The 60,948-nt window shown below is 36.5% G+C and overlaps 3 protein-coding genes across 3 annotated transcripts in view; 1 reads left to right on the forward strand and 2 right to left on the reverse strand.

Annotated features, from left to right (window-relative positions):
* The window catches only part of LOC146161582 (glycine--tRNA ligase-like), a 2,531-nt gene extending 2,027 nt beyond the window's left edge, over nt 1-504 (reverse strand). The window contains exon 1 of the mRNA XM_083384118.1: nt 1-504. This exon is cut by the window's left edge and continues 2,027 nt beyond it. Coding sequence (XP_083240244.1) covers nt 1-479 — 479 coding nt within the window. The 5' untranslated portion in view covers nt 480-504.
* Nucleotides 505-45,546: 45,042 nt separating this feature from the next.
* On the forward strand, nt 45,547-50,737 carry LOC146161583 (sterile alpha motif domain-containing protein 3-like). The gene is made up of 5 exons (XM_083385560.1): nt 45,547-45,582; nt 47,633-47,839; nt 48,012-48,138; nt 48,424-48,500; nt 49,948-50,737. The coding sequence occupies exons 1-5, from the start codon at nt 45,547-45,549 to the stop codon at nt 50,200-50,202; spliced, it is 702 nt and encodes a 233-aa protein (XP_083241686.1). The 3' UTR covers nt 50,203-50,737.
* A 6,628-nt stretch (nt 50,738-57,365) lies between these two features.
* LOC146161584 (uncharacterized) lies at nt 57,366-59,921 on the reverse strand. Its single transcript, XM_083385194.1, has 2 exons — nt 59,208-59,921; nt 57,366-58,440 (listed from the first exon to the last, which is right to left on the reverse strand). Exons 1-2 carry the CDS (start codon nt 59,919-59,921, stop codon nt 58,105-58,107), a joined length of 1,050 nt encoding a protein of 349 aa, XP_083241320.1. The 3' UTR covers nt 57,366-58,104.
* Between the last annotated feature and the right edge of the window lie 1,027 nt (nt 59,922-60,948).

Consider the following 60,948-nt stretch of genomic DNA (forward strand, 5'->3'; position numbering starts at 1 on the left):
TGTCTCCACTCCGCGATCATGTTGTTCTTCAGCATACAGCCTACCGGGCCAAAGTCATATAAACCGCTAACTCCGCCATACAATTCAAACGCCTGGCCATATAAAAAGCGTCGCTTGATGGTTTCTTCAAACTTCTGACGAGGGAAGTCTTCTTTTCCTGCCAGTTCGTCTTCCTTGTCTTTCAATTTGCGCTTGCGTACTTTTAACTCGGCAACTGCCTGTTGCAAATCAATAGCAGGCGCTCCTGCCTCTTTCATTGATCTAACTGCATCTCCTTGTTCTTTGACAGAAATCCTTAAGGGTGCAAGCAGCTTTTCCAGTTCACCATCTGTTGCCATGTTTGCCTTGATAAATGCGAGTTCAATGTCTTTCTGTTCCTTCAGGCGCAAGTTTTGTTCAGCTTTTTGCAAGGTCTTCTTTCCAACTCTTGCCGAAAATTGTCGTGCAAAATGGATGTATGTCAGGCAAGATTTTAGCATGACATGTTAGTCATTAAAATTGATGTTTAACCTGTTAACCAATAGAAAAAAGAACATTGAAGGATACATTTTTAAATACCATTTAACTGACATATAGTGGCATGTTTTCAAAAACATGAGGTATATGAGATTTCTGTTTCTATAAGCAATTAACACCCAGTTTACAGGGCATAAGTATGTAACCCACAATCCAACATATATACATTCAACACACTGTAATGTCTTTGCAGACTAGTTTGATGGTTAAGATGCCATGAGTTTAAAAAAACAACACAATTAAATGTTTGGAGAAAATATAAATTAATTTTAAACATCATAATGACGTAATTAAGCACGAAAAGTCAAATAATTTCATCAGAATTCCAGGATTTTTCATTTTTTCAATTGCATTTCACGAAAAAACAGAAAAAAGAACCCTAGACAACACTGAATGGTGGTTCATTCAAGCTGAAGACATCATGTGAAAAATAGCACAATTCGCAATCTTGATAGATATCAATTCGGTTGCTTTTAAATTAAAACTAAGTGTGATTCCACTGCAACCAGACTACTCGACCAGTTTGCATTCTGTGGCAGGTGCACACATAAAACTAGTTCTAGAGCAATTTGTGTGCACACACAAATGGAACAGTCTGGATTTCATAACACTTCATGCCAAAATCTCTGGTGCCGGACCAAATTTTGAGGTGTGCAGGTGCATTGTGCAATCATGTTTTTTTGCACACCTTGTGTTGGAAATCCTACCACATTGACCTTTTTCCAGTTTAAGTGTGCAATATGCCAATTCAGGTTTGCACACGAATTGCTTGTAGAAAAAATATCAGCTGCCACAAAATGCAGCTTGGCAAATAAGTAAATTGCATAACAATACTTTGGAAAATTTCCCCTCTGAAGTACATATCGATGGTTGAGTTGTGGTAGGATTCCTAACAGCGTTTTGGCATAAAACCTTGATTGCACACCTGAATAGTTGGCGCGGTAACATGAGATAACAAAAAAGAGTGCCTTGAAATACGCGCAACAGGCAGCCGTTTTTTGACAGGAACGCTTTTGCACAAAACCCAAATGTTGCTTGGTGCTCCAACTAGCACTCTAAACTGAAAACTTTGTACACTCATTTTATGTAAGCAGAACATATTATGCATTTTTAGATTATATTTTTAACAATCTTCTTTATTTGTTATGTAGTTTTGCAGAAAACATACTACGGCTTAAAACTATTTAATATACAAATGTTCTTAAATCTATAAGGTATACTGGAACTAGATCATTTTACTCCATTCTAGCTGACAATGTGAAGGAAAGAACTTCGACAAAACAGCTACGTACTTCTCAAATATAATGCTAGTAAACCATTTTCAAGTTTAGAAATACAAGTTTACCAAGAAAAGGAAATAGTACCACAACCATCAGATGTGTTTCTTTCGCATGCTATTTGTGAATACATGCTTTACCTTTGTTTTTAGTAACTAAATTTATTTTTTAGTTATATTACCTCAAATTTGTAATTTAACATAATATTAAGATGTACACATTAAACTATATTGTTGTGTTGTGTTTATTAGCTAATAACATTATGTTATGAATGATCAACTTCAAACTGTTTGACGTATTATTATTTGAGTCACGTTGCAAACCTTTGAGCATGACGCAACTTTACATTATCCGTAACACTACAAAAAAATCGAATCGCCGCTGGGATTAAGGCATACTTATAATGGTACTTTTACCAATACTATTGCCATTGGTTTACCAAGGCACGAGTACAGGCAATTGCTGTAGAAATGTGATTCTAACAATCTATGCAATACCTTGATCGTATTCCTTTTGTGTTAATTCTTTGAATTGAAAAATTTTGTGAAATGCGTTTCCTAGGATGTTTCGATCCCTCAAGCTCTCGTACTTTTGATACCCTCCCCCCTCTTCCTAGGTAAGACAAAAATCTATTTGCAATTTTAAAGTCGATATATCATAAGTTCATCTATAAAGTTTTTTAGAAATTTAGGCAATTAGCCACGCATTAAAAGCGCCAAAGAACACATGTCCCAAAAAGACACATGACCCAGCACACATTTTATTTTGGTGAAATGATTAGCATTTTCAAGCACACGCCCTTGCTTTGATGGGTACTTCCCGGGTATACGTTGTTACGTTGTTCCCTTCTGTATTTATGTTAAGTCAGCAGAAATTTGCTCTTGATGGTAGAGTGATTTAACCGATACAGTTCGGTTAATGGTATGCAACAAATGAGGACCTGAAAACTGCATGTAGCCTATAGGTTTGCTAATAAGAGAATCTGAAAGAGGCCTTAAAAAAGATAATTATTTCTGTACATTAAATCGACAAGCTTAAATGTTAAAATCAAGTAACATTAGTAAGTAGGCCTATAGAGTATTTATTGCTTAATGTTAATTGAACGCAAACTTTCCTTGCGAAGCGCTCGACCCGCGAAAACCCCTTAAAAATAAAACGATAAAACTGTGTGAAAAGTGTCTCGTATGTTTAGGTTTTATATTTTTTAATTTAAAGGTTTTAATTTTGTTACTTTTTTAGGTTTTGTATTTTTACTCGAAATGAATGCACAAAGTATTTCAACTCCCATAGCATGCAAATGCACCTATCAATCGTGTCAAAGCGCAAAGCATGTGAAAAACAGGTTTTCCCGTCTGTCAATCAATTTAGCCTAACAGTTGCAAACGTTGAAAACACATCCGCATTAAACATAACTACGATGACTAAACGAAACCGCACCATTCACTATTATGACAAACGCCACCAGCCCACCAAGGAATATTTTTTTAAAGTGTATGAGTAATCGCACACCCCAATGACAAATCGTCCTAATCTAAATCAAAACAATTTCGACAGCAAATCATAATTTACGGTTTAGGTAGGTGTGTCAAAATGCAGGAATTGCTTTGCACGAAATGGTTTGGTTGAGTTTGTAGGAATACTTGGATAAAAATTACAATTTGGACAATACAAATTTTGACAAAAAGAAAACTTTCATCGTCTAGTTTGATTCAGTTCAGCGTTTAGGTGTGGTCGCTCTATAGTGGGCTTTGTTTGGTGATGGGACCAGTTTTGTTGTGCGCCAGTGTGATTTGACTCTGCGATTGGACCAACTTAATTTGCCTTCTTGAACGGTGAGCTTGGCACAATTAAGGCACTTAACATATAAATATTGATTGTATTCATGTTTATCTAAACTTACTTTAATACATTTCGCGTACAGAACAACAAAGTGTGTCTTTTTATTTTAAGGTACTCATTGATTTAAACGAGGGCCTAAGCCACACGGCTAAAAAGGTTGCCAAAGGAAGTTAACCGCAGTGTAGCATATTGCAAGATTCGTCAGACGCGCAGGCTAAAGTTAGTTTGTAAAACGAGAGGGTTTGACAGGTAACGTAATACGCCTGGTTTCTCAAACTTACAGGGCAACGCAAAAAGCAGGTTTTCAAAGGGTAACGCAAACCGCAAGATAAACTGATGGTCAAATGATTGTTTCAGCCTAAAATTTAGTCAGGAACACTTGTCGCCCGAGGGCCTCGATTTGCATTTTTGTCTAGCTGACTTGTATGTAAATGTTGTGTCTAAAGGCGCCCAGCGGAAGGTGTTTAACATTTACCTGTAAATTGTTTATAAGGACATGGGGCACTGGAGGTAACCAGCTGTTCAAAAAATATGAAAATTTGTTTCGGCTTCTTGTGACAATTTATAAGGTGGTAAAATTATGGCGACGAACCTTGGGTAAATTTCGAGTTAGGCAAGATTATCTTTAATTGCCTAGGAACGTTGAGGCAGGCTTTAACACCAGCGTTCAGTTCGTACCTAACTAGTGCATGTACTCTCTGTGATCACCTTCCTGAGGTATTTGTGGTTAATAACCTGGGTTGCGTTTTCACGATGCTGTGCAGTTGCATAAAAATTATGAGCCTATATGTAACATTGCATAGCCTTAGCCTCAACTAAGACGACACGAGGTATAATAAAACGACAGACATAATTTGTTTGTGTATATGCTTGATTTTAACTTGTCTAACGCCACACGACAATCGAACTGTCATGTGATTTTTAAGAAGTGATTTGGCGCGATTAGCCACCAGCGTATGAGCAAAACAATTATTCTGGGGGGTTAGCTAAATTCATAAAGTTCACGTCAATTGTAAGGTTATCAGGTTTCCCATACAACTTAAAATTAGTAGTTAGTTTTTAGTCACTACCTTGTGATATTTGACAGAATTGTAAAAAGAAATTGTTCGTATGGCGAAAGAATGTAAAGTGCGCGCTTGTGGGGGAAATCCACATTCTTTCATTGCCGCACACACGTGGTGACCGCTAATTCTCGTCTAGAATGCACTGTTCCTTTTTGAGTTCTTTAACGTAGATAGAGCAGCAGAAAGTTGTTTCGATATTGAGTCTTGATCGTTCAATTCATTTCAACGCGCAAATTTAGACTGATTTTGCTGCTGCGTGCAAGTTTGGTGTTTGTTAAAATATAAAAGTGTTTGTTGTGGCCTACTGCGTAAAAAAATGTCTGGGTGGTTTCAGGTTCTACAGTTTTGCACAGGTATAGCGTTTACCAGTGTTGTAAATAAGTTCTTTTAAAATAACCTAAGTCACAGCCAAGTCATTTTGCAAAATAAAAATAAGTCAAGTCTTGTTAAATAACAAGTCTGAAATCAAGTTTACGCAACATAATGTAGCCAAGAAAATTGTTTTATGTGCAAAAAATGAGAAAAGCTATCCAATTTTATTAAAAAAGTTAAAAACCTTGTTTTAACCTAAGTCATTTGTCCAAACGACTTAAGTCTAGAGTCAAGTAATTTTACCCAAAATATTTGAGTCAAGTAATTTAAAAAAGTGACTTAAGTAAACTCCGGTCACGCAACGACTGAACTTATTACAACACTAGTTTTACAAGACGAAAATATTCATATCTTGCTGCAACGCGGAAGTATTAGAGTCAAAAAGAAGGTTAGAGCAACTTAAACGCGGACGTGCATATCAGACAATGGACGCAACAGAAAAAGCGACAATTCTGACCAGTTGCCGCCTCTTTCACACCGTAAAATGGCGGGTTTTGAGACGATAAAAAACAATCTATCCTTTCTGATAAAAGTGCCCGGTCGCAAACCACTGCGAAGAGTGGACTGCTAAAGTTGCGTTGGGGAATTTAGGTGGCAATAGCATGATTATGGAAATTAACCAGTTACTGAGTGACGTTTCAATTTTTGGTGACACCCTATAGTCTTAGGTAGATTTAGACTAGAAAAGTATCTTTAAACGGAGGTATTGTGTAATCATTGCCTGGTTCGTTTTTACATTATGACCCTTTGGATCACTTTCTTGACTTCTAAGTAAGGGGAGCTATTGTAAGGGGAACGTTTCGAAACACTTCTTATATCAAAACAGACCAGCCAATTATAACGCCGCGTGTAATATACCATAACGTAAAAACAATGTGTTGTAACTTGCCAATAACGTAAAACATATTGTAAAATAGTGCGCTGCAACTTGGATTAAACGTGATAAAACGTGCCTTGCATTGATCAGGATATAACGTATTTTAAACAACGGTGATGTCAATTTAAACATCGCACGTTTCGTTGAGAAGCGTCGTTTTAAACAATTGTCAATTTTCTTTAACAGTTTGTAGAGAAACGGTTAGCTGATTTTATTAAGTACAGATTTGTCTTAAACTCGAGGTTGCGAAGTTTGTTAAAATGAATGGCAGCCAAAGAGAAATGTTGAATTCAACAGAACCATGGCGGAGGCATGTCGAACAAGTTTCTTGGGCCATCCTGACCACTGCCTCCTTTTATCTTGTCGTGGTTCTCGTAATATTCGAGGTAAAACGAGAAAAAAAGCCACGGAATACCAAAAGACGAAAAGGCTGGACTTGGTGCTTCAGCGAGAACCCAATGTGCATTCTGGCAGCGATCTCCTCGCTACTCAGATGCGCTTCCTTGCAGATTGAGCTGAGTTTCGGTACGCAGAGCGAAGCGGCCTGTCAAGCATTCATGTTCCTTAACACTTCGCTGAACAACGTGAACCTTCTGGCGGTGTATTGTATGTTGTGGATCCGTCAACGCGCGCTCTACAATAATGTAACGCTAAAGTATCTGTTAACACCTTGCTACCGGCTTCTGAACGCCGCCGTGCTGGCCTGCTTCTTCGTCGCCATGGTTACGCTGACGTCACTCGTGTTCGCCGGCCTCAAGCTTGTGACGTCACCCATCGGGTGTGTATACGTCACGGTGCACGAATCTCTGCGATACGCGATCACTGGCGCGTCATTCGTGAGTTTGGTGGCAGCACAGTGCTCGCTTCTGGCTCTTATGCTCTATCCACTCTTCAAACATTACGGGATCACCAGAAACTGTTGTGGCGAAGAAAGAACCAACAAAGACCGGAGCAGCAAGATACAGGTAAAACATTATTATTTGTCTAAAATTAAAGTAAAGATTGTGAAAAACTTACAAAAAGAAAAATGTTGCAACTTTGTTTGCCCGAAAATATTGGCGAACTTGTTGCTATATTTGTTTCAAATCGAGAAAAATTCTAATTTTTTTTAGGTTCGTGCGATAATGTTGTAGTTATATTTGGGGCTCACTACAAATTGCCGCCGTAGATTAAATTATAAACTTTACGAACGATTTATAATACATCTGACATCAATGAGAAATAATATTGCTTTATTACGTTTCATTGAGGTTCAGCTTTTGTCAAATTTGTCGGTGATTAAATTTGCGAGATCACGTTAAGTTAGTGACCATAAAAGTTACTTAAGTCGGCACGTCAATTAAGTCGATTTTAAAGTAAATTGCAGTTCCTTATATACGCACAGAATGTCGTCACGCGTCTTTGTATCAGCACGTCGGTGTGCGTCATATCTGACGTCATACTGGGCCTGGGCGTGTCCGTGCTCGATTCGGTGGTCAACCGGCGTTCCATCCTAACCTGGCTCGTCTACAACCTCAACATGTTCGTCAATACGGTGGCGCTAGTGAGTTCCTTCAAGGACTGGACCGCGCGACTGTTTCCATGGAAAAGCCAGCCGGTTTCGTCCTCTGACGCCACCGACGCTGGAGGCGCTTTGTGCAGCGTCGGTGGAACGTCATCGCGTCACGTGATGTTCAGCACGACATCTTAAGAACTTTATGGAAAACACTCAAACACTGCATTTGCAACTGATGAAAATAACGTGTTCATAAATTTATATGTTCACTTGGTCAAAATATTAAACGCGTCGACATTGAGAACCAGTGTTGTAAACAAATAACTTTATTAAGACTTAAGTCCAAGTCAAGTCTTCTGTAAATTAACTTTAGTCAAGTATTTTAGAATAAATAACGAGTCAAGTTCCAATCAGTTCATAATTAGAGCAAATCATTGTCATAAAAATTGCATGTTTAAATCCGATTATGAGAAATACCTCAACCTAAATGTACTGAAAACGCAACATGTAACAAGCAATTTATTTTATGTGCAAAAATCTGGAAAAATAACCAAATTTTATCAAAAAAAATCTTAATGAAAACACTTTATTTCATCCCAGTCATTTGTCTAACAAAATAAAGTCCATCCATTTGCCCAAAATACTTAAGTCAAGTTAAGTGTTTTATAAATTGTGGCTTACGCGCAGTCTGACTTAAGTCATTACAACATCGTTAAGAACAAATCCAAATAATGCTGGTTTAACGAAATACTCGAATCGAAACAATAAACACAACAAGCGAAAGAAACATTTCAACGTAAGATTTATTTGTATTGGGAATGGTGATTGTCGTTTTAAAGTAGGAACAGCGTTTAACGCTATGTAATTTGATTAATTGGTTGAGACGATCGCAATATCTTATTTTGACTGATGTAAGATAACGCAGGACTAGGAGATTAAGCTTTACCTGGTATTGAGTCTGACATGGCTGCGAAACATTGGTGTAAAAGTTGTAGCGATGCTAAACGTGAGGTGATAAACACTATTGGAACGGAAGAAAGCCTGATTGACGTGCACACGCCTTCTTATAGCTTTGTGTTTCGGGTGTTTTGGGGAGCAAGAAATTATGAGTGCGTTTTCAATCGATATATACGCAATACTGGGAAGTGACTGTCATATTTTGCCCAGAGCCTTCTAATGAGTGTTTTATCACTGTTTTACATACAAACACACGTCATCGACCCTGTACATATTTTAGACGCCAACTATTTACGCAAAGCAAAGGATGATAAAATGCATTGCTATAAACTACGTTGGCAAGTACTTTCATTGTAAAAAGTTCCGTGGCATGCGTGGCGCCCGTTGGCTGAGAAGATTCACACAAACAACCCACAAAGTCAAATACGATTTGCGTAAAACGCGAAAACTTATTTTTGGGTAGTATATATAGGCATGTAATATGTATGGAGCATTGTCTCGTTTCCAGTTTGAAAAAGAGGCTGGGGCCGCATGATTACCTTTGGCGAGCTGTAGGTTGACCTTTCCTGGTTTAAAGTAATTCGGTTCTGAGAACAGTCTTGATGTATCAGGAATGTTAGTTTGTCACTTCGCAAAGCGGCACGTCCTTTAATCACACGTACTTTTGTGCACTATTCTTAACGGGCTGCTTCCCAGTCAACTTCTTAAACGTGTTGCTCTTGCTTTAAGAAACAGCCCAACAGTTTATAGTATTTCAAATATACAAATTTTTGATATCACAGATTTAATTGCTTTCAAAATGAATGGCAGCAAATTAGCTTTATAAAATCTTAAATTCGACTGAATTATGGCAAAGGTATGTTGAGCAAGAATCGTGGTATATCCTAACCACTGCTTCCTTTTATCTTGTTGTAATGTTCGAGGTAAAACGCGGAACGAAGCAACAAAACAATAAAAGACGGAAAGTCTGGACTTGGCACGGAAGCCCTGGGGGCGTTATTTTTGACTCTCACAAATTGAGCTGAATTTCGGAAAGCAGAGCTACGCGGCTTGTCATACATGTTCCTTTTAATTAACCGTTCGCTGAACCTGCTGGCGGTATAGTGCATGTTGTTGCAGTATTTCAAAATAATGTAACGCTTTGTATCTTCTCACGCTGTTTTTCATACAGCCCCAGTGACCAAAATTTACCACCCGCCAACAATATTACAGGTTCACCATATTTAATTTTAAATCACAAACATCTGATTTAAGAATATCTTCTTGAAAAACGTAATTATTGTTAACATATGTTGTAAACCAAACGATGTAAATTAAAGTCGCTTTTAGGGCGGTATATTTCACGATTGGTCTGCTTAGTTAAAACTTATGATAAAAGTTTAACATAGCAGTTAATATTAATTTTGACTAACAAAGCAAAGCGTAATAAAAAACTCACTTTTGTTCACTACAGAGTTTTTTATTCAAAAGCCAAAGTACTAAACCTAAAGGTCGTCTATATTGAAAGTTAATATTTTTAGTATCCTAAATATTTTTAAGTCTTAAAATAAGGCACTATAGTTAGAGTGCCTGGGTGTTAAGCGCATTCATGTGAAACTTAAGCGATAAATTTAGGTTCTGTAGTTCCCCTAAAATTCCACACTATTTAAAAAAAAAGCGTTACGCTTGATACGCAGCAACTATACCCCAAGGTTTACAAAGTGTTTCACATCGTTGTATCAAGCAGAATATACTTTTGCCTGCTGCTAGTTCTTGCAGTTGTTAATTTGTTTTTACCATGTTTAGAAATTAGGTTAAGAATGGCGTAAAACTAAACCGATATGTAAAATGAATTAATTATCTTACTAACGGTCGCATTTTTTTATGAAATAAGCTCGGGTAGTTCTGTAGTTTAAAATGATTATATTAACTGTTTTAATTAAACGATTAAACATAATCAAGTAAAGACAATTTGGGAGTGTAACGATATATTTATTAAGTTTTATGAAACTAACAGTTTTTTTTTTCAACAAAATATAGCTAAGTTTTGCCCCAGACAAACATTACTGTTAATAAACTACAAATCTTATTTTAGAAATTATGCTGCGGACCAAAAGAGTTAAACCGGCGAAACAAATTTAGCTCACCGGTGATAATTTGTTACACCCTGGTTTAAATTAATATCTTTGTTAAATAATTTAGTCGTAAATAATAAGAAAAAATATTTTTATGTTCTTTTTTGGGACAAAAGTAACAGTCCTAATAATAAGGCTCTTGCTTGATGTCACGTGTTACTTGCTTTTGCAGGCACGCTTAACGCGATAATTTTAGTTCCAGAAATTCTCCTGCAGCGCTAATATCGGTTTCGAAAAAACGAGAAGGTCATTATTTTAGTATTTCAAGATAAGAAGCAATGTTTTTCCCGAGGTTTACAAAATGTATCGCATCGCTACATTTAAAGTTAAAATATACTTTGGCTTGTTGTTGTATAGTTAACAGTATAGTTGTTTGATTTTACCATTCTCCGGAATACAGTATAAAAAGAGTATAGAACTATACAGATTGCAAACTAAGTTAATTGCTACTACTAGGACTTGAGTGGTTTTCACATGGTTTTGTCGCAATTCTTTTTGAACAAGGTTAGTTAACAATGGTATTTGAAAAGGCTAAACTTATTGTTAAAGTCCGATGTTGCTTGACATTTTACTACGATATTGATGCCATATTTCTGAACATAAGGTAACACGATATGATCCAACCCCATTGGCGTCTATTAACTATGCCCAAAACAAGCAAAAGAGATCTAATTAAACCGTTTAAAGGATTTTTTTGTTATTTGGCCCAATAATTAACATGCTATCTTAAATTTCTATATTAATTAACCCTGGTATCAGAGATGTACCGATACCATTGCTTGATTGGGCTTTGGACTCCCATACGACATTATCGTTCATTCTTGCTTATTATTCTGTATCAGGATTTAGTTATCAGTTTATTTGATTTAAAGGGTTGAACTTTCGCTGGAAAACGCATAGAAACTACAATTTTGGTCGCGATTTCAGTAAGCAGCTAATAACTTATTAGTTGGAAATTATTATCCTTTCATTGATGATGATTGCACCATATTATAGAAAAACTTTGTTATTATAAGGAAAGTTAATCTTTGGCTAAAAGTTACATTAAGCTGTTTAGAAAAATGAATAACAGCCAATTAGAAACGTTGAATTCAACAGAAACATGGCGAAGGTCTGTCGAGCAAGCCTCGTGGGGCGTACTGACAGCTGCTACTCTTTACCTTGTTGTGGTTCTCGTAATGTTCGAGGTAAAATGTGGAGAGAACCTGGTCAAGCAGGTGGTAACTAAAAGACGAAAACAGTGGACTTCGAGTTTCGGCAAAAACCCGATGTGCATTCTGGCGGCTGTATTTTCGCTGCTCAGATGTGCTTCCTTACAAATTGAGCTGAGTTTTGGGACACAGAGCGACGCTGTCTGTCAGACATTCATGTTCCTGTATTATACCCTCAACAACCTGAACTTGCTGGCCGTGTACTGCATGTTGTGGACTAGACAAAGAAACCTTTACAAAGATGCCGTTCTTCGGTATCTCCTAACGCCTTGCTACCGATTTCTCAATGTCGCCGTCTTGGTCGGACTTATCGTTGCCATGGTTGTCCTTACGTCACTCGTATTCGTGGTACTCAAACTGGTGACGTCACCGTTTGGGTGCATGTACGTCACGGCGAATGGGTCTGTGCGCGTCGGATTCATGGGGGCATGCTATTGTGGGCTGGTGGCAATACAATGCTCACTTCTGGGCCTTATGCTTTATCCACTCTTCCGTCATTACGGGATCGCTAAGAGCTGTTGTTGCAGTAAAGGAGTCATTAAAGAACGTAGCAACAAAATACAGGTAAAACTTGAGGTTTTTTATTACGGTAAATTTGTTGCTAAAATTTCGATTTCTGTAGTGGAAAAAAACTTCAGGGTTAAAATAAGCCCTCGAAATGTTTAAACCGAACTCAAACCAATCTGCCAAAAAATATAGTGAACGTTGGTGGATTGTCTTACACCCAGCGGTAAACAACCAGAAACTGTCCGGTTCGGAAGATACCATGTTTCTTGAATTTATTTAAACTAGGATTTAATTGGGACAATTGCTTTTATGTCAATATTTAAAAGTTTTTAGGCGGTAGGAATACTATTCTACTATCACCTGGTTACATCAAATTTAGTTTTGTATTATTGGTTATTAAAATACCGGTCCTATCATTTAAGAATTATTAACTAAGTAAGGACAAGGTTGCGTCAAAAAATTAAAAATGCTTAAAAACTACAGTGCCAAATAAGGAAACGGCGTTTTATAATCTTAAAAAAAGCTTTTCGACACAAATTACATAAAGCTTTTCTAAATCGGAACTATAGCTTTGCAGAAATGTATCAGCCGGTTGAAGAAGCTTTTTAAAGTTTCAAAATAACATGTTGCACTTTATGGGATAGCACAACGTAAAAATTTGACGCTGCATAAAACAAATAAATAGTATATTGTTATTTGCGCAGAACGTCGTTACTCGTCTTTGCGTCAGCACGAGCGTGTGCGTCATATCTGACGTCATACTTGGCTTTGGTTCAGCGTTGTACGATTCTTACGCCGAACAGCACCGTCCAACACTCTCCTGGCTTCTCTACAACCTTAACATGATTGTCAACACGGTGGCGCTAGTGTGCACATTTCGTGATTGGACTGAGCGACTGTTTCCATGGAAACACCAGGCAAGCTCTGGTGCCATGGCAACGAATGTTATTGAGGCGGTTAAGGCCCCGAGCCCGAAAAATAAACCTGCTGGACTCAAACTTAAAGACAGGGTTCCGAATACGATTTTTGACCTAGATTGATCGCTTGATTATATTGAATTCATTAAAATTAAGGCAAGAAATGATAATTCAGTTTGAAACAAGTTCGCTGTAATATTAGTAGTTTGTTGCAATTGCAAGTTGTTGTTGTAAATTTGCGTTTTTAACACCCCTCCTGCAAAGTTCAGTTATGAATATTGTTGTACAGAATATTTTATCGCTCGTTGTGTGTTGTTTTCGCTTTATTTTCACTATTGCGTTCTCACTTCCTTAACTTTTCTTGCCTCTTCATTTCTGCACCTTACGGTTCACCTGTTTATACCTTATCTTATTACGTTTGCTGTTGACACCTTTTCATGAAGTATTTTAGTCCTCACACTTTTTTCTTCCCGACCGCAGTTTGGTGAGTCATGTAAAATGAAGGTAGTCAGGTTGGAGTAGACTGGAATTGTTACAAAATTATCCAATGTTCACGTTCACATCCGTTTTTTAGTCGCTGGCCGCTTTTATTGTTTTGTTTTAATGCCCCCTGTATCGAATACATCTATAAAATGAATCGTGTAGCGTTCAGGCATTTGACAGGCCGTTACGTATAGGGCTCCAAAACTAGTGTAACAATGTTAATATCGTTTATATCGACGTTCAAACCCTTTTCCCATCTTGAATTTATAGTAACTTTGACATCCCCGGAAGGGTTTTTCTTTTGCAATTTGTTAGTTATAATGTTGGTTTATGTTTTTATTTCAATTTGTAAAATATAGAGTAGATTTAGAGTAGACCCCTCTTAGTATGAAATATTAAAAATTAAAGGTAAATTGTTGTTTTTCGAAAAATTTAACATAAATACATTCATATTGCCGTTATATTTTGTGCTAAACTTGTGTGCTGGCTTACTACAGTTTTTCTGGCATTGTGAATTCAACCGGACTTGTACCGTGTCAATCTCAACTAATTAAAGAAGCCTTACTTAATGCTACTCCAACTGCAAAAATTATGTTTTCTTATTGCGTCATTTACAAATAACGAAAATCTGCATTCAGCTTAAGCGATAAATTTAGGCTCTGTAGTTCCCCTGCACTTCAACACTATTTTTATAAAAGCGTTACGCTTGACATTAGAGGATTTCAAGGTAAGCTGCCATTTTTAGCACAAGGTTTACAAAGTGATTCACATCATTGATTTAAGAAATATATTTTGTTATGCTGCTATAGTTTCTACAGTTGTTGCTTGTTTTCATGAATTTAGAAATTCCGGTTAATAATAACATAAAACTAAACTGAGATGTAAAATGAATTAATTATTATCTTACTCACGGCTGCAATGTTTGTTATGCAGCTCAACTCAAAAATATCAAACACGCACATAAACCAAGCAAATTATTTTATGTCCAAAAATTGCGATAAATAACCAAATCATATAAAAATAAACTAATAAAAACACTTCATTTCACGAAGTCATTTGTCCAACAGATTTACGAAAAGTCAGCTAATTTGTCCAAAAGACTTAAGTCAAGTCAAGTCATTTTGCACAATAGACTTAAGTCGAGTCAAGTCATTTAAGAAGCTTGACTTAAAGCCATTTAAACACCGTTAATAACTAATCGAAATAATGCTGGTTTAACGAGATGCTCGAATCAAAACAATAAACACAGCAAGCGAAAGAAACCTTTCAACGTAAACTTTCTTATTTTGTACTGTTTTTGGTATTATCGTTTGAAAGTTAAAACAGCGTTTAATCTGTGCGATTTGATGAATTGATTGCAACGATAGCGCTACCTCGTTTTGACTGATGTAATATAACGTAGGACTACACGATATTGAGCGTGAGCTAGTATTAAGTCTGACTTGGCTGCGAAACTTTGTTGTAAAAGTTGCAACGATGCTAAACGTGAGACAATAAACACAACTGGAACTGAAGAAAGCCCAATTTAGGTGCATACGTCTGCTAAGCATTCTTTTCGCTTTGTGTTTCGGACGTTTTGGGGCGCAAGAAATTACGAGTGTGTTTTCAAATGATGCATAAACGATACGTGGAAGTGACTGTAATATTGTGTTAAGAGATAACTAATGGGTGTCATATCACTGTTTTGCACATATCCACATACATTATCGACCCTGTATAAAATTTAGACACAAACTATTTACGCAAAAGATCATAAAATGCATTGCTATAAACTACGTTGGCAAGTACTTTTATTTTTGAGAATTCCATAGTAAGCGTGGCGCCCTTTTGGTTGAGAAGATTTTCACAAACAACCCAGAAGGTCAAATACGATTTGCGTAAAGAGCCAAAACTTATTTTTGGGTAGTATGGCCATATATGGGGCATTGCCTAGTGCCCAGTTTTAAAAAGGGGCTGCGGGCGGGATGATTTACGTTGCTAGTTTAAAGTAATTCGGTTCTGAGAGCAGTCGTATCCGGAAAGTTAATTTTTCACTTCGCAAAGCGGCAGTTCCCTTTTAATCACACGTACTTTTGTTCACTTTTTTAACGTGCTGCTGCCCAGTCAAACATTTAAACGTGTTGCTTTGCCTAAACTTAAAGAAACAATCCAACAGTTTTTCGTATATAAAATATACAATTTTTGGACGATAAATTTAGGTTTCTGTAGTTCCCCTGTAATTCAACACTATTTTTAAAAAAGCGTTACGGTTGACATTATAGGATTTCAAGATACGCAGCAACTATATACCCCAAGGTTTACAAAGTGTTCCACATCATTGTTTTAACCAGGATATACTTTTGCCTGCTGCTAGTTCTTACAGTTCTTAATTTTCATGATTTTAGAAATTCAAGTTAAGTATAACATAAAACTAAGCGGTTTTATAAAATGAATTAATTTCCTTACTAACAGCCGGTGTATTTTATGCGATGAGCTGGCGTAGCAATGTAGTTTAATAAGATTATATTAACTTATACCTTATCTTATTACGTTTGCTGTTGACGTTTTCATGAAGTATTTTAGTCCTCACACTTTTTTCTCCTCGACTGCAGTTTGGTAAAACAAGTAAAAATGAAGGTTGTCAGGCTGGAGTACACTAGCATCGTAACTTCTATACGTTCACATCCGTTTTTTAGTCGCTGGCCGCTTGCATTATTCTACGCTTTTATTGTTTTGTTTTAAAGCTATCTTTTTTATAATTTTTTTAATTGTAAAATATAGAATAGACCATCCGTATTAGTATTGTGGTAAATATTTTTTTAAATAATTTAACATGTATATAATTTTGCCGCTATAATTTTATACTTACCTTATGTGCTGGCTTACTCCAGTTTTTCGGGCATTGTAAATTCAAGCGGACTGTAGCGTGTCGTGCTAAGAGGCGCGAATATTTCTGCCAATTGGTTCGCAAAATAAAATCAGAGATCTGGTAAACTTAAGCTGCATGGATATGATTTTCTAGCGCCATTGCTAGGTCAGACGAATCTCAAAAAATATTAGCTTATTAAAGAAGCCCTGCTTAATGCTACTCCAACTTTAAAATTATGTTTTTCCTTGGTGCGACATTTGCATATATCGAAATTCAGAAAAAATAACAATTTTTATAGATGTAGACCCAAAGTTTCGAACTTACCCCTTAAGCAGTTGTTCATTTGAACGGTCGCATTGGGGACTTACGAAATTTTGCCCCAGTGCTTACTTGAAACTGTGGTGGCCTTTGTTATGGGTCGCCTTTGGCAAAATTGCAACATGAGAAACAAAAACCCAACCTGCCAAAACCAGTCACACCGAAAACAAATTCAAACGTTTAAACTTATTGACGACATGTATCGTTAACCATAATTAAACGACAAAACGACAAATTAAAAAAAGTGTGAAAAATGGAAATTCGCAGTAGCTGACCTATTCCAGGTTCTTATGCAGACGCCTAAAACGATCAACAACACATAATGTAATACAAAGATTTCTAGCTGAAAATTTATCCAAGTTCTTGCGCTTAAAACGATTAAAACAAATCGAACCAAAGCATTGGCGTTGTCGAACCCGATTTGCTCTTGATTCGAAACATGACCAAAATATTTATTTCATCATGCAGAAAAATAACTAGTTTTATGGGTTTTGTTTTCCACTCAGTTCTAGTGACTTTACAAAATTTTCCACCTGCCAACAATATCACAGGTTTCGTAATTTATAATTTTTTAAACCCTTTTTTTACTAATTTAAGAATACGTATATCGTACTCGAAAAACGTAAATAACAAGCACTATACTGTAAACCCAAATGGTGTAAAATTTCCCAATTGATGATTTAAGGCGGTGTATTTTACAATTGATCTGCTCTGTAAACTTTTAAGGATAAAAAATATTTAATATAGCAGTTTTTATCAATTTTGACTAAATCAAAACGTAAAAAACATAAATTCATTTTTGTTCACTAGTGTTTTTTCATTCATAAGGCTCTGCAGTTCCCCTGTAATTCAACACTATTTTAAAAAAGCGTTACGCATGATATTATAGGATTTGAAGATACGTAGCTTAAATGAGCCATACAAACGATTTATAAAATATCTGACCTCAAAAAGAAATAATATTGTTTTATTATACAAGATTTGCATTCAGGTTCAGCTTTTGTAAAATTTGTCGGTGATTTAGTTTGCGCGATCATGTTAAGTTACGCATAGAACGTCGTCACTCGTGTCTGTATCAGCACGTCGGTGTGCGTCATATCTGGCGTCATTCTGGGTCTGGGCGTGTCCGTTTTCGATTCCGTGGTCAATCGGCGTTCAATCCTAACCTGGCTCGTCTACAACCTCAACATAATCGTCATAGGCGGCGCTAGTGAGCTCCTTCAAGGACTCCCATGGAAACGCCAGACGGCTTTGTCCTCTGACGTCACCGGCAACGTCACCGACGCTGGAGGCGCCTTGAGCAGCGCCGGTGCAACGTCATCGCGTCACGTGATGTTCAGCACGACGTCTTAAGAACTAAAAATAAACAAAAAAATAAAAATAACGTGCTGGTCAATCCCCGCAAGTTTGCTCTGTTGTTGCTGCTTATATTTTAACCTGATTAAAACGTTGAAAGTTTCGGCATTGAGATCCAGTGTCGTAAGCAAGTTTTTTTCAAATAACTTAAGTCTCAGTGAAGTCATTTGTAAATTAACTTTAGTCAATTATTTTAGAATAAATAACGAGTCAAGTCCCAATCAAGTCATAATTAGAGCAAGTCCTTGTCATAAAAATTGCATGTTTAAGTCCGACTATGAGAAATACCTCAACCTAAAAGTACTGAAAACGCAACATGTAACAAGCAATTTATTTTATGTGCAAAAATCTGGAAAAATAACCAAATTTTATCAAAAAAATCTTAATGAAAACACTTAATTTCATCCCAGTCATTTGTCAAACAAAATAAAGTCAAGTCATTTGTCGAAAAGACTTAAGTCAAGTCGAGTTATTTTGCCCAAAAAACTCAAGTCAAGTTAAGTGCTTTATAAATTGTGGCTTACGCGCAGTCTGACTTAAGTCATTACAACATCGTTAAGAACTAATCCAAATAATGCCGGTTTAACGAAATACTCGAATCGAAACAATAAACACAACAAGCGAAAGAAACATTTCAACGTAAACTTTATTTGTATTGGAAATGGTGATTGTCGTTTTAAAGTAGGAACAGCGTTTAACTCTTTGTAATTGATTAATTGGTTGAGACGATCGTAATAACTGATTTTGACTGATGTAAGATAACGTAGGACTATAGGAGATTAAGCTTTACCTGAGAACTACTTCGTCTATTTATTTCAGAGATATAACAGTGGAAGAAGCTTCATGGGTTTATAAAAAACATTTTGCACTATTTTGACGTTACGTGTGTTTTTACATTCACATTTTTAATCGTTTCAGTGATTTAAATATAGATTGTATTCATGTTTAACTAAACTTACCTTAATACATTTCTTGTACAGAACAACAAAGTGTGGTGTCGTTCTATTTTGAGCTACTAATTTATTGTGAACGAGGCCCGTAAGCCACACGGCTAAAAAGTTTGCCAAAGAAAGTATACCGGAGTGTAACCTATTGCGAGATTCGTCAAACGCGCAGGCTCAAGTTAGTTTGTAAAACGAGAGGGTTTGGCAGGTGACGTAATACGCATGGTTTCCGTAAACTTGAAAGGCAACGCAAACAAACGGTTTTAAAGGGAAACATAGATTAAATAACAAAACTTTACAAACGATTTATATTACGTTACTTCTGACCCCAATGAGAAATAGTTTTACTTTATTATACAAGACTATGCATTCAGGTTGAGCTTTTGCAAATTTGTCGGTGATTTAATTTGCAAGATCACGTTAAGTTAGTAATCCCCAAAATTATTTGAGACGACTCGTCAAAAATGAGGTCGAATTTGAAGAAAGTAAATCGCATTTCCTTATTTACGCATAGAATGTCGTCACGCGTCTTTGTATCAGCACGTCTGTCGTCGGTGTGCGTCATATCTGACGTCATACTGGGCCTGAGCGTGTCCGTTTTCGATTCCGTGGTCAAACGACGTTCAATCCTAACCTGTCTCGTCAACACGGTGGCGCTAATGAGCTCCTTCGAGGACTGGACCGCGGGAATGTTCCCATGGAGACGCCAGACGGCCTTGTCCTCTGACGTCACCAATGCTGGAGGCGCCTCGAGCAATAGTGTTGGTGGAGCGTCATCACGTCATGTGATATTTAGCACGACATCTTGAGAACTCTATAAAAAACATTTGAAACACTGCTTCTACAATTGATGAAAATAACGTGTTCGTCTGTTCCTCGCATGTCAGCTCAGCTTTTGATGTTTTTACATTTTCAATTTGTCAAAACATTAAAAGATTCGGCATTAAGAACAAGTGTTGTAAGCAAATCACTTTGAAATGTCCAAGTCAAGCCTTCTTCACTAAATAATAAGACAAGTCATATTTAGAGCAAGTCAACCCCTTGTCATAAAATTACATGTTCCCGTTCGATTATGAGCAATACCTCAACTTAAAAATACTAAAAACGCAACCCTAATTATTTGATGCTAATTATTTTTTTATGTGTAAAACAAAAGAAAATACCGCTAACCAAATTTTATAAAAGAAAAGCTTAATAAAAACACTTCATTTCATCCAAGTCATTTGTCTAACAAACTTAAATCAAGTCAAGTCATTTTGCCCAAAAGACTTAAGTCAAGTTAGGTGATTTATAAATAATGGCTTACGCGCAGTTAAGTCAAGTCATTACCTGAAGTCATTACAACACCGTTGAGAACTAATCCAAATAATGCTAGATGCAACGAAATGCTCGAATCGAAACAAAAAACACAGCAAGCGAAAAAAATTGTTTTTAGGTTGTAACAGCGTTTAATGCTGTGCAGCTTGATAAATTGATTGCGACTACCGCGGTACCTCATTTTGACTGATGTAAGATAACGTAGGACTAACGACTACAGGTGATTGAACGTTAGCTGGTATTGAGCCTGACCTGGCTGCGAGACATTGGTGTAAAAGTTCTAGTGCTAAACGTGAGGTGATACACACTAAGGGAACGGAAGAGAGTCTGATTTATGTGCATACACCTGCTTAGCATTCTTTTTTTTTACACACACACACACAAACACACACTCACACACACACGTTATCGACCCCTGCACAAAAGTGTACATGTTTTGGACGCTGTTAAGTTAATCTTGCCATACAGCAGAACAGGCTACGATAATTACCTGCCCGTAGTGTGGAGCGTAATTTTAGAATAAGCAGCGATTTTGGGGCCAATGGCCACTGGTTTGTTTAATGCAGGGGTGAACAAACTTTCCCAGTTCCGTGCTTAAATAAAATAAAAAATTTGGACCGCACTAAACTTCCAGAAATAATTTTTGATAAGAGTTATTAAAACATAAGGTGTGCAGTATGATATAATACGTCTAAATCAGAGACAATTCAGGATTATTATCCAGTTAGAAAAGTCTAATTATGTAAACGAAGGCAAGGTCTTGGCGTGAAGTTAAAATGCGTTTGGAGTTGAAAAATGCGTTTGGAAAAAAAAAGTGTGAGGTCGATTAGCCAACAGATTTATTGCTGTACAGATGTCTGGTAAAAAGTTTAGAACATGCATAAAAACAGTGCTTTTATTTTGTTAAAATCGTTGGTTTAACATGGAGTGGTCATTATAATGGTCATCGTGTAAATACGACATTATGTACATAATTTCATAAACGATATTATCCGCATAAATTGCATGTTTAAACAGTTTGAGTGCACGAGGACCCATAATCACAATGAGAAGACTGTAACATAATTACTTTAATTTAAATATTTATTCGTTTTTTGTTGTAATTTAAAAAGGGCCAATATATAATCTATATGTTATGTCTCAGTTCTCGATGGTATGTCAACCCATAAAGTATTCACGCAAAGCACGATAAAATGCATCGCTATAAACAACGTTGGTAAATAATTTTATTGTTGATAGTTCCATAGTAGGCGTGGCGCCCTTTGGCTGAGACGATTCACACAAACAACCCAGAAAGCCAATAAGATTTGCGTAAAGCGAAAAACATTTTTTTGGTAGTATAGCCAAAATATATGGGGCATTGCCTCGTGCAAAGTTTGAAAAGGAGGCGGCTGATTGGATGATTAACGTTGGTCAGCCGTAGCTTGCCCTTTTCGGGTTTAAATTAAGTCGGTTAAGGGCAGTCTAGATGTATCAGGAAAATTCATTTGTCACTTCATAAAGCGGCTGGTCCATTAAACCAGTGGTTCCTAACCTTTTTCCTTGCTGCACCCCTTTCAAATAACCAACCGGTTCTCGCTTCCCTTTCAGATTACCAACTAATTCTCGCACCTTCTTCTAGAATTGCTTAAAGAACAAAACCTTTGTAATTTTTATTCCAAAAACGGATAACACAATAACACACTACCAAAATGTGATTTATTTTACATTTACTTGAGCAAAGAAATAAATTACAGTAATTAATTTTCTGTGTCTGATGTGGCATCCCCACACCCCCTTGGGACAGTTTTTGCACCCATTGGGTTTGCGGGCACCCCTGGCTGACAAACCCTGATTTAAACCACGCGTACTATTGTGCACTTTTTCAACTTGCGTTGCCCGCAGTCAAACACTAAAACCTGCCGTGAAAGAAATTAGGATTAATGTTGTATTTCTTAAATATAAACAGATCAACAGTTGTTAATATATTGCAAATACTAGTTTTGAAAAGTCCAGGTTTGTTTCGAAATGAACGGCAGCAAAATTGCGTTGAATTCGACTGCATCATGGCTAAGGTCTGTCGAGCAAGCTACGTGGGCCATCCTGACAACTGCCTCCCTTTATCTTGTCGTGGTTCTCGTAATGTTTGAGGTAAAACGCGGAAAGAAGCAACAAAATAATAAAAAACGGAACGGCTGGACTTCGTGTTTCGGCAAAAACCCTATGTGCATTCTGGCGGCGTTATTTTCGTTGCTCAAAAACGCCTCCTTACAAATTGAGCTGAGTCTTGGGACACAGAGCGACGTCGTCTGTCAGACATTCAAGTGCCTGTTTTATACCCTGAACAACCTGAACTTGCTTGCGGTGTACTGCATGTTGTGGACTCGACAAAGAAACATTTACAAACATGCCGTATTTCGGAACCTTCTGACGCCTAACTATCGAAGTTTCAATGTCGGCGTCTTGGTTGGGCTTATCGTTGGCACGGCTGTCTCGACGTTACTCGTAATCGTGGTACTCAAGATGGCGACGTCACCGTTTGGGTGCATATTCGTCACGATGCAAGGGGTTGAGATCAACCCGAACAACTGGCTTTATTTTGTCGGTTCATTCTGGATTCAATGCTTACTTTTGGGCCTCATGCTTTATCCACTCTTCCGTCATTACGGGATTGCTAAGAGCTGTTGTTGCAGTAAAGGAATCATTAAAGACCGTAGCAACAAAATACAGGTACGAAAAGGTATTTTTAGTAAAGGTAAATTTGTTTCTAGAATTTCGATTTCTGTAGTGGGATAAACCTTATGGTAGAAATAGGCCCAAGGAATTTTTAAAGCATATTCCATCCAATCTGGCAAAAAATATACTAAAAGTTGCAGGATTGCATTACATCCAGTGATAAAAGTAAGTCAAAAAAGGATTTGTAATGGATGTTCTGTAATACATTAGGTACGGCGTACCGGTAAAATACATCTTTAAATAATTTCTAAAAAAATCTTTTAAAAAAATTTTTTTTACCTAGCCACCGTTTTTTTTTGAATTTATTTAAATTGAGATTTAATTTCGAGATTTGTTGCCTGCATCAAACAACAATCTTAACTTTCCTAAAAATTTATTCTCCTTTATGGCATGGTATGGTGTAACCTTTTGACGTCGTTTTTTAAAGATTTCATTGCGTTCCGACAGGAAAATTATTCTACTCTAACCGCTGATTACATAAAATTTCATTTGTATTTTATGTTATTAAAATACCCGTCCTTTCATTTGTGGATTAGTTACTGAGTAAGGACAAGGTTCCGTCAAAAATTTATTAAAAATACCAAAAATAAATATAAGTGACAAATAAGAAAACGGCTGATGAAAATCGTATTTTGACATAAATTACTTGAGCATTTTTAAAGGAGAACTACAGCGTCTATTTCTTTTCAGAAACCTTGGGTTTATAGAAACATTTTGCACTATTTTGACATTACGCGTGATTTTACATTCACAATTTTAATCGTTTCAATGATTGCCAGTTTCAATGACAGCAACTGCCTATAGGTTTCCCGCTTTTGGTACAGTATACCGTTAAAAATTGACCACGGCTGAAACAAACAATCTGGATATTTTTCTTAATGCAGAACCTCGTTACGCGCCTCTGCGTCTGCGCATGCGTGTGCGTCATATCTGACTTCATACTGGGCTTTGAATCTTCGTTTCCCACAAGGCCATCACTCTTTTGGCTTGCCCACAACCTCAACATGATCGTCAACACAGTAGCGACAGTGTGCACATTTCGTGATTGGACTGAGCGATTGTTTCCATGGAAACACCAGACAAGCTCTGGTGCCATGGCAACGAATGTTACCAAGACGGCTAAGAACACAAACCTAAAAAATAAACATGCTGGACATACACTAAAAGACACGGTTGCGAATACAACGAATTTTAACCTATAGACTGGTCGCTTTCTTATATTAAATTTATCAAAATCAGAGCAGGAAAAGGGAAACAAACAAGTTCGTTGTAATTTTACTTTGTTGCATATAAGTCTGGTCCTAAAATTTTTAAAACCCCTACAAAGTTTAGTTACAAAAATTATTGCACACAATATTTTATTGTTTGTTGTGTATGTTTTTGCCTTATTTTTCACTATTGCGTTGTCAATCACTTTCTGCTCTTCACCTGTTTATACCTTATCTCATTACGTTTGCTGTTGACACCTTCTTTTAAAGTATTTTAGTCCTCACACTTTTTTCTCCTCGACCGTAGTTTGGTGAAACATGTAAGATGAAGGTGGTCAGGTTGGAGTAGACTGGAATCGTGATCAAATTATACAACTTCTATACGTTCACATCCGTTTTTAGTCGCTGGCCGCTTTTATATTATTTCACGCTTTTATTGTTTTGTTTCAATGCTATCTTTTCATTACTTTTTTTTAATTTGTAAAGTATAGATCTATCGTATTAGTATTGCGGTAAATATTTTTCTCTAAATAGTTTAACATGTATATTATTTTGCCGAAATAATTTTGTGCTTACCTTGTGTGTTGTATTACTACAGTTTTGCGGGCATTGTAAATTCAAGCGGACTGTACCGTGTCGTTTGGTTCGCAAAATAAAATCAGAGATCAGATAAACTTAAGCTGGGTGTGATTTTCTGGTCGCATTGCTAGGTCAGACGAGTCTCAATAAATCTTAGCAAATTAAAGAAGTCCTGCTTTATGCTACTCCAACTGTGAAATTATGTTTTTGATTAGTGCGACATTTGCATATCCAAATTTAGTTCAAAATACAAGTTTTAAAGATGTAGCCCCCAAAATGTCGAACCTCCCCCTTAAGCAGTTGTTCTTTTGAACGGTCACATTAGGGACTTACGAACTTTTTCCCCAGTGCTTACTGGTAACTGTAGTGGCCTTTGCTATGGATCGCCTTTGTCATGCAGACAATATGAGAAACAAAAACTCAACCAGCCACACGGAAAACAAATAGAAACGTTAAACTTCTTAACTACATGCATCGTTGACCATAGCTAAAGGACGAATTGAAAATAAACTGTAAATTTATCAAAGACAATAAAAAATGCAAATTCGCACTAGCTGACCTGTTCCAGGTTCTTACGCAAACCCTAAAACGATCAAGAACAAATAATGTTAAACAAAAACTTTTAGCTGAAAAGTATCTTAGTTCTTGCGCTTAGCGTTAACAAATCGAATAAAGCAATAAAGTTGTCGCCCTACCCCATTTGCTTTCGCATTCGAAGCATGTTTTACGCAGAAAAACAACAATAGTTTTATTGAATTTATTTTCCACTCAGTTTCTGTGACTTTACAAAATTTGCCCACCGTCAACAATATTCCAGGTTCGACATTTAACATTTTTTAAACATATTAAACTAATTTAAGAATATGTATGGCCCACTTAAAAAACGTCAACACAACCACTATACTGTAAACACAAATTGTGTGAAATTTTTAAATTCATGATATAAGCAGGGCCGGATTAAGGTTTTCATGGGCCTGGGGCTGTATGGTAGTCAGAGGCCTATCGGTCAATTTCCATTTTGTTCATTGCTTCAACCACAATTCATAGGCGTAGCCAGGGGGGCGCAGGGGCCATGTCCCCCCTAAATCTATAAATATTTTATTCCTAATAATTTGTTTTTTCTATATATTAATGCAGTTTTACTACTTTTAGTCAGTTTTTGCTCTTTGAATGGTTTGTGAGTATTGCGTTAACACTAAGTCCGCTACTGCTCGAAACGGTTTGCTAGAATTGTTATTTGTGTTCGTTACGGCAGTTAATACACTGGTAAAAGCTAAACAAATAAGTTCAAACTTTTTGGCGCCCCGAAAAAATTTTTCGGCTGGCTACGCCACTACCACAATTACCTTAAAATAACATTGCTTTATTCACTTATCAAACAGATCCAATTAACGCGTTTTTCCAGCTGTTTATAAAGTAATCGCTGTATATTTCTCCCAAATCTCGTTTTTTATACAAAAGTAGAGCTAAGGAATGCAACCTACTTAGACTAACGCATTTAATTCTTTGCTGTTTTAAGGACTGAAAATAGGCGTTTGCCTGAACAGTTAGTAATCATCAGACACAGATACATTCTTAAAACAACAGATAGCTCATTTTCATTAATAAATCTAAACGTTTTAGCTTCTTTGCTACTTTTGACGTTAAAATGGTGGTATTTTAGCGCTGCAAAAAATGAATCATCTCTTCAGGTTTTGATTTTCCAGTTCATCTGGGTGATACTAAAGCAAGGTTTCAACGCTTTCTCTAATGGTTTAGACGTGGTATCTAAAATCAGTCAACTTTAATACTACATCACATTCTTAAATGTTTTTTGTAATTTCTTTGAACGTATAGGCTACCAATGATTGCTATACCTTTTGCTGGCACAGCATCGCAATTATTATTCGAAACATTCACGAAATTTAGATATTGTGACAATCTGGCTGAGCAAATGTACTATCTTTAAACAAGTTAATGTAGCTCGTTGTGATTTGTTTGAGCATATAGTCTTCTCATAGTAGCTTCATTTTGTAAAGTAACAAACACGCACTGACGTCAAAAGCTAGTCGTCTTATGAAAGCCTCAAAATAAATATGATGGATATTTCTTTAAACCAGGGGTCGGCAACCTAGGGCCCGCGGACCGCATCTTGCCCGACCATGAAAATCATCCGGTCCGCGACCTGCTTTTACAAGCTGGACACAAGGTCATCCAAATTTGAACTAACTATGTTTAACATAATTAAAAGCCACACGCTTTATAAAATTGTTTTATTACGGCCTTACTGAGTTTGCTGCCTGGCACCAGTGGCGATATCACTAGATTTTAGCTTTACAGTTATTTTACAAAGATAACGTCGGTTGGTCCTATTAAATTGTTAGTGATGGGCCTATTTTTTGTGGTGGGCCTGGGGCTGCAGCCCCCTCAGCCCCCGCCTTAATCCGCCCCTGAATATAAGGCGTTATATTTTACGATTGATCTGCTCAGTAAACACTAGATGATAAAATAAATATTTAATATAGCTGTTTTTATCAGTTTAAACTAAATCAAAACGTTAAAAACATAAATTCATTTTTGTTCACTATATAGTGTTTTTTATTCATAAGCCAAAGTACGAAACCTAAAAGTCGTCTATAAAGAAAGTAATTTCTTTGGTCAATAACAACAGGGTCAATAATAAATAATTTTATATATTATATATATTCTATTTCAGGTCATAGTTTTCATAATTTTAGTAATCTAGGTAAATCATAGCATACAACTAAACTGAGATGTAAAATGAATTATTTATTACCTTACTAACAGCTGTAATGTTTTTATGCAGCTCAACTTAAAAATACCAAACACGCAACATAAACCAAGCAAATTATTTTATGTGCAAAAATTACCATGAATACCCAAATCATATAAAAAATCTAATAAAACACGTTTCACCAAGTCATTTGTCCAAAATACTTAAGTCGAGTCAAGTCATTTGAAAATCTTGACTTAAAGTCATGATAGAATTAAAACAGAACAATAAAAGCGTAAAATAATAAAAGAGGCCAGCGACTAAAAACAGATGTAAACGTAGATGTTGTATAATTTGGTCACGGAGCTAGTCTTCTCCAACCTGACTACCTACATCTTACTTGTTTGAACAAACTGCAGTCGAGGAGAAAAAAATGTGAGGACTAAAATAATTGAAAAGGTGTCAACAGCAAACGTAATAAGACAAGTATAAACAGGTGAAACGTGAAGTGCAGAAATGAAGAAGCAAGAAAAGTTAAATGATTGACAACGCAATAGTTAAAATAAGGCGAAAATAACAAACAGCAAACGATAGAAATATTCTGTGCAAGAGCTTTTATAACTGAACTTTGCAGGGGTTTGAAAAATTTAAGGACCAGAAGTATATGCAACAAAGTAATATTACAACGAACTTGTTTGTTTATCATTTCCTGATCTGGTTTTAACAAATTTAATATCAGAAAGTGGCCAGTCTATAGGTTAAAACTCGTTGTATTCGCAACCGTGTCTTTTAGTTGATGTCCAGCATGTTTATTTTTCGTGTTTGGGACCTCAACCGTCTTGATAACATTCGTTGCCATGGCACCAAAGGTTGTCTGGTGTTTCCATGGAAACAATCGCTCAGTCCAATCACGAAATGTGCATACTATTGCTATTGTGTTGACGATCATGTCCAAATTAAGGAGAAGCCAGAAGAGACGGAGCTGTTGAACGGAAGAACCGTACAGCGCTGAACCAAGGCTCAGTATGACGTCAGATATGAGTCACACGCTCGTGCAGACGCAGAGACGCGTAACAACGTTCTGCGCAAATAAAAATATACTAATTATTTGTTTCATGCAGGATCAAATTTTTACGGTATGCTTGCCAAAATGTAGAACCTATAGGCAGTTGGTTTCATTGAAACTGGAAATCACTGAAACGATTAAAATTGTGAATGTAAAACCACATATAATATCAAAATAGTGCAAAATGTTTTATAAACCCATAAAGCTTCTTCCACTGTTACATTTCTGAAAGAAATGAACGCTGTAGTTCTCCTTTGGAAAAGGTTCAAGTCAAGTCACCACTGGATGTAACACAATACGCCACAGTTCAAAACATTATTCGCCGGATAAGATCGAATTCAGTTTAAACATTCCAAAGGGCTTAATTTAAACCCTGAATTGATTTACACTACCGAAATAGAAATTTTTCGTAAGATATCATTTTTTACCTGTATTTTGCTGCTACGGTCTTTAATGGTTCCTTTACTGCAACAACAGCTCTTAGCGATCCCGTAATGACGGAAGAGTGGATAAAGCATAAGGCCCAGAAGAGAGCATTGAGGAGCCACCACTAAACCGACAAAAGAAGACACGCTGATCGCGTAGAGTTGAACTCTGTGCGTCGTGTCGTACATGCACCCAAACGGTGACGTCATAAGTTTGATTATCACAAACAAGAGTGACGTAAGGGCAACCATGGCAACGATAAGCCCAACCAAGACGGCGACATTGAGAAATCGGTAACAAGGCGTTAGGAGGTACCGAAGAACAGCAGTTTTGTAAAGGTTTCTTTGTCTAGTCCACAACATGCAGTACACCGCAAGCAAGTTCAGGTTGTTTAGGGTAAAATACAGGCACTTGAATGTTTGACAGACAGCGTCGCTCTGTGTCCCAAGACTCAGCTCAATTTTTAAGGAAGCACATCTCAGCAGCGAAAACAACGCCACCAGAATGCACATAGGGTTTTTGCCGAAACACGAAGTCCATTGTTTCCATTTTTTAGTGCCACCTGCTTACCCAGGTTCTTTCCGCGTTTTACCTCAAACATTCCTAGAACCACAACGAGATAAAATGATGCAGCGGTCAGTACGGCCCAGGCCGCTTGCTCGAGAGACTTTCGCCATGGTTCTGTTGAATTCAACGTTTCTAACTGGCTGTTGTTCATTTTTTACACAGATTTTAACTTTTAGGCAAAGATGCAACATTCCTAAATATACTAGATTTAATCGAGCGAGGCGATGTATTTTGTAAACCCTGGGTAAAGCATTGCTTCTTATCTTAAAATCCTAGATTATTGACCTTCTCGCATTTTCGAAACCGATAGCCTATATGCGTTGAAGGGAAATTTCTGAAACTAAAATTATCGCGTTAAGCGTGCCTGTAAAAGCAAGTAACAAGTGACCTTAAGAGAAGAACTGTATTATTAGGGCTGTTACTTTTGTTCTAAAAAAGAACCATAAAAATATTTTTCCTTAGTATTTAGGACTTAATTATTTAACAAATATATTAATTTAAACCAGGATGTGACCAATTACCGCCGATGAGCTAAATTCGTTCCGTCGGTTTAACTCTTTCAGGTGCGCAGCATAATTCCTAAAATAAGATTTATAGTTTGTTAACAGGAATGTTTATCTGGGGCAAAACTTAGCTATATTTTGTTAAAAAAACATTACTACCAAAAATGCTTTTGCGCTTTACGCAAATCTTATCGGCTTTCTGGGTTGTTTGTGCGAATCGTGTAAGCTAACGGGCGCCACACATACCATACCATGGAACTCTCAACAATAAAATTATTTACCAACGTTATTTATAGCGATGCATTTTATCGTGCTTTGCGTGAATACTTTATGGGTTGACGTACTATCGAGAACTGCGACATAACATCGAGATTATATATCGCCCCTTTTTAAATTATAAAAAATTAACATTTAAATTTAAGGAACTAAGTTACAGTCTTTTATTGTGACCATGGATCCTCGTGCACACAAACTGTTTTAAACATGCAATTTATGCGGATAATATCGTTTATGCAATTATTTACTTAAAGGCCATTAAATTACCTCTCCAAAGTAAACCCAGGATTTTAACAAAATAAAAGCACTGTTTTAATGTGTGTGTGTGTGTGTGTGTGTGTGTGTGTGTGTGTGTGTGTGTGTGTGTGTGTGTGTGTGTGTGTGTGTGTGTGTGTGTGTGTGTGTGTGTGTGTGTGTGTGTGTGTGTGTGTGTGTGTGTGTGTGTGTGTGTGTGTGTGTGTGTGTGTGTGTGTGTGTGTGTGTGTGTGTGTGTGTGTGTGTGTGTGTGTGTGTGTGTGTGTGTGTGTGTGTGTGTGTGTGTAAAACAATGATCTAACACTCATTAGTTAGCTCTGAACACAATATTACAGTCACTTCCCCGTATTGTGTATGTATCTTTTGAAAACGCACTCATAATTTCTTGCGCCCCTAAACACCTGCAACACAAAGCGAAAAATATGCTAAGCAGGCGTATGCACATAAATCAGGCTCTCTTGCGTTTCCTTAGTATGTATCACCTCACGTTTAGCACTAGAACTTTTACACCAATGTCTCGCAGCTAGGTCAGACTCAATACCAGGGAAAGCTGAATCACCTATAGTCGTTAATCCTGCGTTATCTTACATCAGTCAAAATGTGGTATTGCGGTAGTCGCAATCAATTTATCAAACTGCACAGCATTAAACGCTGTTGCAACCTAAAAACAATTTTTTTCGCTTGCTGTGGTTTTTGTTTCGATTCGAGCATTTCGTTGCATCTAGCATTATTTGGATTAGTTCTCAACGGTGTTGTAATAACTTCAGTTAATGACTTGACTTAACTGCGCGTAAGCCATTATTTATAAATCCCTTAACTTGACTTAAGTCTTTTGGGCAAAATGACTTGACTTGATTTAAGTTTGTTAGACAAATGACTTGGATGAAATGAAGTGTTTTTATTAAGCTTTTCTTTTATAAAATTTGGTTAGCGGTATTTATCCCAATTTTTTCACATAAAAAAAGAATTAGCATCAAATAATTAGGGTTGCGTTTTTAGTATTTTTAAGTTGAGGTATTGCTCATAATCGAACGGGAACATGTAATTTTATGACAAGGACTTCACTTGGAATTGACTTGCTCTAAATATGACTTGTCTTATTATTTAGTGAAAAAGGCTTGATTTGGACTTAGTCATTTAAAAATGATTTGCTTACAACACTTGTTCTTAATGCCGAATCTTTTAATGTTTTGACAAATGTAAAAACATCAACAGCTGAGCTAACATGCGAGGAACGGACGAACACGTTATTTTCATCAATTGTAGAAGCAGTGTTTCAAGTGTTTTTTATAGAGTTCTCAAGATGTCGTGCTAAATACCACATGACGCGATGACGCTCCACCAACACTATTGCTCGAGGCGCCTCCAGCATCGGCGACGTCAGAGGACAAGGCCGTCTGGCGTCTCCATGGGAACAGTCGCGCGGTCCAGTCCTCGAAGGAGCTCACTAGCGCCACCGTGTTGACGATTATGTTAAGGTTGTAGATGAGCCAGGTTAGGATTGAACGTCGGTTGACCTCGGAATCGAAAACGGACACGCCCAGGCCCAGTATGACGTCAGATATGACGCACACCGACGTGCTGATAAAAAGACGCGTGACGACATTCTATGCGTAAATAAGAAAATGCGATTTACTTGCTGGAAATTCGACCTCATATTTTGACGAGCCGACACAAGTAACTTTTGGGATTACTAATTTAACGTGATTTCGCAAATTAAATCACCGACAAATTTGCAAAAGCTCAACGTGAATGCATATTCTTGTATAATAAAGCAAAATTATTGCTCATTGAGGTCAGAAGTACTGTATTATAAATCGTTTATAAAATTTTGTTATTTAATCTACGACGGTTTTTCGCACCCTTCCCCCAAATAAAACTGCAACATTATCGCACTAAGTTAAGAAAAGTTAGAGTATATTTCAATTTGAAACAAAAATAGTAGCATGTTCACCAGTATTTTAAATATTGGTAGCCTAACTGTGAACTAACAAAATTGTTAACATTTGTTTTACGTTTGTCGCAATCTTTACCTAAATTTTAAACAAAATAATAATGTTTAACCTGTATCTTGCTGCTCCGGTCTTTGTTGGTTCTTTCTTCGCCACAACAGTTTCTGGTGATCCTGTAATGTTTGAAGAGTGGATAGAGCATAAGAACCAGAAGCGAGCACTGCGCCGCCACCAAACTCACAAAAGAAGCACCAGTGATCGCGTATCGCAGGGACTCGTTCACCGTGACGTATACACACCCGATGGGTGACGTCACTAGCTTGAGGCCGGCGAACACGAGTGACGTCAGCGTAACTATGGCGACGACGAAGCAGGCCAGCACGGCGACGTTCAGGATCCGGTAGCAAGGCTGAGCAGATACTTGAGCGTTACATTATTGTAGAGCGCGCATTGACGAATCCACAACATGCAATACACCGCCAGCAGGTTCAGGTTGTTAAGAGAAGTGTTAAGGAACATGAATGATTGACAAGCCGCGTCATTCTGGGTCCCAAGACTTAGCTCAATCTGCAATGAACCGCATCTGAGCAGCGATGATCTCGCCGCTAGAATGCACATCGGGTTTTCGCTAAAGCACCAAGTCCAGCCTTTGCGTCTTTTGGTATCTCGTGTTTTTTTCTCGCTTTACCTCGAATATTACGAGAACCACAACAAGATAAAGAGAGGCGATGGTCAGGAAAGCCCAGGAAGCTTGTTCGACAGACCTTCGCCATGGTTTTGTCGAATTCAACATTTCTCTTTGGCTGCCGTTCATTTTAACAAACGTCGCAACCTCGACTTAACTACAAATATATTTATGCAGTTAACAAAATCAGCAACTCGTTTCTCTAAAATTGTTAGCAAAGAAAATTAGCAATTGTTCAATACGACCTTTTTTCTCACCAAAACATGCAATTTTTAAACTAACGTCACCGTTGTATATATAGCATGATCAAATGCAAGACAGGTTATATCACGTTTAATTCAAGTTGCGGCTAAATATTTTATAATATGTTTTACGTTATAGCCAAGTTGCGACGCAGTATTAGACTAAGTGCCACAAAAAATTAAAACGTCAATCAGTAACTGGTTAATTTCCATAATCATTCTATGGCCACAAAATTCCTCAACTCAACTTTAGTGGTGCAATGTTCACAGGCAGGGTTTGCAGCCGGGCAACTTTTTTAGGAAGAACAGATTGTTTTTTTACCTTTTTTTTGTAAAAGACGCTGCAACTGACCAGAATTGTCGCTTTTTCTTTCGCGTTTATTGTCGCGACATGCAGGTCAGGTTTGAGTCGCTATAACCTTCTTTTTGACCTTACCAGTGTAATGCTCACGCGTTGCAGCAGGATTTGAATATTTTTGTCTTGTAAAACCAGTGTTGCAATAATTTCAGTCATTGCTTGGCCGGAGTGCACTCAAGTCACTAAGTCTTTTGGGTAAAATAACTTGACTAGACTTGAGGCTTTTGGACAAATGACTTGAGTTAAAACAAGGTTTTTAGTATTTTTTGATAAAATTGGATTATTTTTGTCAATGTTTACACTTAAAAGAATTTGCTTAGCTATATATGTTGCGTAAACTTGGATTCAAGCTAGTTATTATTAAACTAAACTTGACTTGGACTTCAGTTATTTTACTAAATGACTTGGCTGTGCCTGTTTATTTTTCAAATGACTTGTTTACAAAACTGTTTAAACTATACCTGCGCAAAACTATACAACTCCAGACGTTTATTTAAGCAGCCACTTAAGAAAACGAACACTTTTGTATTTTAACAAACACACAATTTCACGTTGAAGCAAAATCAGTCTAAACTTTCCTAGCTCTATCTACGTTAACGAACCAAAAAAGGAACGGTGCATTCTAGACGAGAATTAGCGGTCACTGTGTGTTTGCGGCAACTGAAATAATGTGGATTTCCCCCAACAAGCGCGCACTTTACATTCTTTCGCCATACGAACAATTTATTTTACAACTCTGTCAAATACCACAGTAATGGCTCAAAACAACCTACTAATTTTAAGTTGTGTGGGAAACCTGATAACCTTACAATTGACGGTGTGAACTTTATAAATTCAGCTAATATCCCAGATAAATTGTTTCGCTTTAAACCACGCCCTTGGTTGGCTAATGCCGTCGATATCACTTCTCAAAAAATCACATGGCAGGCACTCTTCGCACTTTGATTGTCGCGTGGCGTTAAAAAAATTACAAAAAAACTAAAATCCAATATATTATACATAAACGAATTATGTCTGTCGTTTTATTATATCTCGAGTTAGTTTTGGTTAAAGCTACGATGTTACAGTCATAGGTTTAAAATGTTTATGCAATCACACAGATACGTGCAAACGCAATCCTCATAAAAACAAAAATGCCTGAAAATGGGGATCACGGAGATGTCTCAAGACTACTATACACACTAGTTAGGTACGAACTGAACACTGGTGTTTAAACCCTGCCTCAAAACTCCCTAGCAATTAAAGATAATCTTGCCTGAAACGACATTTACCCAAGGTTTGTCACCATCACTTTACATTCTTTTCAATTGCACATTACCATCTCTATGAAAAAACCGACACAGATTTTTATATTTTTTGAATAGCTGGTTACCTCCAGTGCCCCATGTCCTTATAAACAGTTTACAGGAAATGGTAAACACCTTCTGCTGGGCGCCTTTAGACACTACATTTACATACAAGTCAGCTAGAGAAAAATTCAAATCCAGGCTCTCGGGTGAAAAAGGCGTGTATACCTGTTTATATTTTAGGCTGAAACAGTCATTTGACAATCAGTTTACCTTTGGTTCGCGTTTCCCTTTAAAACCGTTTCTTTGCGTTGCCTTTTCGGTTTAGGGAAACCACGCGAAAGCACGCGTATTACGTCACCTGCCAAACCCTCTCGTTTTACAAACTAACTTGAGCCTGCGAGTCCATTACGAACCTTGCAATAGGTTACACTCCGGTTTACCACCTTTGGCAACCTTTTTAGCCGTGTGGCTTACGGGCCTCGTTCACAATAAATTAGTAGCTCAAAATAGAAAGACACCACACTTAGTTGTTCTGTACGCGAAAGTTTTTAAGGTAAGTTTAGTTAAACATAAATACAATCTATATATATATGTTAAGGTGCCTTGTGCCAAGCTCACCGTTCAAGAAGGGAGTAACTTGCATGCAAAATAAGTTGGTCTAATCGCAGAGTCAAATCACACTGGCGCACAACAAAACTGATTCCATCACCAAACAAATGGGTTATTCTCACAAAATTTACCAACAACAAGAGTTAAAGACCAACAAGGCAAAATATAGCCAGACTTGAATAGAAGATTGCGTGCCGGTATTTCTGTATCTGGGAAACGAATCGCTTTTATCCTGAAATCCGATAACGCTCGCGTCAATATATCTTGAACAAGTCGATTATACCGTTATAGGAGAATTTACGAGACTAAAATATTGGCTCTTTAGAGATCTAACGAGAACAGAGGTAAATTGCAGTTTTTTTCGGTCTTAGCGTCGGTTTTATTAAATTAAGTTATTAAACAAATGGTGTAGTTTCAAATTGATGACGAACCGAAACACCAAAAGGGAAAAAAAACAGGAAAAATTAGATTTAGGGGTAAATAATGTCTTGTATATCTAGGGTAATTATTTTTTGACCTGAAAAATGAGAGATTTCAACCTAAAAATTGGAAATTCTTACCTAAAAGTATAATTTTTGATAAAATTATGACCTATTAGAACGAAATATTGTTGTTTGAGGTATTCCATCAGTTGTCTTGGCGTCGTCAACCACACGTTTTTGATGTTTTACTTTACTGACTATATACCGGTCGAACACAAATCAATTAATTTGTCGAGTTTACGCAGAACTCATAAAACATTATTATCGTTGGCATTTTTCAAACAACTATTAAAATGCCAAAGAAAAACACAACTCTGGTGCTTTTAGAAAAATGTTGTGTAAACAGTTGAACTATAAGGTGAATTGCAGAAAATTAACAAAGACCTATAGCATATTATCGAAATAGGAAATGGGATAATTGTGGAAATCACAAGCGAAAAAAATACAGCGATCACTGTACACAACTGTATATATAAAGCAAAACGAAGTTCGAGCTGAGCCTTATGCGATAAAATATGGAATATGTGTCTACAAAAGCCTACAAAATATTGCTTTAATAAAGACACTTAAAACGTTGTTGAATATAATCTAAACCTATTTTTTGAATAAAATTTGAACTTAACGACAATTTCAAAGAGCTGACTTTATTTTTTTTTAAATTTTGTAAACGATTTGAGTGCATTTTTAATCGAGTTAGACTGGAAATAATTTTAACGAAAAATAATTATGAGAAAATTTTAATATTCGATATTATTTCTGTCAATAAAAAGATACAAAATCTTGATCCAGGATTATAACGAATTGCGCAAAAATAGATCTTTTCACTTATGTCAAACTTGCTGTAAATTTGAAGGGGATGAAAGTTTTAAACGTCGATATAATCGATATTAATCTTGTCATATACAATTTTGGAAGCCCTATACATAACGGCTTGTCGAATGCCTAAACGCTACGCGGGGCGTTTGAAAAACGGGCGTGAACGTGTGTACGTTTTACAATTTGACTACAATCCCAGCCGACTTCAAGCTTACTGTCTTTATCTTTACATGTTTCACCAAATTGCAAACTTGATTAAATAAGGAATAGACAGGTGACAGGTGAGGTGCAGAAGTGAAGAGTCAAGTATAAATGAGGAAAACATATGGAAAGTAAGGTGAAAACAACATACAGCAAACAATAAAATATTCTGGTAATAATTTTTATAACTGAACTTGGCAGGGGGGTTTAAACGCAATTTTAAAACCACAGCTCATAATTGCACCAGGATAATTTCACAGCGAACTTGTTTCAAACTGTATTATCATTTCCTGCTCTGATTTTAATAAATTCAATATAAGTAACCGACCATTCTAGGTTAAAAATCGTATTCGGAACCCTGTTTTTAAGTTTATGTCCAGTAGGTATATTGGTTGCGTTTTGGGCCTTAACCGCCTTGATACCATTCGTTACCATGACACCAGAGCTTGTCTTGTGTTTCCATGGAAACAGTCGCTCAGTCCAATCACGAAATGTGCACACTAGCGCCACCGTGTTGACGATCATGTTCAAATTGTAGAGAAGCCAGGAGAGTGTTGGACGGTGCTGTTCGGCAAAAGAGTCGTACAGCGCTGAACCGAAGCCAAGTATGACGTCAGATATGACGCACACGCTCGTGCTGACGCAGAGCCTAGTAACGACGTTCTGCGCGAATAAAAATGTAATATTCATTTGTTACAAGAAGCTATACAGGCAGTTGTAGACCCTGAAATTAATAAGTTGTGAATGTAAAACCACACGGCACACGTATGGTCAAAATATTGCAACATGTTTGTTTGAAACCCCAAAAAGCTTTTTTAACCAACTGATTCATTTCTACAAGGCTATAATTCCGATTTAGAAAAGCTTCATGTAATTTGTGTCGAAAAGCATATTGTTTTCAGATTATAAAACGCCGTTTCCTTATTTGGTTCTGTATTTTTTTCGGCACTTTTGTTCAACTTTTCTCGCAACCTTGTCCTTACTTAGTAAATAATTCATAAATGATAGGACCGGTTTTTAACCAATATTACAAAAGTAAATTTGATGTAACCAGGTGTTAAAGTAGAATAATTCTACTGCTGGAACCCATGAAGACTTTTAAAAATTACATTACAAAGTTAACTCCTAACGGGGAATCTAAAACAAATACCTTTTTAGAAAAGTTGAGATAATCGTTTGATGTAGCCCACAAATCTCCAAATTAAATCTTAGTTTAAATAAATTCAAATCTACCAATGTACATTACATAAACCACTTCCAGACTTAATTTCCCCACTGAATGCATCACGATCCACCATCACTGGATGCAATACAATCCGTTCACTATACATTCCGCATGGGATCAAATTCGGTTAAACATTTCCACGGCTTATTTCAACCCTGAAGATTTTTTCTACTACCGAAATCGAAATTAAAACACCCTTTAGTACCTGTATTTTGTTGCTACGGTCTTTAATGGTTCCTTTACTGCAACAACACCACTTAGCGATCCCGTAATGGCGGAAGAGTGGATAAAGCATAAGGCCAAGAAGTGCGCATTGTATTGCCACAAGCCCACCATAGCATGCCCCCATAAATCCGACGCGCAAAGACCCGTGCGCCGTGACATACATGCACCCTAACGGTGACGTCACAAATTTAAGTATCTCGAATAAGAGTGACGTCAGGACAACCATGGTAACGATAAGCCCGACCAACACAGCGACGTTGAGAACTCGGTAGCAAGGCGTCAAAAGGTACCGAAGTACAGCAGCTTTGTAAAGGTTTCTTTGTCGAGTCCACAACATGCAGTACACCGCCAGCAAGTTCAGGTTGTTAAGCGAAAAATACAGAAACATGAATGTCTTACAGACTGCATCGCTCTGTGTCCCAAAACTCAGCTCAATTTGTAAGGAAGCACATCTGAGCAGCGAAAACAACGCCGCCAGAATGCACATAGGGTTTTTGCCGAAACACGAAGTCCATTGTTTCCATTTTTTAGTTGCCACCTGCTTACCCAGGTTCTTTCCGCGTTTCACCTCAAACATTACTAGAACTACAACAAGATAAAAGGATGCAGCGGTCAGTACGGCCCAGGCCGCTTGCTCGAGAGACTTTCGCCATGGTTCTGTTGAATTCAACGTTTCTAACTGGCTGTTGTTCATTTTTTACACAGATTTTAACTTTTAGGCAAAGATGCAACATTCCTAAATATACTAGATTTAATCGAGCGAGGCGATGCATTTTGTAAACCCTGGGTAAAGCATTGCTTCTTATCTTAAAATCCTAGATTATTGACCTTCTCGCATTTTCGAAACCGATAGCCTTATAGCGTTGAAGGGAAATTTCTGAAACTAAAATTATCGCGTTAAGCGTGCCTGTAAAAGCAAGTAACAAGTGACCTTAAGAGAAGAACTGTATTATTAGGGCTGTTACTTTTGTTCTAAAAAAGAACCATAAAAATATTTTTCCTTAGTATTTAGGACTTAATTATTTAACAAATATATTAATTTAAACCAGGATGTGACCAATTACCGCCGATGAGCTAAATTCGTTCCGTCGGTTTAACTCTTTCAGGTGCGCAGCACAATTCCTAAAATAAGATATATAGTTTGTTAACAGGAATGTTTATCTGGGGCAAAACTTAGCTATATTTTGTTAAAAAAAACATTACTACCAAAAATGCTTTTGCGCTTTACGCAAATCTTATCGGCTTTCTGGGTTGTTTGTGTGAATCGTGTCAGCTAACGGGCGCCACACATACCATACCATGTCTCTCAACAACAAAATTATTTACCAACGTTATTTATAGCGATGCATTTTATCGTGCTTTGCGTGAATACTTTATGGGTTGACATACCATCGAGAACTGCGAAATAACATCGAGATTATATATCGCCCCTTTTTAAATTATAAAAAGTTAACATTTAAATTTAAGGAACTACACTGTAAACTGAAAAGGTGGATTTTAAAGGGGTGGAAATATTCCACCCCCGCCAGGGGGGTGGAATGACTTGTTTTCGTCCCTAAAAGGCAATTAATTTCGATTTATACCCCAGCTTTAGATGTATGAAAGGTGGGATTTTATTTTTACACCCCAACGCTAGGTTAGAAATTATTTTAAACCTTAAAAGGTGATTTTAAAGGGGTGGTGTTTTCCAAAAATACCCCTGTCACTGATTTAGCGTTGGGTTAGATTTGGTTTTCCACCCACCTAGTAGTTACATCTTTAGTTTAGAAATTTAACACCTGTGTTATTGGGTTATATTATGTTAACCACCCAGCTCGATAATTACTTGTTTTTTTTTTACAGTTGACTTTACTGAAAATAGATAAGAGTGAGACAACTATATTCTTATTGTTGTGTTGAAAAGTACGGCATTCCAAGACTGAAACGAATATGTTGTCTTCGAGAATTGCATATAAGTTTAAAAAAATGACAAACCAAATTCGTGATAAACTATGAATGACTCCACATAGCTTGTACAGTTCTTAGAATACAACGTAATTTGCGGTAATAAGAATGTTAGGCTGTTCACCAGGTGATTAAAATGAACCAATCAGAGGAAACGTATCGGCAGTTAGTTATCCGCAAGAATAAATTGTAAATATTCATCCGCATAAATATTTTAGGGAAAAGATTCATTAAATATATTAATACATAATTGTATATCTATTAAATGTATTTATTGTTTTTAATTCAATACAGCCAAACTCAGTGTTAGTTTCAGTTATAAATTATTTTTGTATTGACGATTCGACCACATAAAAATTTATCATGTGGTCTGCGCATAGGACTTCTGCGCATAGGACTTCTGCGCAAATGACTTTTGCCCAGTAAGATTAGAGCGACTTTGTCACATGTTATTGTTAAGCAGGATGGTTATAGAATGGCTGTTTTTGCGCTGAATGATGGACCATGACAACAGTAAGTTTATCAGTATATACCTTAGGAAGTATTTTGTCTAGAGTTCGTGTTGTATATATATATTTTGTTTGCTATTATTATTAGCTTTTTTTGTAAGTTATTGATGTTAGCGGCGACGACGGCCGGGAAAAATGGCGTTCAAGTTGGCTTATGGTTACCCAACATACAATAATTAAAAACTGGTTGCCACAAAATCTTTGAGATGTGTTCGAAAAACCTTATTTTTGATGCTGGTCTAGAATCCCAATACAACGTACATTATTTTGGTTAGGGTTTCTGTTTGGGTGAGGTCAAATATTAATATTTAATAGTATTGCTTAACCTACCCAAGCCCAAATCTTCGAAATTAGTTGTTCAGCTTAACTTGTGTGTTTATTAATTGCCATTAAAAAACAATTTTTGGCGCTGGTCTTTGAATCATACCACAAATCACATTATTTTGGAAAATGGAGTTAATTAGTATGCGGGTTATTTGGGTTTAGGTTAAGTATTATTATTATATTTGTTCTTACATATTTCTGCCTTCCTTGCAGTTTCAACTTTGACATGTCGTTTTGTTAGTATTAACATAAATGTGCCAGGTTCTAGACCAGCGCCATGAATTTTTTTGAAAAGTCTCAAAATTGTTCATAAAACTGTTGCAACCCTGTGAAAGCTATAGAGCGGTCATGTTCAAATGGCGGATCGCGCTCCGGTTCCGGATCTTTTCAGCGTTTTGTGCGGATCTTCTAATGTACTCTTAAAAAAATAAACTTTCTACAGTGTTTTCATGTGACTACCAATTGTCAGTGTTAATGAATTTTTAAAAAAATCAAGCATAGAACGAAACTCCCAAATGCTAATCTTTGTGAGCGTTTAAAGAAATCAGTCAGCCACAGAAAGCCCCAATTCGATGTTATTGTAAGACCTAAATTCAAAACAGGGGTTGGCAACATACGACCCGTGGGCCGGATGCGCCCGCCAATGTAATTAATTCGGCCCGCTGCCTCTTTGACAAACTAGATACGAGTCCATTTCAAATACTTTTTGACTATTTTAACGTAAGTGCGGAAAATTTTCCCGCTTCGCGCGAATCATCTTTCTGCGTCCGCCCTGTTTACGTTTTGATGCGGTCTTTTGAACTAGATCAGCGCTTCATTGCCGTTAATGGAAAGCGCATTAAAAAATGTTGGACATATATTTTTTCACATTTTGTATTTTCGGTAATGTAATAAAAACTTTCAAGAAATTTAAAAGAAATGCCGGTATACCTAAAAAAATCGCGCTTGCCACCTGTGCCCTGACTTACAAAGTTTAACAAACACTAAACAAGATTAATTATTAAACTTATCGCATTTACATAAATAAAGCACCATAAAAATTAAAGTGTGTCCGATATGTTTACTATTCGTATTTGGTGGATCATCATGTTGTCAGGTTTGGCTGTGGTGGATCATGGCAAAAATCATTTTGAACATCCCTGCTATAGACATCCCCCTGCATTCTAAGCATAGGATATTTTGTCATTTTAATTTTTGGGTGCTGGTTTAAAGTCCCACCACTTTTTTGGTCACCAAAATTTAAATTGCACACTTTAAATAAATTTAATTACACTCATCATACAAACCCTAACCCAAATGATATGTGCTAATTTAATAATTGTTTGAAATGTAGTAGGATTCTAGACCAGTGCCAATATTTTTCGGGGTTAGATCTAATCCTTAAGTTAGCTGGAGCGCCAGCATTTGGGAATTGACATGACACATGACATAAAAATTGTCATATTAGTTTCTTCTAGGTTCTTGTCTGATGTAACACCTTATATAGTCTTTACTTTGTTTCTTTAATGTGGGGCCTTATTAAAACAACTATTTGCTGTACAAATCTTAAAAATGATTTATGTTCATTAAAGCGAGAATTTAGTGCTTTGACTAAAACAGTTTATTAGTAAATTAATTTCAAAGATTTGGTTTTTTCAAAGATATTTTACAAACTTTTTTTTTTTTTAATTTGCCCTATGTATTTTTTTTAGTTTGAAGTGATTGTATAAATAGAAAAAAAAAAGTGAAATTAGGGTTGCCTTTTTAAAAATGACTACAGAATTTATTTGTTCGTGTGTTAACTGCAATTCATTAACGAACGATTTAAAGACCTTTCTTTATCACTTAAGGCATGAACACAATGATGATGACCTTTCTAATATTCAATGTCCAGTTGATAACTGTGGAAAGTCATGCTCATCATACCACTCCATAAGGATTCATTTTTACAGATATCACAGGGAACTTCTGGATGTAAGACATTTTGCACCACAAACTTCCAGTTTTGATAACACTCTTGCTGTTTCTGAAGAATTACCACTTCAAGAATCAAATAAATATAATGACCCTTTTCAAAAACAGTTTTTTCTGCACTACCTTAAGTGCCGCGAAAAATATGTTCTTCCAATATCTGTGTCAAAAAGCATTATGTCAGACACAATTTCCTTACTAGAACAGTACAATGAATATTTAATAAATAAAGAGCAACATTTGCCCAGAATTTATTTAACAGATAATACTCCCAAAACTTATTTGGAACAAGATATGTAGTGAAAGTGTTTATACAAGGTTTTGTGAATCCATGGGAATGGTCAAGCCAAAACAAGTACAGTTAGATTCAACAAGTCATTTTCATTATGTTCCAATGTTAAACACAATAAAAAATTATCTTTCACATTGTGATGTGGCTGACACCATTGGAAGAACTCAGGAATGTGATGATAAACTTATCTCCAATTACATAAGTGGTACTGCATTCGTTGCAAATGAATTTTTTAAGGGTAGAAAGAACTTAATTCGAATACATCTTTACTGTGACGACTTAGAAGTGTGTAATCCTCTTGGTTCATCTCGAACCATTCATAAACTGACATGTTTTTATTTTACTATTGGAAATGTTGAACAAAAATATTTGTCTGCATTGAGAAACATTCACTTACTACTTGTAACCTATTCTTCGCATGTTAAAAAGTTTGGATATGATGTTATTTTAAAACCATTTAGCTTAGATATGGAAATATTGGAAAGGGATGGTGTAACAGTAAGTGTAAAAGATGGTCGACAGTTACATTTGTATGGTGGAATTGCCACAATATCTGGCGATAACCTAGGTCTTCACGATATTGGTGGTTTCCGACGCTGTTTTTCCAGTGGAAGAATTTGTCGCCACTGTATGTGTTCTTATCCTGATCTTTTGAATAAACCACATGAATGTATGTTTACTTTACGTGATGCAAATACTCACAAATGGCATGTAGAAAGCATTAAGAAAGATGCATCATTAGTTTGTGTGTATGGCGTTAGGTCGTCTCCCGTTTTTGGAACTCTGCTTTCGTTTGATGTAATTAACTGTCTTCCTCCTGATATTATGCATGATGTTTTGGAAGGGGTTATTCCAATAACAGTTGAGATTATAATTAACCAACTTCATAAACGCAATGTATTGTCAAGATCACATCTGATAAAGCTTGTTAAAGGTTTTAAGTTTGGAAAAAATGATCAAAAAAATAGACCTGTTGCCTGGATTGCGGGTAATTCCACATCTCTAAATGCACATGAAGCTTGGTGTCTGTTCAGAGTATTGTCTTTTATCATTGGTGGAAAAGTTCCCCATGATTGTCAAGTCTGGGAGCTCTACAAACTATTATCTCTGATTTGCGAAATAATTTTTTCTCCGGAAATAGAATCCGAATGGATAAATTTGCTAGATGTTTATGTTCATGACTTTTATGCTCTTGTAATACAGTTGGAATCTTCTCAGATAAAACCAAAGTTTCACTATATGCTACACTACCCCAGGTTATTGGTAAGGTATGGTCCTTTGCGCCATTTATGGTCAATGAGATTTGAATCTTTTCATCAACGCTTAAAAAAAGTTGTTAGGCAGTCCTGTAATTTTAAAAATATAACCCTTACAATTGCTCAACGAATACAAGGTCTGAAGTGTTGGGAACACAGAAATAAGTGCTGCTTACTTGAGGACTGCTTAATACCTGATCAAACATCTGAAACCTTCAAGGAATTTAATTTAAATACTTTACCCCTCTCTGTGATTCAAAAACTTGAAAACTTATTTGGTAATTTGAACAAATTGTCATGTCATTGTGTTTCAAGTTTACTTTATAATTGTTACCTGTACAAAATTGGAGATACATTTGTTGTTGACATTGTGTGTGATATACCTGTTTTTTTTAAAGTGACTTCAATACTGCTAATTGAGGACGTACATTTTTTATTCGGTCAAATATTTGAAGTTCGACATTTTGATGATCATTACCATGCATATTGTCTTTATGCTAGAAGTATGTTTTGGCATGTCATATTTTTTAGTGGTAACTAATTAAGTTAAATAAAATTAGTATGAATAACACAATGGGCATTGTGTCTTTGCTAATTAAAACTGTACATCTTTACTTTAATGCAGTGGTTCCAAACCTGTTTTTAAGGTGACCCATTTTGAAAAAAAAATTAGTTTGGTATTATCTTGCGACTTAAGCAATTGTCATATTATCATACAAGATTGCATTGCAAACAAACTGCGCTACAAAGCACTTACTTTTTCCGAAAAGAATATGTTTATCAAATCACTAATGAGATAGCTTTGCTTGCTTGATGTCAGCGATTTGTTGAAATCGAGGGATTATTTTGCTTAAGCATATAGACCCATGTCACTGTTAACTTCCAGCCGGTTTCCCTGATTGGTTTTCATATTTTTGTGTTTATAAATTCCAGTTTTGTGATCTCTTCACGTTTTGAATTTTTTGTTGTTATTTTTTCGCCCAACATACATAATGGCTGAAAAACATTCGACCCCAAAAAATAATCAGGCGACCCAACGTTGGGTCGCGACCCATGCGTTTGGAACCACTGCTTTAATGTATGAAAAACTCTATTTTATGTTTCTTTACAAGAAAATATAAGCAGTGAGATTTTATCGCAAATATTGTGCATGCACATCACATGACCAAGCTGAAAGTTGCAAAAATCTATCATACCTTATTTTAGGCAATGTAGGGTATGTCATCAAGACTAAAGTTTTGACAAATGTATACCATTCTGTTTACGTAAGTTTGAGTTATGATGGTTTTTATATTAGGGCCTAACTTTCCTTTTTATTCATTGACAAATACGATGTACTAAAAAAAAAACCCTTTTTGCTTGTTTCTGCATTTGTTAAGTTTATATAACAGAAATTTATTCTTTAGATATCCTTCACCATATCAATATAGAGAAGTCTGCAGTGCTTTAGTTCGCAAGTATCCAGTGCTTAGAGACAGATTTTCTAACACAGGCTGTTATTTTGTAAGTTAATGTTTTTATTTATCAGTTTACAGCTACTTAAAGGCAGCTAAAATAGCCTAATAAAGTAGCCTGTACAGTGTACATCAGGTGTCGGGAACCCCTGTCATGCATGCCAAAAGTGGCATGCGGGATGATTTTTTAGGGTACGCTAAAGGGCAAGAGTATTGTGTTCGTGACAGTTCGTTTTTTTTTTCCAAGGTTAGGGTATCTTTACAAAATTTAACTTATGAAATTAGATTTAATGGCATCTCCCAAGTTCTGTAAATTAGATTTCAGTTAACAGCAAGGCTGCGGAGTTGGACATAAGACTAGGTAAAATTACCGGAGAATAGCATATGGTGAAATGTTTTCCATGACTCCTATAAGTTGAGTGCCGACATCTATTCTATTTTAGTAAGTAAATCTGGGGAAAAACAGGCTGTAGAGTCTTAGCTGTACTCGGGACTCGATGTAATTGCACATTTGGCCGGAGTCAGACTCGGGTTGTTTTTAACAGACTGCACAGCCCTGGTTGCCAGTGCAAAACCAAAAATAGAAAAATGTTTGGCCATGCGAGTTGTTGATATTTTGAAATTATTTATAAACTGACACACTACATACAAAAGGTTGCCGACCCCTGGTGTACATCATAATCTTAGTTTATTTATAATATTTTGTATGAATATAGGTTACTTGGATTAAGATGTTGCGAACAAAATTCAAAGATTGGCGTCGAAATTCAATTAACAATAAATATAGAGAAGAAATGAAAAAAAAATTTGGTCACCAAAATAGAAAAAGGAGCAGCATACCAGATGAAGAAGCTGAAATAGTCAGCAAAAAACGAAATGTCAGCACCAGCGGAAATGTAAAGAAATTTTGTTTTTCTGCAGTTAATGTTATTTATATTTTCATTATTATTACAAAGGTTGGCTAAAGTTAGCCGTCAGGAAATTGATATGTCAGACTGGAATACTTTTTTATTATCTTTACTATAGCTCAAAATTTTTGAAAGTTTGTATGTGTTGTTTTTGGGTGCAAACTAGTATAATATATATTTTTTGTTTATAGCAGGATATTGCTGATACAGAGGACGAATTTGGGACCAAAATACATGTTGATTACCTCAAAAAAGAATTTTTAAAGAAAGAACCTTGTCAACAGTCCATTGAAGATAGATTGGAGCGAACGTACAGTAGCAGACGAGCAGATGTTTTAAGTGGTGGTTCAGCAAAAGAAATTTTAGAAAGATATTCACCCTTGACTACTTCTAAATGGGTGTGTATGTTTATAATGAGCAATTCTGTATTTAACTTGAGTTGTATTGTTGATTTTTTCCACAATATATCTATTTATGATGTAAATCTTTTAGGAATTGTCAATAGTAAAACATGATTTTGAATTATCTATGGTTTAATTACTTATTTGTAACAGTTATTTTTTTATAAAGATTCTGTTTGAAATGGGCAAAATAGTTGGAATGAACATAGATCAACGACTGAGAGAGCCACTTTTGTCAAAAGCCAAACGAATGATTCGATGGTCTAGCATCTCTAATTCCTACATGGATATTTTAGGTAAGTATATAAAAATTTTGCTAGAATCAGGTCCACAGGTTTCAGTACGACAAAATAGTAAGATAAGGGTCATAATGTTTATGTGTTTTTGTGAAATTCATTTGTAGAACTACTCTACCCAGTTTAAATGCATGCTACATTGCTACATTCTGATGTGGTAAAATTTAAGGACTGTAAAGGTAGTTTAAACCATTTCATAGCTGCACCCAAAGCCAAGCAGCCAACAGATAGATAAATAACTAAAGAAACTCAGTCCTATTTATGAAAAAAAAATTTACTTTTTAGAAATGGAAAACGCATGGATTCTTTTTTTGCCAAGTATATTTAAAGAGAATCTGGATCATTTTTTTATCATTGAAAAGGTAATGTTGTGGAATATAATTATAACAACATTAAACATTTACAATGAGCTTCACATAGGAGTCAAGAACTAATTATAGCTCCATTAATTAGTGCACTGGCCGATTTGGCCCGCAAAGTTCCAATTTTTTGACCCGCGAACTGATACTCAGCTTTGCTGTAATCTAGCACTATCGATTTTTGTTTTTTTGGTATTGTAATTGACCAAAAAACTTCGTAAATGATCCTCTGTGATTTCATAACTACCGTAGCTTTTTTTCATAAGGTTAGTATATATGCCATAGGCCAGCAGTTGTTGACCTGGTGGGCCTAGGATGGGCGCAAGCTCCAAGTTAATATTTAAATTTTTTTGCATTGATTCTAATGGTTTCGTTTAGGTTTTACACCACTCCTACAGCGGTGTAGGCTACAAAGTCTGTTTTTGCCAATACATTGAAACAGCAATTTTTTTCGTGGTTCCCGAGACCGACAAAACCCTTACTATTTTCAAGTTGTCGTAGTGATATTTAATTGAAAATGCCGAATTGCTTTTTGTAGGGTGGGGAAAGGCATAGGAAAATTACCAAAGCGGGCGCGGCTGAAAAAACTTTTAAGAACGACTGTAATAGGCTATGTATCATTTGCAAGCAATAAGCCTAAGAATCGCTATTTAAAAACATTGGCCCGCAAGATAAAAAAAATATTGTTTTTGGTCCGCGATGAAAAGAAGTTGGACCACGCTGAACTAGGGTATCAGTAAAGTTAGGCTATTGTAAGATTTAAAATAGTGACCTTTGCCATATACTTAAACCATTATCTCTCCAAACGTAGAAACAATGTTGGTTTGACCCTTACATGAAATCTTAGGCCATATGGTTTCAGTTAGCCACCCTAGGCTTCCGTTGTAAGGATTGGTACAAATTCTGTAAATCTTGGAAAAAGCCAATTTTCTTTTTTTTAAACTATTTCATGTTTAACTTTATGTTTTTTAAACAAATGTTGTGTTGACCATAGCATTTTTAAAATTGTTTTCGAATAATATGTAAGTTTTGTCAACCAGTCCTTTTTAAACTATAAAAATATCTTTAAATTTGTTTCATAAAAATGTGTGGCAGCCCTGCACGTAAGATTAATATTTGTGCCATTATCGTATGCATGTTTAAAGGCCAGAGTACACATAAACAAATTGTTTATTTGCCTAGTTGAGTGATAGAGACTTTTATTTTCTTTTTGCGGAACCTTTATATTTCGGTTAATGAAGCAAAGATCTAAATATGAACGACATCTTTTTTTCAATTTTTTGGCATACTGTCCTTATCTTGCCTTGATTACAAGGAAGGCGACTAATGTTAGCAAGATTTTCATAATTTTTTTCATTATTTTTTATATTATGTCTTATTATTGTTGGTCAGTATTACTGTAGATGACCAAACCACAATAATAATTTTTGCTTATTTTTAACTTTCATAGGAGTCTACATCACCGTATCCGGTAATAAAAATTTGCAGTGATCAATCAATTTCTGTGCATGTAGATGCTTTTACTATATCTGTAGATGGAGACTTAATCACTGCAGTAGCTACGGCTATTTCAGCATATTGGGTTTTTAATATTGTTATACCACATGGCTGTACAAAAACAATGGCTTTTTTATGTGGTTACATACTGCAGCTTGGCAGCGTTAAAATTCCAAGCAGTGTTTTACAGGTCATAAACAGTTTGTAGTTTTGTAACAAAGTATATGCCAATTATCACCTTTAAAAGTTCATTCCTTAGTAAGCATATGATTAATGTTTACTTTGATTTAATTTAAATGTATTATAACTACATAAACATATTTTTGCATAGCTTCAGTAAAAGTTCTTTTCTAAACTTTTAATTTCCAAAGTTGTAGTGTTATATGTTTCCCTTTAGACCCACATTATTAGCTTTTTTCGTTTGATACTGTTGTAAAACAATATATTTTCAACTGCTACATGTATGTTTCTATTTGTTAAATTAACCTTCGGAATAACCATCTCAGCCAAAATTCTGTGACATGTTGTTTTCAGATCTGTTCTATTTTGTTGTTAAAACTTTCTTTTCTGCAATGTTTTTTTGACACCCAAACAATATGTTATGTTAGTTTTTGGATGTTTAGAAAGAGTTTAGATTTGAACCCTGATTAAGAGTGTTGTCATCATGTTAACTATTTGTTCTTTATTTTTGCGTTTCAACTTTTTTGGAATTCTGCCATGTTTTGGTAATGTTGTAAAATATACTGTACATTGTTTATGTCATTAGTATGTGTGATTATACAATTGGTGGATTGTTAAATCCACCCTGAGGTGGAAATGCGAAAATCCACAATGGTTTGTGGTGTTTTACAATGGGGAAGATTTTCTTAAATCAAGGTGGATTCGTACAATTCCTTCCCCTTCGGGGTGGATTAACATAGGGTGTAAACAGCCCTATCCGCCCTAAAGGTTAGAACGTTAAATCCACCTTTGGGTGGTTTACGGAAAATAGAACCCATGGGCATAAAAATTGATCCACTAGCGAAGGTAGAAATTTCCACCTTTTCAGTTAGCAGTGCAGGGTGGATTCGTACAATTCCTCCCCCGTTGGGGTGGATTAACATAGGGTGTAAACAGCGTTATCCGCCCTGAAGGTTAGAACGTTATATCCACCTTAGGGTGGGTTACGGAAAATAGAACCCAGGGGCATAAAAATTGATCCACTAGCGAAGGTAGAAATTTCCACCTTTTCAGTTTACAGTGTAAGTTACAGTCTTTTATTGTGACCATGGATCCTCGTGCACACGAACTGTTTTAAACATGCAATTTATGCGGATAATATCGTTTATGCAATTATGTACATAATGGCCATTAAATGACCTCTCCAAAGTAAACCCAGGATTTTAACAAAATAAAAGCACTGTTTTAATGTGTGTGTGTTTGTGTGTGTGTGTAAAACAATGATCTAACACTCATTAGTTAGCTCTGAACACAATATTACAGTCACTTCCCCGTATTGTGTATGCATATTTTGAAAACGCACTCATACTTTCTTGCGCCCCTAAACGCCTGAAACACCAAGCGAAAATAATGCTAAGCAGGTGTATGCACATAAATCAGGCTCTCTTCCGTTTCCTTAGTATGTATCACCTCACGTTTAGCACTAGAACTTTTACACCAATGTCTCGCAGCTAGGTCAGACTCAATACCAGGGAAAGCTGAATCACCTATAGTCGTTAATCCTGCGTTATCTTACATCAGTCAAAATGTGGTATTGCGGTAGTCGCAATCAATTTATCAAACTGCACAGCATTAAACGCTGTTGCAACCTAAAAACAATTTTTTTCGCTTGCTGTGGTTTTTGTTTCGATTCGAGTATTTCGTTGCATCTAGCATTATTTGGATTAGTTCTCAACGGTGTTGTAATGACTTCAGTTAATGACTTGACTTAACTGCGCGTAAGCCATTATTTATAAATCACTTAACTTGACTTAAGTCTTTTGGGCAAAATGACTTGACTTGATTTAAGTTTGTTAGACAAATGACTTGGATGAAATGAAGTGTTTTTATTAAGCTTTTCTTTTATAAAATTTGGTTAGCGGTATTTATCCCAATTTTTTCACATAAAAAAATAATTAGCATCAAATAATTAGGGTTGCGTTTTTAGTATTTTTAAGTTGAGGTATTGCTCATAATCGAACGGGAACATGTAATTTTATGACAAGGGGTTGACTTGCTCTAAATATGACTTGTCTTATTATTTAGTGAAAAAGGCTTGATTTGGACTTAGTCATTTAAAAATGATTTGCTTACAACACTTGTTCTTAATGCCGAATCTTTTAATGTTTTGACAAATGTAAAAACATCAACAGCTGAGCTAACATGCGAGGAACGGACGAACACGTTATTTTCATCAATTGTAGAAGCAGTGTTTCAAGTGTTTTTTATAGAGTTCTCAAGATGTCGTGCTAAATACCACATGACGCGATGACGCTCCACCAACACTATTGCTCGAGGCGCCTCCAGCATCGGCGACGTCAGAGGACAAGGCCGTCTGGCGTCTCCATGGGAACAGTCGCGCGGTCCAGTCCTCGAAGGAGCTCACTAGCGCCACCGTGTTGACGATTATGTTAAGGTTGTAGATGAGCCAGGTTAGGATTGAACGTCGGTTGACCTCGGAATCGAAAACGGACACGCCCAGGCCCAGTATGACGTCAGATATGACGCACACCGACGTGCTGATAAAAAGACGCGTGACAACATTCTATGCGTAAATAAGAAAATGCGATTTACTTGCTGGAAATTCGACCTCATATTTTGACGAGCCGACTCAAGTAACTTTTGGGATTACTAATTTAACGTGATTTCGCAAATTAAATCACCGACAAATTTGCAAAAGCTCAACGTGAATGCATATTCTTGTATAATAAAGCAAAATTATTGCTCATTGAGGTCAGAAGTACTGTATTATAAATCGTTTATAAAATTTTGTTATTTAATCTACGACGGTTTTTCGCACCCTTCCCCCAAATAAAACTGCAACATTATCGCACTAAGTTAAGAAAAGTTAGAGTATATTTCAATTTGAAACAAAAATAGTAGCATGTTCACCAGTATTTTAAATATTGGTAGCCTAACTGTGAACTAACAAAATTGTTAACATTTGTTTTACGTTTGTCGCAATCTTTACCTAAATTTTAAACAAAATAATAATGTTTAACCTGTATCTTGCTGCTCCGGTCTTTGTTGGTTCTTTCTTCGCCACAACAGTTTCTGGTGATCCTGTAATGTTTGAAGAGTGGATAGAGCATAAGAACCAGAAGCGAGCACTGCGCCGCCACCAAACTCACAAAAGAAGCACCAGTGATCGCGTATCGCAGGGACTCGTTCACCGTGACGTATACACACCCGATGGGTGACGTCACTAGCTTGAGGCCGGCGAACACGAGTGACGTCAGCGTAACCATGGCGACGACGAAGCAGGCCAGCACGGCGACGTTCAGGATCCGGTAGCAAGGCTGAGCAAATACTTGAGCGTTACATTATTGTAGAGCGCGCATTGACGAATCCACAACATGCAATACACCGCCAGCAGGTTCAGGTTGTTAAGAGAAGTGTTAAGGAACATGAATGATTGACAAGCCGCGTCATTCTGGGTCCCAAGACTTAGCTCAATCTGCAATGAACCGCATCTGAGCAGCGATGATCTCGCCGCTAGAATGCACATCGGATTTTCGCTAAAGCACCAAGTCCAGCCTTTGCGTCTTTTGGTATCTCGTGTTTTTTTCTCGCTTTACCTCGAATATTACGAGAACCACAACAAGATAAAGAGAGGCGATGGTCAGGAAAGCCCAGGAAGCTTGTTCGACAGACCTTCGCCATGGTTTTGTCGAATTCAACATTTCTCTTTGGCTGCCGTTCATTTTAACAAACGTCGCAACCTCGACTTAACTACAAATATATTTATGCAGTTAACAAAATCAGCAACTCGTTTCTCTAAAATTGTTAGCAAAGAAAATTAGCAATTGTTCAATACGACCTTTTTTCTCACCAAAACATGCAATTTTTAAACTAACGTCACCTTTGTATATATAGCATGATCAAATGCAAGACAGGTTATATCACGTTGAATTCAAGTTGCGGCTAAATATTTTATAATATGTTTTACGTTATAGCCAAGTTGCGACGCAGTATTTTTACGTTATAGTATTTCGTTTTGTTTTAAGAAGTGTTTTAAATAGTTTCCCTTATTTAAATGTCAGCAAAGTATTCCAAGGCCTCAATATGTAAAAACGAACCAGCAATAATTACACAATTCTTTTTCCAGTCTAAATTTACCTAAGACTAAGTGCCACAAAAAATTAAAACGTCAATCAGTAACTGGTTAATTTCCATAATCATTCTATGGCCACAAAATTCCTCAACTCAACTTTAGTGGTGCAATGTTCACAGGCAGGGTTTGCAGCCGGGCAACTTTTTTAGGAAGAACAGATTGTTTTTTTACCTTTTTTTTGTAAAAGTCGCTGCAACTGACCAGAATTGTCGCTTTTTCTGTCGCGTTTATTGTCGCGACATGCAGGTCAGGTTTGAGTCGCTATAACCTTCTTTTTGACCTTACCAGTGTAATGCTCACGCGTTGCAGCAGGATTTGAATATTTTTGTCTTGTAAAACCAGTGTTGCAATAATTTCAGTCATTGCTTGGCCGGAGTGCACTCAAGTCACTAAGTCTTTTGGGTAAACTAACTTGACTAGACTTGAGGCTTTTGGACAAATGACTTGAGTTAAAACAATGTTTTTTGTATTTTTTGATAAAATTGGATTATTTTTGTCAATGTTTACACTTAAAAGAATTTGCTTAGCTATATATGTTGCGTAAACTTGGATTCAAGCTAGTTATTATTAAACTAAACTTGACTTGGACTTCAGTTATTTTACTAAATGACTTGGCTGTGCCTGTTTATTTTTCAAATGACTTGTTTACAAAACTGTTTAAACTATACCTGCGCAAAACTATACAACTCCAGACGTTTATTTAAGCAGCCACTTAAGAAAACGAACACTTTTGTATTTTAACAAACACACAATTTCATGTTGCAGCAAAATCAGTCTAAATTTTCACTGCTTCATGTACGTTAACGAACCAAAAAAGGAACGGTGCATCGTAGACGAAAATTAGCGGTCACTGAAATGTGGATTTTCCCCCACAAGCGCGCACTTACTCTGTCAAATACCACAGTAATGGCTCAAAACAACCTACTAATTTTAAGTTGTATGGGAAACCTGATAACCTTACAATTGACGATGTGAACTTTATAAATTCAGCTAATATCCCAGATAAATTTTCGCACTTTGATTGTCGCGTGGCGTTAAAAAAATTACAAAAAAACTAAAATCCAATATATTATACACAAACGAATTATGTCTGTCGTTTTATTATATCTCGAGTTAGTTTTGGCTAAGGCTACGATGTTACAGTCATAGGTTTAAAACGTTTATGCAATCACACAGATACGTGCAAACGCAATCCTCATAAAAACAAAAATGCCTGAAAATGGGGATCACGGAGATGTCTCAAGACTACTATACACACTAGTTAGGTACGAACTGAACACAGGTGTTTAAACCCTGCCTCAAAACTCCCTAGCAATTAAAGATAATCTTGCCTGAAACGACATTTACCCAAGGTTTGTCACCATCACTTTACATTCTTTTCAATTGCACATTACCATCTCTTTGAAAAAACCGACACAGATTTTTATATTTTTTGAATAGCTGGATTCCTCCAGTGCCCCATGTCCTTATAAACAATTTACAGGAAATGGTAAACACCTTCTGCTGGGCGCCTTTAGACACAACATTTACATACAAGTCAGCTAGAGAAAAATGCAAATCCAGGCTCTCGGGTGAAAAAGGCGTGTATACCTGTTTATATTTTAGGCTGAAACAGTCATTTGACAATCAGTTTACCTTTGGTTCGCGTTTCCCTTTAAAACCGTTTCTTTGCGTTGCCTTTTCGGTTTAGGGAAACCACGCGAAAGCACGCGTATTACGTCACCTGCCAAACCCTCTCGTTTTACAAACTAACTTGAGCCTGCGAGTCCATTACGAACCTTGCAATAGGTTACACTCCGGTTTACCACCTTTGGCAACCTTTTTAGCCGTGTGGCTTACGGGCCTCGTTCACAATAAATTAGTAGCTCAAAATAGAAAGACACCACACTTAGTTGTTCTGTACGCGAAAGTTTTTAAGGTAAGTTTAGTTAAACATAAATACAATCTATATATATATGTTAAGGTGCCTTGTGCCAAGCTCACCGTTCAAGAAGGGAGTAACTTGCATGCAAAATAAGTTGGTCTAATCGCAGAGTCAAATCACACTGGCGCACAACAAAACTGATTCCATCACCAAACAAATGGGTTATTCTCACAAAATTTACCAACAACAAGAGTTAAAGACCAACAAGGCAAAATATAGCCAGACTTGAATAGAAGATTGCGTGCCGGTATTTCTGTATCTGGGAAACGAATCGCTTTTATCCTGAAATCCGATAACGCTCGCGTCAATATATCTTGAACAAGTCGATTATACCGTTATAGGAGAATTTACGAGACTAAAATATTGGCTCTTTAGAGATCTAACGAGAACAGAGGTAAATTGCAGTTTTTTTCGGTCTTAGCGTCGGTTTTATTAAATTAAGTTATTAAACAAATGGTGTAGTTTCAAATTGATGACGAACCGAAACACCAAAAGGGAAAAAAACAGGAAAAATTAGATTTAGGGGTAAATAATGTCTTGTATATCTAGGGTAATTATTTTTTGACCTGAAAAATGAGAGATTTAAACCTAAAAATTGGAAATTCTTACCTAAAAGTATAATTTTTGATAAAATTATGACCTATTAGAACGAAATATTGTTGTTTGAGGTATTCCATCAGTTGTCTTGGCGTCGTCAACCACACGTTTTTGATGTTTTACTTTACTGACTATATACCGGTCGAACACAAATCAATTAATTTGTCGAGTTTACGCAGAACTCATAAAACATTATTATCGTTGGCATTTTTCAAACAACTATTAAAATGCCAAAGAAAAACACAACTCTGGTGCTTTTAGAAAAATGTTGTGTAAACAGTTGAACTATAAGGTGAATTGCAGAAAATTAACAAAGACCTATAGCATATTATCGAAATAGGAAATGGGATAATTGTGGAAATCACAAGCGAAAAAAATACAGCGATCACTGTACACAACTGTATATATAAAGCAAAACGAAGTTCGAGCTGAGCCTAATGCGATAAAATATGGAATGTGTGTCTACAAAGCCTACAAAATATTGCTTTAATAAAGACACTTAAAACGTTGTTGAATATAATCTAAACCTATCTTTTGAATAAAATTTGAACTTAACGACAATTTCAAAGAGCTGACTTTATTTTTTTTTGAATTTTGTAAACGATTTGAGTGCATTTTTAATCGAGTTAGACTGGAAATAATTTTAACGAAAAATAATTATGAGAAAATTTTAATATTCGATATTATTTCTGTCAATAAAAAGATACAAAATCTTGATCCAGGATTATAACGAATTGCGCAAAAATATATCTTTTCACTTATGTCAAACTTGCTGTAAATTTGAAGGGGATGAAGGTTTTAAACGTCGATATAATCGATATTAATCTTGTCATACACAATTTTGGAAGCCCTATACATAACGGCTTGTCGAATGCCTAAACGCTACGCGGGGCGTTTGAAAAACGGGCGTGAACGTGTATGCGTTTTACAATTTGACTACAATCCCAGCCGACTTCAAGCTTACTGTCTTTATCTTTACATGTTTCACCAAATTGCAAACTTGATTAAATAAGGAATAGACAGGTGACAGGTGAAGTGCAGAAGTGAAGAGTCAAGTATAAATGAGGAAAACATATGGAAAGTAAGGCGAAAACAACATACAGCAAACAATAAAATATTCTCGTAAGAATTTTCATAACTGAACTTGGCAGGGGGGTTTAAACGCAATTTTAAGACCACAGCTCATAATTGCACCAGGATAATTTCACAGCGAACTTGTTTCAAACTGTATTATCATTTCCTGCTCTGATTTTAATAAATTCAATATAAGTAACCGATCATTCTAGGTTAAAAATCGTATTCGGAACCCTGTTTTTAAGTTTATGTCCAGTAGGTATATTGGTTGCGTTTTGGGCCTTAACCGCCTTGATACCATTCGTTACCATGACACCAGAGCTTGTCTTGTGTTTCCATGGAAACAGTTGCTCAGTCCAATCACGAAATGTGCACACTAGCGCCACCGTGTTGACGATCATGTTCAAATTGTAGAGAAGCCAGGAGAGTGTTGGACGGTGCTGTTCGGCAAAAGAGTCGTACAGCGCTGAACCGAAGCCAAGTATGACGTCAGATATGACGCACACGCTCGTGCTGACGCAGAGCCGCGTAACGACGTTCTGCGCGAATAAAAATGTAATATTCATTTGTTACAAGAAGCTATATAGGCAGTTGTAGACCCTGAAATTAATAAGTTGTGAATGTAAAACCACACGGCACACGTATGGTCAAAATATTGCAACATGTTTGTTTGAAACCCCAAAAAGCTTTTTTAACCAACTGATTCATTTCTACAAGGCTATAATTCCGATTTAGAAAAGCTTCATGTAATTTGTGTCGAAAAGCATATTGTTTTCAGATTATAAAACGCCGTTTCCTTATTTGGTTCTGTATTTTTTTCGGCACTTTTGTTAAACTTTTCTCGCAACCTTGTCCTTACTTAGTAAATAATTCATAAATGATAGGACCGGTTTTTAACCAATATTACAAAAGTAAATTTAATGTAACCAGGTGTTAAAGTAGAATAATTCTACTGCTGGAACCCATGAAGACTTTTAAAAATTACATTACAAAGTTAACTCCTAACGGGGAATCTAAAACAAATACCTTTTTAGAAAAGTTGAGATAATCGTTTGATGTAGCCCACAAATCTCCAAATTAAATCTTAGTTTAAATAAATTCAAATCTACCAATGTACATTACATAAACCACTTCCAGACTTAATTTCCCCACTGAATGCATCACGATCCACCATCACTGGATGCAATACAATCCGTTCACTATACATTCCGCATGGGATCAAATTCGGTTAAACATTTCCACGGCTTATTTCAACCCTGAAGATTTTTTCTACTACCGAAATCGAAATTAAAACACCCTTTAGTACCTGTATTTTGTTGCTACGGTCTTTAATGGTTCCTTTACTGCAACAACACCACTTAGCGATCCCGTAATGGCGGAAGAGTGGATAAAGCATAAGGCCAAGAAGTGCGCATTGTATTGCCACAAGCCCACCATAGCATGCCCCCATAAATCCGACGCGCAAAGACCCGTGCGCCGTGACATACATGCACCCTAACGGTGACGTCACAAATTTAAGTATCTCGAATAAGAGTGACGTCAGGACAACCATGGTAACGATAAGCCCGACCAACACAGCGACGTTGAGAACTCGGTAGCAAGGCGTCAAAAGGTACCGAAGTACAGCAGCTTTGTAAAGGTTTCTTTGTCGAGTCCACAACATGCAGTACACCGCCAGCAAGTTCAGGTTGTTAAGCGAAAAATACAGAAACATGAATGTCTGACAGACTGCATCGCTCTGTGTCCCAAAACTCAGCTCAATTTGTAAGGAAGCACATCTGAGCAGCGAAAACAACGCCGCCAGAATGCACATCGGGTTTTTGCCGAAACACGAAGTCCACTTATTCCGTCTTTTAGTTGCCACCTGCTTACCCAGGTTCTTTCCGCGTTTTACCTCGAATATTACGAGAACCACAACAAGATAAAGTGATGCAGCGGTCAGTACGCCCCACGAGACTTGCTCGACAGACCTTCGCCATGTTTCTGTTGAATTCAGCCTTGCTAACTGGCTGTTGTTCATTTTCCTAAACAGCTTACTGTAACTTTTAGGCAAAGATTCAACTTTCTATAAAATAACAGAGTTTTTTTATTTATATGGTGCAATCATCATCAATGAAATAATAACAATTTCCAACTGATAATAGGTTATTAGCTGTGTAATCGCGACCAAAATTATGGCTTCTATGCGTTTTCGATTGAAAGTATAACCCTTTAAATAAAAAGAAATGCAGAATATTAAACAGGAATGTACAATAATATCGGATGGGAGTCACAAACCTAATCAAACGCTAGTACCGGCCGGTGCTCTCCGATATCAGGTTTAATTATTATAGGAACTTAAGCCTTGATTTAGCGATGCTACACACCGAATTTCTACCTTGAAATTTCAAAAAAAGTAGGTTAAAAACACGAGGTAACTAAACCTTAACCCTAAAGCAAATTTGGGCTGAATAACCGAAAAAATTGCCTTTGAACGCTTTAATTAGATCTCGTTTTCTTGATTGGAGATAGCAAAATGACGTTTGGTTTGGATCAGATTGCGCTACCATCGAATTTTAATATTAAGCATAGCTTTTTCAAACAGCATTGTTAACTAACCTTTTGCGACAAAATCATATGGAACCATTAAAGTTCTAATAGAAGCAATTAACTTATTTTGTAAATCTGCATAGTTCTACTTTTCGTATCCTGTATTCCTGAGAATGGTAAAAAACCAACTACTGTTAACTACACAGCAACGAACCTATATTCTGACTCGCGCGATACGATGCGTTTTGAAAACCTCGGGAAAAACATTGCTTCTTATCTTGAAATTCTAGAATAATGACCTTCTCGTTTTTTAAAACCGATATTAGCGTTGCAGGGGAATTTCTGAAACTAAAATTGTTGCGTTAAGCGTGCCTGCAAAAACAAGTAACACGTGACCTCAAGAGAAGAACCTTATTGTTAGGCCAGTTACTTTTGTCCTAAAAAAGAACATAACTTTTTTTTCCTTATTATTTACGACCAAATTATTTAAAGAATATATTAATTTAAACCAGGGCTAG

The sequence above is a fragment of the Ascidiella aspersa genome, chromosome 3 (assembly GCF_963924565.1).
Source record: "Ascidiella aspersa chromosome 3, kaAscAspe10.2, whole genome shotgun sequence".
NCBI lineage: Eukaryota > Metazoa > Chordata > Ascidiacea > Phlebobranchia > Ascidiidae > Ascidiella > Ascidiella aspersa.

Bases quoted from the DNA above. Each gene is read 5' to 3' on its own strand.
- LOC146161584 (XM_083385194.1), bottom strand. From the start codon at position 59,921: ATGAACAACAGCCAGTTAGCAAGGCTGAATTCAACAGAAACATGGCGA. The intron at 58,441-59,207 runs GTACTAAAGGGT...TTATTCGCGCAG, and splicing joins ACCGTAGCAACAAAATACAG to AACGTCGTTACGCGGCTCTG.
- LOC146161583 (XM_083385560.1), top strand. From the start codon at position 45,547: ATGATCATTACCATGCATATTGTCTTTATGCTAGAA. The intron at 47,840-48,011 runs GTGTGTATGTTT...TTTTTTATAAAG, and splicing joins CCTTGACTACTTCTAAATGG to ATTCTGTTTGAAATGGGCAA. The intron at 48,139-48,423 runs GTAAGTATATAA...TTTACTTTTTAG, and splicing joins TTCCTACATGGATATTTTAG to AAATGGAAAACGCATGGATT.